The following is a 72,089-nucleotide window of genomic DNA, read 5'->3' as shown; positions in this document are numbered from 1 at the left end:
TTTCTACGTTACATTTGAGATCACACAACACCGATCCCGGGTGGGCTAGAACCACCAACCTATTGGTTAACAGCCGAACGCGCTAACCATTGCGCCAAGGAAGCCCAAAATTTAAATGCTCGTCAGGTATTGTGTAAAAACCTTGACTTTTTACGTCACATCTGAGACCTCACAACACCGCTCCCGGATGTGCTCGAACCACCAGCCTATTGGTTAACAGCCGAACGCGCTAACCATTGCGCCACGGAAGCCCAAAAGCTAAATGCCCGTCAGGTATTGTGCAAAAACCATGACTTTTTACGTCACATCTGAGACCTCACAACACCGCTCCCGGATGGGCTCGAGCCACCAACCTATTGGTTAACAGCCGAACGCGCTAACCATTGCGCCACGGAAGCCCAAAAGTTAAATGCTCGTCAGGTATTGTGTAAAAACCTTGACTTTTTACCTCTCCGAGTGACGTATGTCACGGAGAGGTTCTAATTTCGACGTGTGTGTGTGTCTGTGTGTGTGTGTGTCTGTTGTTACACCCACGTGACCGCGTTCGCAGTTTCCAAATCGGAGCAAACGTGTTCGCCATTTCCGAACTGCTTTCACAGTCACGGAAATGGCTCCTTTACTTGAGTTCTCACACCACCATCTTCTCGTCTTCGTCCATTCCACTTGGACACCAGTCTGTACATACTGGCTTCTAATCACCACCATCTTTTGGTCTTCGTCCATCCCACATGGACACCAGTCTGTACATACTGGCTTCTAGTCACCACCATCTTTTGGTCTTCGTCCATCCCACATGGACACCAGTCTGTACATACTGGCTTCTAATCACCACCATCTTCTGGTCTTCGTCCATCCCACATGGACACCAGTCTGTACATACTGGCTTCTAATCACCACCATCTTCTGGTCTTCGTCCATTCCACTTGGACACCAGTCTGTACACCTGGCTTCTACTCCATCGTCATCGTTGGGTTTAAGACATTCGCGGCGATCAGCTAGGGTTACGAGAAACGTCTAGCCTCCCTAGGGTGGGTTGTCCACCAAAGGTTTTCGCAATTGCGGTTGTTCTTGCTTTTAGCTGTAGTTCGACACCCTTATATACTACCTATTTGAGTAAGGTAATGCAACCGGCGTATGCTTCATTTCAAACGCCAATATTAGTCAAGTCTCTCAAGAATGTCTAATTGTTCTTTATCAACGCGATGTAACGCTCAATAAGGCGAACAACTAACGAAGAAAATATTTAATATTAATTATATTTATTTTAATATTTAAGATAATCTTGTTTCTCAACTCATAATTAAAACGGAAAGAGTTAAAAAGCAGTCTATGTTTTAGTCTGTGTATGTCCGTCCGTTAGTGCATCGCGTTAGCAGTTCGCTTTGTTTTGTGGAAAGAAATCCTACAAAACCTTAATATTTGGTTTTCTCATAATGTATAATTAATATATGGAAATATTTTTCGTAATTTCGATGCCTTTAGTGGTTTTGTAGCTATAAAGCTCTGTTTCATTTTGATATCCCAAGAACTTTTTTTAATATTATTATTTGAAATCGATGTTTATATATTACTTAAGCTATACTACATCTGTTTATAGCATAATCCTTTCTAAAGTGATTTCAAGAAGAACGCCACTATATTGGTCAAATGAACTTTCATCTGTCAATAGGCCTAGTGAACCATAAAGTAAACGCTAGGTTTTCGTTTCAGTAATGCAGAGACATTAACGGTTCAGAGTGAGCCGAAGTTAATTACACTTTTAAATAATCAGGCTAAGATTTTATAATCATGGTGGAAGTCTGGGCCGCGTTGAGCAGAGCTCAGCGCTGTTAGCAATGTCCTACAGAACGGGATTTTGGTTATGAATTTTGACGGCACGGTGCTAAGCGTTGAGCCAGCGCGGTCACCAAAGAAAATAGTCAGGTTTTTGGATAACGTGACGTAAAACGCGTAGTTCTCAGCTTGGCGAAAAAAACATGGAGGAATTAATACAAATAGCTCTTGCTGATTCTGATCATAGAGACTAGAAACCCCAAGGAGTGGCAGGAATGCCTCAACTTGTTGCCCTTTTTCATGGTACACGCAACGGGTACACGGCGACTTCCGCTAAGCAAAATTAAACGGGCCGGAAGCTCTCATGTACCAATTTATGAGCAACATATTATTTGCGCTTGTAGAGCGGGGGACCTGCCACTCCTTGGGGTTTCTAGTCTCTATGTTCTGATGGGACTATAGCTATTTATTTGACGTGAAACCAGTTGATCACGCGAGAATTTTAAGAGATATGTTAGTTTCTATGTTTAATTATAAAAGTTGTTCTTATCTATCTCCATAAATATGTTATCATACAATTTTTGTTAAGACTTTGTACCTTGCACGCTTTATTGCGCTAGCTTCATTTTTAAAACACCGATGACCGGAGAAAAGCTATGACGACAGATCTCACCGGTAAACGTTTTCCAAAATCCGCTGTCTTTTTGGTGAGCTCTGCTGAACGCAGCCCAGATCAGTGAAAGGTCTGATCGTAATCGGATTATAGCTTCATGTTATCATGATTTTAATGGTGCACGTTTACTTTCAGTGTGTGTAGCCACAAATTAGCTTTGGTGTTATGTAACTTTAATCGTCATGTTGACAAACTAAGAAAATTGTTGAGGTGAAAGGAGAGGATAGTGTTTACATGGCAACCCTGTTGTGAATATGGCTTTGAACATAGAGGGTATACAGTTGAGGAGTAGCAAATTGGGCCTTTACAAACACGTAAAGGTAATATCCCTCCAAAGTTTTATCTCTTCATTTCCCGTTTTTCCCCCATCGGATGATTTTAATGTGTACAAGTATATCCTTATTGGATGTAAAATGTCGTCTGATTTACAGTATATTTTCTATGCTTTGTATACTGCTTTAATATTTCATAAATTTTAACTTCAGTATTTGTTCATAAAAAAAAAAGAAACATTTCCATAACTGGGTAAATAAGTTTGTAGGTAGTCCTTCTCTTGACTCGGAGAGGTAATATTTTGGTTTTCCCAACTTGTTACGTCACATCTGAGACCTCACAACACCGCTCCCGGATGGGCTCGAACCACCAACCTATTGGTTAACAACTGATCGCGCTAACCATTGCGCCACGGAAGCCCAAAAGTTAAATGCTCGTCAGGTATTGTGTAAAAACCTTGACTTTTTACGTCACATCTGAGACCTCACAACACCGCTCCCGGATGGGGTCGAACCACCAACCTACTGGTTAACAGCCGAACGCGCTAACCATTGCGCCACGGAAGCCCAAAAATTAAATGGTCGTCATTTATTGTGCAAAAACTTTGGCTTTCTACGTTACATTTGAGATCCCACAACACCGCTCCCGGATGGGCTCGAACCACCAACCTATTGGTTAACAGCCGAACGCGCTAACCATTGCGCCACGGAAGCCCAAAAGTTAAATGCTCGTCAGGTATTGTGTAAAAACCTTGACTTTTTACGTCACATCTGAGACCTCACAACACCGCTCCCGGATGGGCTCGAACCACCAACCTATTGGTTAACAGCCGAACGCGCTAACCATTGCGCCACGGAAGCCCAAAAGTTAAATGCTCGTCAGGTATTGTGTAAAAACCTTGACTTTTTACGTCACATCTGAGACCTCACAACACCGCTCCCGGATGGGCTCGAACCACCAACCTATTGGTTAACAGCCGAACGCGCTAACCATTGCGCCACGGAAGCCCAAATGTTAAACGCTCGTCAGGTATTATGTAAAAACCTTGTTTTTTACGTCACATCTGAGACCTCACAACACCGCTCCCGGATGGGGTCGAACCACCACCCTATGGGTTAACAGCCGAACGCGCTAACCATTGCGCCACGGAAGCCCAAAAATTAAATGGTCGTCATTTATTGTGCAAAAACTTTGGCTTTCTACGTTACATTTCAGATCCCACAACACCGCTCCCGGGTGGGCTCGAACCACCAACCTTTTGGTTAACAGCCGAACGCGCTAACCATTGAGCCACGGAAGCTCAGAAATTAAATGGTTGTCAGGTATTGTGGAAAACCTTGACTTTTTACGTCACATCTGAGACCTCACAACACCGCTCCCGGATGAGCTCGAACCACCAACCTATTGGTTAACAGCCGAACGTGCTAACCATTGCGCCAAGGAAGCCCAAAAATTAAATGGTCGTCCGGTATTGTGGAAAAACATTGGCTTTCTAAGTTACATTTGAGATCACACAACACCGCTCCCGGGTGGGCTCGAACCACCAACCTATTGGTTAACAGCCGAACGCGCTAACCATTGCGCCAAGGAAGCCCAAAATTTAAATGCTCGTCAGGTATTGTGCAAAAACCTTGACTTTTTACGTCACATCTGAGACCTCACAACACCGCTCCCGGATGGGCTCGAACCACCAACCTATTGCTTAACAGCCGAACGCGCTAACCATTGCGCCACGGAAGCCCAAAACCTAAATGCTCGTCAGGTATTGTGCAAAAAACTTGACTTTTTACGTCACATCTGAGACCTCACAACACCGCTCCCGGATGGGGTCGAACCACCAACCTATTGGTTAACAGCCGAACGCGCTAACCATTGCGCCACGGAAGCCCAAAAGTTAAATACTCGTCAGGTATTGTGTAAAAACCTTGACTTCTTACGTCACATCTGAGACCTCACAACACCGCTCCCGGATGGGCTCGAACCACCAACCTATTGGTTAACAGCCGATCGCGCTAACCATTGCGCCACGGAAGCCCAAAAGTTAAATGCTCGTCAGGTATTGTGTAAAAACCTTGACTTTTTACGTCACATCTGAGACCTCACAACACCGCTCCCGGATGGGGTCGAACCACCAACCTACTGGTTAACAGCCGAACGCGCTAACCATTGCGCCACGGAAGCCCAAAAATTAAATGGTCGTCATTTATTGTGCAAAAACTTTGGCTTTCTACGTTACATTTGAGATCCCACAACACCGCTCCCGGATGGGCTTGAACCACCAACCTATTGGTTAACAGCCGAACGCGCTAACCATTGCGCCACGGAAGCCCAAAAGTTAAATGCTCGTCAGGTATTGTGTAAAAACCTTGACTTTTTACGTCACATCTGAGACCTCACAACACCGCTCCCGGATGGGCTCGAACCACCAACCTATTGGTTAACAGCCGAACGCGCTAACCATTGCGCCACGGAAGCCCAAAAGCTAAATGCTCGTCAGGTATTGTGCAAAAAACTTGACTTTTTACGTCACATCTGAGACCTCACAACACCGCTCCCGGATGGGCTCGAACCACCAACCTATTGGTTAACAGCCGAACGCGCTAACCATTGCGCCACGGAAGCCCAAAAGTTAAATGCTCGTCAGGTATTGTGTAAAAACCTTGACTTTTTACGTCACATCTGAGACCTCACAACACCGCTCCCGGATGGGCTCGAACCACCAACCTATTGGTTAACAGCCGAACGCGCTAACCATTGCGCCACGGAAGCCCAAATGTTAAACGCTCGTCAGGTATTATGTAAAAACCTTGTTTTTTACGTCACATCTGAGACATCACAACACCGCTCCCGGATGGGGTCGAACCACCACCCTATGGGTTAACAGCCGAACGCGCTAACCATTGCGCCAAGGAAGCCCAAAATTTAAATGCTCGTCAGGTATTGTGTAAAAACCTTGACTTTTTACGTCACATCTGAGACCTCACAACACCGCTCCCGGATGGGCTCGAACCACCAACCTATTGCTTAACAGCCGAACGCGCTAACCATTGCGCCACGGAAGCCCAAAACCTAAATGCTCGTCAGGTATTGTGCAAAAAACTTGACTTTTTACGTCACATCTGAGACCTCACAACACCGCTCCCGGATGGGCTCGAACCACCAACCTTTCGATTAACAGCTGAACGCGCTAACCATTGCGCCACGGAAGCCCAAAAGTTAAATACTCGTCAGGTATTGTGTAAAAACCTTGACTTCTTACGTCACATCTGAGACCTCACAACACCGCTCCCGGATGGGCTCGAACCACCAACGTATTGGTTAACAACTGATCGCGCTAACCATTGCGCCACGGAAGCCCAAAAGTTAAATGCTCGTCAGGTATTGTGTAAAAACCTTGACTTTTTACGTCACATCTGAGACCTCACAACACCGCTCCCGGATGGGGTCGAACCACCAACCTACTGGTTAACAGCCGAACGCGCTAACCATTGCGCCACGGAAGCCCAAAAATTAAATGGTCGTCATTTATTGTGCAAAAACTTTGGCTTTCTACGTTACATTTGAGATCCCACAACACCGCTCCCGGATGGGCTCGAACCACCAACCTATTGGTTAACAGCCGAAGGCGCTAACCATTGCGCCACGGAAGCCCAAAAGTTAAATACTCGTCAGGTATTGTGTAAAAACCTTGACTTCTTACGTCACATCTGAGACCTCACAACACCGCTCCCGGATGGGCTCGAACCACCAACCTATTGGTTAACAACTGATCGCGCTAACCATTGCGCCACGGAAGCCCAAAAGTTAAATGCTCGTCAGGTATTGTGTAAAAACCTTGACTTTTTACGTCACATCTGAGACCTCACAACACCGCTCCCGGATGGGGTCGAACCACCAACCTACTGGTTAACAGCCGAACGCGCTAACCATTGCGCCACGGAAGCCCAAAAATTAAATGGTCGTCATTTATTGTGCAAAAACTTTGGCTTTCTACGTTACATTTGAGATCCCACAACACCGCTCCCGGATGGGCTCGAACCACCAACCTATTGGTTAACAGCCGAACGCGCTAACCATTGCGCCACGGAAGCCCAAAAGTTAAATGCTCGTCAGGTATTGTGTAAAAACCTTGACTTTTTACGTCACATCTGAGACCTCACAACACCGCTCCCGGATGGGCTCGAACCACCAACCTATTGGTTAACAGCCGAACGCGCTAACCATTGCGCCACGGAAGCCCAAAAGTTAAATGCTCGTCAGGTATTGTGTAAAAACCTTGACTTTTTACGTCACATCTGAGACCTCACAACACCGCTCCCGGATGGGCTCGAACCACCAACCTATTGGTTAACAGCCGAACGCGCTAACCATTGCGCCACGGAAGCCCAAATGTTAAACGCTCGTCAGGTATTATGTAAAAACCTTGTTTTTTACGTCACATCTGAGACCTCACAACACCGCTCCCGGATGGGGTCGAACCACCACCCTATGGGTTAACAGCCGAACGCGCTAACCATTGCGCCACGGAAGCCCAAAAATTAAATGGTCGTCATTTATTGTGCAAAAACTTTGGCTTTCTACGTTACATTTCAGATCCCACAACACCACTCCCGGGTGGGCTCGAACCACCAACCTTTTGGTTAACAGCCGAACGCGCTAACCATTGAGCCACGGAAGCTCAGAAATTAAATGGTTGTCAGGTATTGTGGAAAACCTTGACTTTTTACGTCACATCTGAGACCTCACAACACCGCTCCCGGATGAGCTCGAACCACCAACCTATTGGTTAACAGCCGAACGTGCTAACCATTGCGCCACGGAAGCCCAAAAATTAAATGGTCGTCAGGTATTGTGGAAAAACATTGGCTTTCTAAGTTACATTTGAGATCACACAACACCGCTCCCGGGTGGGCTCGAACCACCAACCTATTGGTTAACAGCCGAACGCGCTAACCATTGCGCCAAGGAAGCCCAAAATTTAAATGCTCGTCAGGTATTGTGTAAAAACCTTGACTTTTTACGTCACATCTGAGACCTCACAACACCGCTCCCGGATGGGCTCGAACCACCAACCTATTGCTTAACAGCCGAACGCGCTAACCATTGCGCCACGGAAGCCCAAAACCTAAATGCTCGTCAGGTATTGTGCAAAAAACTTGACTTTTTACGTCACATCTGAGACCTCACAACACCGCTCCCGGATGGGGTCGAACCACCAACCTATTGGTTAACAGCCGAACGCGCTAACCATTGCGCCACGGAAGCCCAAAAGTTAAATACTCGTCAGGTATTGTGTAAAAACCTTGACTTCTTACGTCACATCTGAGACCTCACAACACCGCTCCCGGATGGGCTCGAACCACCAACCTATTGGTTAACAGCCGATCGCGCTAACCATTGCGCCACGGAAGCCCAAAAGTTAAATGCTCGTCAGGTATTGTGTAAAAACCTTGACTTTTTACGTCACATCTGAGACCTCACAACACCGCTCCCGGATGGGGTCGAACCACCAACCTACTGGTTAACAGCCGAACGCGCTAACCATTGCGCCACGGAAGCCCAAAAATTAAATGGTCGTCATTTATTGTGCAAAAACTTTGGCTTTCTACGTTACATTTGAGATCCCACAACACCGCTCCCGGATGGGCTCGAACCACCAACCTATTGGTTAACAGCCGAACGCGCTAACCATTGCGCCACGGAAGCCCAAAAGTTAAATGCTCGTCAGGTATTGTGTAAAAACCTTGACTTTTTACGTCACATCTGAGACCTCACAACACCGCTCCCGGATGGGCTCGAACCACCAACCTATTGGTTAACAGCCGAACGCGCTAACCATTGCGCCACGGAAGCCCAAAAGCTAAATGCTCGTCAGTTATTGTGCAAAAAACTTGACTTTTTACGTCACATCTGAGACCTCACAACACCGCTCCCGGATGGGCTCGAACCACCAACCTATTGGTTAACAGCCGAACGCGCTAACCATTGCGCCACGGAAGCCCAAAAGTTAAATGCTCGTCAGGTATTGTGTAAAAACCTTGACTTTTTACGTCACATCTGAGACCTCACAACACCGCTCCCGGATGTGCTCGAACCACCAACCTATTGGTTAACAGCCGAACGCGCTAACCATTGCGCCACGGAAGCCCAAATGTTAAACGCTCGTCAGGTATTATGTAAAAACCTTATTTTTTACGTCACATCTGAGACCTCACAACACCGCTCCCGGATGGGGTCGAACCACCACCCTATGGGTTAACAGCCGAACGCGCTCGAGGTACATTTTTATTTATTGTTCAATCGAGATGAAATCACTTTTAATGAGTGTTTTATAGGGAATTAAGCTGAATTCGGTCAAAAATTTCTCCTGAAAAAAAATTCATTCAAAAAAGTACCGAAAAAATCCCATGTTTTTCTTCTTCAAGATACAAAATCCGTGACAACGATTTCTTATTGAAAAATTTAATTTTAACAGTTTTTTGATTGAATATCGTTACATTTGCTTGAATTAAAGCAAAAAGTATAAAAATAATGCTTTCAGTGAACATGTTTGAAAATAGTGAAGAAATACTCAAAGTATGCTTCTTTGGCCGTGAAACGTCGATTTTGAAAATGTTATCAAAAATCGAGGTAAATTTTTAATTATTGTTCAATCGAGATGAAATCACTCTCAATGAGTGTTTTATAGGGAATTAAGCTGAATTCGGTCAAAAATTTCTCCAGGAAAATATTCATTCAAAAAAGTACCGAAAAAATCGCAGGTTTTTCTTCTTCAAGACACAAAATCCGTGAATACGATTTCTTATTGAAAATTGAATTTTAACAGTTTTTTGAATGAATATCGTTACATTGCTTGAATTAAAGCAAAAAGTATAAAAATAATGGTTTCAATGAATATATTTGAAAATAGTGATGAAATACTCAAAATGTTTTTCTTAGGCCGAGTTACGTCGATTTTGAAAATGTTATTAAAAATCGAGGTATATTTTTATTTATTGTTCAATCGAGATGAAATCACTTTTATTGAGTGTTTTATAGGGAATTAAGCTGAATTCGGTCAAAAATTTCTCCAGAAAAAAATGCATTCAAAAAAGTACCGAAAAAATCGCATGTTTTTTTTCTTCAAGATACAAAATCCGTGACAACGATTTCTTATTTAAAATTGAATTTTAACAGTTTGTTGAATGAATATCGTTACATTTGCTTGCATTAAAGCAAAAAGTATAAAAATAATGGTTTCAGTGGTTATTTTTGAAAATAGTGAAGAAATACTCAAAATGTTTTTCTTAGGCCGAGTTACGTCGATTTTGAAAATGTTATTAAAAATCGAGGTACATTTTTATTTATTGTTCAATCGAGATGAAATCACTTTCAATGAGTGTTTTATAGGGAATTAAGCTGAATTCGGTCAAAAATTTCTCCAGAAAAAAATGCATTCAAAAAAGTACCGAAAAAATCGCATGTTTTTCTTCTTCAAGATACAAAATCCGTGACAACGATTTCTTATTGAAAAATTGAATTTTAACAGTTTTTTGAATGAATATCGTTACATTTGCTTGAATTAAAGCAAAAAGTATAAAAATAATGGTTTCAGTGAATATATTTGTAAATAGTGAAGAAATACTCAAAATATGCTTCGTTGGCGGTGAAACGTCGATTTTTAAAATGTTATTAAAAATCGAGGTACATTTTTAATTATTTTTCAATCGAGATGAAATCACTTTTAATGAGTGTTTTATAGGGAATTAAGCTGAATTCGGTCAAACATTTCTCCAGAAAAAAATGCATTTAAAAGTGTACCGAAAAAATCGCATGTTTTTTTTCTTCAAGATACAAAATCCGTGACAACGATTTCTTATTTAAAATTGAATTTTAACAGTTTGTTGAATGAATATCGTTACATTTGCTTGAATTAACGCAAAAATTACAAAAATAATGGTTTCAGTGGTTATATTTGAAAACAGTGAACAAATACTCAAAATGTTTTTCTTAGGCCGAGTTACGTCGATTTTGAAAATGTTATTAAAAATCGAGGTACATTTTAATTTATTGTTCAATCGAGATGAAATCACTTTTATTGAGTGTTTTATAGGGAATTAAGCTGAATTCGGTCAAAAATTTCTCCAGAAAAAAATGCATTCAAAAGTGTACCGAAAAAATCGCATGTTTTTTTTCTTCAAGATACAAAATCCGTGACAACGATTTCTTATTTAAAATTGAATTTTAACAGTTTATTGAATGAATATCGTTACATTGCTTGAATTAAAGCAAAATGTATAAAAATAATGGTTTCAGTGAACATATTTGAAAATAGTGAAGAAATACTCAAAGTATGCTTCTTTGGCCGTGAAACGTCGATTTTGAAAATGTTATTAAAAATCGAGGTAAATTTTTAATTATTGTTCAATCAAGATGAAATCACTTTCAAAGAGTGTTTTATAGGGAATTAAGCTGAATTCGGTCAAACATTTCTCCAAAAAAAATGCATTCAAAAGTGTACCGAAAAAATCGCATGTTTTTTTCTTCAAGATACAATATCCGTGACAACGATTTCTTATTGAAAATTGAATTTTAACAGTTTTTTGAATGAATATCGTTGCATTGCTTGAATTAAACACAAAAAGTATAAAAATAATGGTTTCAGTGGTTATATTTGAAAATAGTGAAGAAATACTCAAAATATGCTTCTTTGGCCGTGAAACGTCGATTTTGAAAATGTTATTAAAAATCGAGGTACATTTTTATTTATGGTTCAATCGAGATGAAATCACTTTTAATGAGTGTTTTATAGGGAATTAAGCTGAATTCGGTCAAAAATTTCTCCTGAAAAAAATGCATTCAAAAAAGTACCGAAAAAATCGCATGTTTTTCTTCTTCAAGATACAAAATCCGTGACAACGATTTCTTATTGAAAAATTTAATTTTAACAGTTTTTTGATTGAATATCGTTACATTTGCTTGAATTAAAGCAAAAAGTATAAAAATAATGGTTTCAGTGAACATATTTGAAAATAGTGAAGAAATACTCAAAGTAAGCTTCTTTGGCCGTGAAACGTCGATTTTGAAAATGTTATTAAAAATCGAGTTAAATTTTTAATTATTGTTCAATCGAGATGAAATCACTTTCAATGAGTGTTTTATAGGGAATTAAGCTGAATTCGGTCAAAAATTTCTCCAGAAAAAAATGCATTCAAAAAAGTTCCGAAAAAATCGCATGTTTTTCTTCTTCAAGATACAAAATCCGTGACAACGATTTCTTATTGAAAAATTGAATTTTAACAGTTTTTTGAATGAATATCGTTACATTTGCTTGAATTATAGCAAAAAGTATAAAAATAATGGTTTCAGTGAATATATTTGTAAATAGTGAACAAATACTCAAAATGTTTTTCTTAGGCCGAGTTACGTCGATTTTGAAAATGAGCCCGGGAGGGCTCGAACCACCAACCTATTGGTTAACAGCCGAACGCGCTAACCATTGAGCCACGGAAGCCCAAAAATTAAATGTTCGTCAGGTATTGTGGAAAAACTCTGACATTTTACGTTACATCTGAGACGTCACAACACTTCTCCCGGATGGGCTCGAACCACCAACCTATTGGTTAACAGCCGAACGCGCTAACCATTGAGCCACGGAAGCTCAGAAAATAAATGGTTATCACGTATTATGGAAAAACTTTGGCTATTTACGTTACATTTGAGATCCCAAAACACCGCTCCCGGGTGGGCTCGAACCACCAACCTTTCGATTAACAGCTGGACGCGCTAATTATTGCGCCACGGAAGCCCAAAAATGAAATGTTCGTCAGGTATTGTAGAAAAACTCTGACATTTTACGTAACATCTGAGACGTCACAACACCGCTCCCGGATGGGCTCGAACCACCAACCTTTCGGTTAACAACCGAACGCGCTAATCATTGCGCCACGGAAGCCCAAAATTTAAATGGTCGTCAGGTGCTGTGGAAAAACTATGATATTTATGTTACATCTGAGACCTCACAACACCGCTCCCGGATGGGCTCGAACCACCAACCTATTGGTTAACAGCCGAACGCGCTAACAATTGAGCCACGGAAGCTCAGTAATTAAATGGATGTTTGGTATTGTGGAGAAACTCTGACTTTTCACGTTACATCTGAGACACCAAAAAACCCTCCCGGATGGGCTCGAACCACCAAACTTTCGGTTCGTCAGTTATTGTGGAAAACGTTTTACCTCAATACCTGACGACCATTTAATATTTGGGCTTCCGTTGCGCTATGGTTAGCGCGTTCGGCTGTTAACCGAAAGGTTGGTGGTTCGAGCCCACCCGGGAGCGATGTTGTGGGATCTCTAATGTAACGTAAAAACCCAAAGTTTTCCCACAATACTTGACGACCATTTCATTTTTGGGCGTCCGTGGCGCAATAATTAGCGCGTCCAGCTGTTAGTCGAAAGGTTGGTGGTTCGAGCCCACCCGGGAGCGGTGTTTTGGGATCTCAAATGTAACGTAAATAGCCAAACATTTTCCATAATACGTGATAACCATTTATTTTCTGAGTTTCGCGGCTCAATGGTTAGCGCGTTCGGCTGTTAACCAATAGGTTGGAGGTTCGAGCCCATCCGGGAGAAGTGTTGTGACGTCTCAGATGTAACGTAAAATGTCAGAGTTTTTCCACAATACCAGACGAACATTTAATTTCTGGGCTTCCGTGGCTCAATGGTTAGCGCGTTCGGCTGTTAATCGAAAGGTTGGTGGTTCGAGCCGATCCGGGAGCGGTGTTGTGAGGTCTCAGATGTAGCGTGAAAAGTCAAACTTTTTCCATAATACGTGATAACCATTTATTTTCTGAGCTTCCGTGGCTCAATTGTTAACGCGTTCGGCTGTTAACCAATAGGTTGGTGGTTCGAGCCCATCCGGGAGAAGTGTTGTGACGTCTCAGATGTAACGTAAAATGTCAGAGTTTTCCCACAATACCTGCCGAACATTTAATTTTTGGGCTTCCGTGGCTCAATGGTTAGAGCGTTCGGCTGTTAACCAATAGGTTGGTGGTTCGAGCCCTCCCGGGAGCGGTGTTGTGACGTCTCAGATGTAACGTAAAATGTCAGAGTTTTCCACAATACTTGACGAGCATTTAATTTTTGGGCTTCCGTGGCGCAATGGTTAGCGCGTTCAGCTGTTAATCGAAAGGTTGGTGGTTCGAGCCCATCCGGGAGCGGTGTTGAGAGGTCTCAGATGTGAAGTAAAAACTCAAAGTTTTACCTCAATACCTGACGAAAATTAAATTTTTGGGCTTCAGTGGCGCAATGGTCAGCGCGTTCAGCTGTTAACCGAAAAGTTGGTGGTTCGAGCCCACCCGGGAGCGGTGTTTTTGGATCTCAAATGTAACGTAAATAGCCAAAGTTTTTCCACAATACCTGACGACCATTTAATTTTTGGGCGTCCGTTGCGAATGGTTAGCGCGTTCGGCTGTTAACCGAAATTTTGGTGGTTCGAGCCCATCCGGGAGCGGTGTTGTGAGGTCTCAGATGTGAAGTAAAAAGTCAAAGTTTTACCTCAATACCTGACGAAAATTTAATTTTTGGGCTTCAGTGGCGCAATGGTTAGCGCGTTCGGCTGTTAACCAATAGGTTGGTGGTTCGAGCCCATCCGGGAGAAGTGTTGTGACGTCTCAGATGTAACGTAAAATGTCAGAGTTTTTCCACAATACCTGACGAACATTTAATTTTTGGGCTTCCGTGGCTCAATGGTTAGAGCGTTCGGCTGTTAGCCAATAGGTTGGTGGTTCGAGCCCATCCGGGAGAAGTGTTGTGACGTCTCAGATGTAACGTAAAATGTCAGAGTTTTTCCACAATACCTGACGAACATTTAATTTTTGGGCTTCCGTGGCTCAATGGTTAGCGCGTTCGGCTGTTAACCAATAGGTTGGTGGTTCGATCCCACCCGGGAGCGGTGTTGTGGGATCTCAAATGTAACGTAGAAAGCCAAAGTTTTTCCACAATACCTGACGACCATTTAGCTTTTGGGCTTCCGTGGCGCAATGGATAGCGCGTTCGGCTGCAAACCAATAGGTTGGTGGTTCGAGCCCACCCGGGAGCGGTGATGTGGGATTTCAAATGTAACGTAGAAAGCCAAAGTTTTTCCACAATACCTGACGACCATTTATTTTTCTGGCTTCCTTGGCGCAATGGTTAGCGCGTTCGGCTGTTAACCGAAAGGTTGGTGGTTCGAGCCCAACCGGGAGAGGTGTTGTAGGGTCTCAGATGTAACGTAATAAGTCATAACTTATCCACAATACCTGACAACCATTTAATTTCTGAGCTTCCATGGCTCAATGGTTAGCGCGTTCGGCTGTTAACCAATAGGTTGGTGGTTCGAGCCCATCCGGGAGCGGTGTTGTGAGGTCTCAGATGTAACGTAAAATGTCAGATTTTTTCCACAATACCTGACGAGCATTTAATTTTTGGGCTTCCGTGGCGCAATGGTTAGCGCGTTTAGCTGTTAACCAATAGGTTGGTGGTTCGATCCCACCCGGGAGCGGTGTTGTGGGATCTCAAATGTAACGTAGAAAGCCAAAGTTTTTCCACAATACCTGACGACCATTTAGCTTTTGGGCTTCCGTGGCGCAATGGATAGCGCGTTCGGCTGCAAACCAATAGGTTGGTGGTTCGAGCCCACCCGGGAGCGGTGATGTGGGATTTCAAATGTAACGTAGAAAGCCAAAGTTTTTCCACAATACCTGACGACCATTTATTTTTCTGGCTTCCTTGGCGCAATGGTTAGCGCGTTCGGCTGTTAACCGAAAGGTTGGTGGTTCGAGCCCAACCGGGAGAGGTGTTGTAGGGTCTCAGATGTAACGTAATAAGTCATAACTTATCCACAATACCTGACAATCATTTAATTTCTGAGCTTCCATGGCTCAATGGTTAGCGCGTTCGGCTGTTAACCAATAGGTTGGTGGTTCGAGCCCATCCGGGAGCGGTGTTGTGAGGTCTCAGATGTAACGTAAAATGTCAGATTTTTTCCACAATACCTGACGAACATTTAATTTTTGGGCTTCCGAGGCGCAATGATTAGCGCGTTCAGCTGTTAATCGAAAGGTTGAAGGTTCGAGCACACCCGGGAGAGGTGTTGTGGGGTCTCAGATGTAGCGTAAAAAGTCAAAACTTTTCCACAATACGTGACAACCATTTAATTTCTGAGCTTCCATGGCTCAATGGTTAGCGCGTTCGGCTGTTAACCAATAGGTTGGTGGTTCGAGCCCATCCGGGAGCGGTGTTGTGAGGTCTCAGATGTAACGTAAAATGTCAGATTTTTTCCACAATACCTGACGAACATTTAATTTTTGGGCTTCCGAGGCGCAATGATTAGCGCGTTCAGCTGTTAATCGAAAGGTTGAAGGTTCGAGCCCACCCGGGAGAGGTGTTGTGGGGTCTCAGATGTAGCGTCAAAAGTCAAAACTTTTCCACAATACGTGACAACCATTTAATTTCTGAGCTTCCGTGGCTCAATGGTTGGCGCGTTCGGCTGTTAACCAATAGGTTGGTGGTTCGAGCTCATCCGGGAGCGGTGTTGTGAGGTCTCAGATGTGACGTAAAAAGTCAAGGTTTTTCCACAATGCCTGACGAGCATTTAGCTTTTGGGCTTCCGTGGCGCAATGGTCAGCGCGTTCAGCTGTTAACCGAAAGGTTGGTGGTTCGAGCCCATCCGGGAGCGGTGTTGTGACGTCTCAGATGTAACGTAAAATGTCAGAGTTTTTCCACAATACCTGACGAACATTTAATTTTCGGGCTTCCGTGGCGCAATTATTAGCGCGTTCAACTGTTAATCGAAAGGCTGGTGGTTCGAGCCCACCCGGAAGAGGTGTTGTGGGGTCTCAGATGTAACGTAAAATGTCAGAGTTTGTCCACAATACCTGACGAACATTTAATTTTTGGGCTTCCGTGGCGCAATGATTAGCGCGAACAGCTGTTAATCGAAAGGTTGAAGGTTCGAGCCCACCCGGGAGAGGTGTTGTGGGGTCTCAGATGTAGCGTAAAAAGTCAAAACTTTTCCACAATACGTGACAACCATTTAATTTCTGAGCTTCCGTGGCTCAATGGTTAGCGCGTTCGGCTGTTAACCAATAGGTTGGTGGTTCGAGCCCATCCGGGAGCGGTGTTGTGAGGTCTCAGATGTGACGTAAAAAGTCAAGGTTTTTACACAATACCTGACGATCATTTAACTTTTGGGCTTCCGTGGCTCAATGGTTAGCGCGTTCGGCTGTTAACCAATAGGTTGGTGGTTCGAGCCCATCCGGGAGCGGTGTTGTGACGTCTCAGATGTAACGTAAAATGTCAGAGTTTTTCCACAATACCTGACGAACATTTAATTTTTGAGCTTCCGTGGCGCAATGATTAGCGCGTTCAGCAGTTAATCGAAAGGTTGAAGGTTCGAGCCCACCCGGGAGAGGTGTTGTGGGGTCTCAGATGTAGCGTAAAAAGTCAAAACTTTTCCACAATACGTGACAACCATTTAATTTCTGAGCTTCCGTGGCTCAATGGTTAGCGCGTTCGGCTGTTAACCAATAGGTTGGTGGTTCGAGCCCATCCGGGAGCGGTGATGTGACGTCTCAGATGTGACGTAAAAAGTCAAGGTTTTTTCCACAACACCTGACGACCATTTAATTTTTGGGCTTCCGTGGCGCAATGGTTAGCGCGTTAGCCTGTTAACCAATAGGTTGGTGGTTCGAGCCCATCCGGGAGCGGTGTTGTGAGGTCTCAGATGTAACGTAAAATTTCAGAGTTTTTCCACAATACCTGACGAACATTTAATTTTTGAGCTTCCGTGGCGCAATGATTAGCGCGTTCAGCAGTTAATCGAAAGGTTGAAGGTTCGAGCCCACCCGGGAGAGGTGTTGTGGGGTCTCAGATGTAGCGTAAAAAGTCAAAACTTTTCCACAATACGTGACAACCATTTAATTTCTGAGCTTCCGTGGCTCAATGGTTAGCGCGTTCGGCTGTTAACCAATAGGTTGGTGGTTCGAGCCCATCCGGGAGCGGTGTTGTGAGGTCTCAGATGTGACGTAAAAAGTCAAGGTTTTTACACAATACCTGACGAGCATTTAACTTTTGGGCTTCCGTGGCTCTATGGTTAGCGCGTTCGGCTGTTAACCAATAGGTTGGTGGTTCGAGCCCATCCGGGAGCGGTGTTGTGACGTCTCAGATGTGACGTAAAAAGTCAAGGTTTTTTCCAAAACACCTGACGACCATTTAATTTTTGGGCTTCCGTGGCGCAATGGTTAGCGCGTTCGGCTGTTAACCAATAGGTTGGTGGTTCGAGCCCAACCGGGAGAGGTGTTGTAGGGTCTCCGATGTAACGTAATAAGTCATTACTTATCCACAATACCTGACAACCATTTAATTTCTGAGCTTCCGTGGCTCAATGGTTAGCGCGTTCGGCTGTTAACCAATAGGTTGGTGGTTCGAGTCCATCCGGGAGCGGTGTTGTGAGGTCTCAGATGTAACGTAAAATGTCAGAGTTTTTCCACAATACCTGACGAACATTTAATTTTTGGGCTTGCGTGGCGCAATGATTAGCGCGTTCAGCTGTTAATCGAAAGGTTGAAGGTTCGAGCCCAATCGGGAGAGGTGTTTTGGGGTCTCAGATGTAGCGTAAAAAGTCAAAACTTTTCCACAATACGTGACAACCATTTAATTTCTGAGCTTCCGTGGCTCAATGGTTAGCGCGTTCGGCTGTTATTCAATAGGTTGGTGGCTCGAGCTCATCCGGGAGCGGTGTTGTGAGGTCTCAGATGTGACGTAAAAAGTCAAGGTTTTTCCACAATACCTGACGAACATTTAATTTTTGGGCTTCCTTGGCGCAATGGTTAGCGCGTTCGGCTGTTAACCGAAAGGTTGGTGGTTCGAGCCAAACCGGGAGAGGTGTTGTAGGGTCTCAGATGTAACGTAATAAGTCATTACTTATCCACAATACCTGACAACCATTTAATTTCTGAGCTTCCGTGGCTCAATGGTTAGCGCGTTCGGCTGTTAACCAATAGGTTGGTGGTTCGAGCCCATCCGGGAGCGGTGTTGTGACGTCTCAGATGTGACGTAAAAAGTCAAGGTTTTTACACAATACCTGACGAGCATTTAACTTTGGGCTTCCGTGGCTCAATGGTTAGCGCGTTCGGCTGTTAACCAATAGGTTGGTGGTTCGAGCCCATCCGGGAGCGGTGTTGTGAGGTCTCAGATGTAACGTAAAATGTCAGAATTTTTCCACAATACCTGACGAACATTTAATTTTTGAGCTTCCGTGGCGCAATGATTAGCGCGTTCAGCTGTTAATCGAAAGGTTGAAGGTTCGAGCCCACCCGGGAGAGGTGTTGTGGGGTCTCAGATGTAGCGTAAAAAGTCAAAACTTTTCCACAATACGTGACAACCATTTAATTTCTGAGCTTCCGTGGCTCAATGGTTAGCGCGTTCGGCTGTTAACCAATAGGTTGGTGGCTCGAGCTCATCCGGGAGCGGTGTTGTGAGGTCTCAGATGTGACGTAAAAAGTCAAGGTTTTTCCACAATACCTGACGAACATTTAATTTTTGGGCTTCCTTGGCGCAATGGTTAGCGCGTTCGGCTGTTAACCGAAAGGTTGGTGGTTCGAGCACAACCGGGAGAGGTGTTGTAGGGTCTCAGATGTAACGTAATAAGTCATAACTTATCCACAATACCTGACAACCATTTTGTTTCTGAGCTTTCGTGGCTCAATGGTTAGCGCGTTCGGCTGTTAACCAATAGGTTGGTGGTTCGAGCCCATCCGGGAGCGGTGTTGTGAAGTCTCAGTTGTAACGTAAAATGTCAGAGTTTTTCCACAACACCTGACGAACATTTAATTTTTGGGCTTCCGTGGCGCAATGATTAGCGCGTACAGCTGTTAATCGAAAGGTTGAAGGTTCGAGCCCACCCGGGAGAGGTGTTGTGGGGTCTCAGATGTAGCGTAAAAAGTCAAAACTTTTCCACAATACGTGACAACCATTTAATTTCTGAGCTTCCGTGGCTCAATGGTTAGCGCGTTCGGCTGTTAACCGAAAGGTTGGTGGTTCGAGCACAACCGGGAGAGGTGTTGTAGGGTCTCAGATGTAACGTAATAAGTCATAACTTATCCACAATACCTGACAACCATTTTGTTTCTGAGCTTTCGTGGCTCAATGGTTAGCGCGTTCGGCTGTTAACCAATAGGTTGGTGGTTCGAGCCCATCCGGGAGCGGTGTTGTGAGGTCTCAGATGTTACGTAAAATGTCAGAGTTTTTCCACAACACCTGACGAACATTTAATTTTTGGGCTTCCGTGGCGCAATGATTAGCGCGTACAGCTGTTAATCGAAAGGTTGAAGGTTCGAGCCCACCCGGGAGAGGTGTTGTGGGGTCTCAGATGTTGCGTAAAAAGTCAAAACTTTTCCACAATACGTGACAACCATTTAATTTCTGAGCTTCCGTGGCTCAATGGTTAGCGCGTTCGGCTGTTAACCGATAGGTTGGTGGTTCGAGCCCATCCGGGAGCGGTGTTGTGACGTCTCAGATGTGACGTAAAAAGTCAACGTATTTCCACAATACCTGAAGACCATTTAATTTTTGGGCTTCCGTGGCGCAATGATTAGCGCGTTGGGCTGTTAACCAATAGGTTGGTGGTTCGAGCCCATCCGGGAGCGGTGTTGTGAGGTCTCAGATGTAACGTAAAAAGTCAAGGTTTTTTCCACAACACCTGACGAACATTTAATTTTTGGGCTTCCGTGGCGCAATGATTAGCGCGTTCAGCTGTTAATCGAAAGGTTGCAGGTTCGAGCCCACCCGGGAGAGGTGTTGTGGGGTCTCAGATGTAGCGTAAAAAGTCAAAACTTTTCCACAATACGTGACAACCATTTAATTTCTGAGCTTCTGTGGCTCAATGGTTAGCGCGTTCGGCTGTTAACCAATAGGTTGGTGGTTCGAGCCCATCCGGGAGCGGTGTTGTGAGGTCTCAGATGTGACGTAAAAAGTCAAGGTTTTTCCACAATACCTGACGAACATTTAATTTTTGAGCTTCCGTGGCGCAATGATTAGCGCGTTCAGCTGTTAATCGAAAGGTTGAAGGTTCGAGCCCACCCGGGAGAGGTGTTGTGGGGTCTCAGATGTAGCGTAAAAAGTCAAAACTTTTCCACAATACGTGACAACCATTTAATTTCTGAGCTTCCGTGGCTCAATGGTTAGCGCGTTCGGCTGTTAACCAATAGGTTGGTGGCTCGAGCTCATCGGGGAGCGGTGTTGTGAGGTCTCAGATGTGACGTAAAAAGTCAAGGTTTTTCCACAATACCTGACGAACATTAAATTTTTGGGCTTCCTTGGCGCAATGGTTAGCGCGTTCGGCTGTTAACCGAAAGGTTGGTGGTTCGAGCACAACCGGGAGAGGTGTTGTAGGGTCTCAGATGTAACGTAATAAGTCATAACTTATCCACAATACGTGACAACCATTTAATTTCTGAGCTTCCGTGGCTCAATGGTTAGCGCGTTCGGCTGTTAACCGATAGGTTGGTGGTTCGAGCCCATCCGGGAGCGGTGTTGTGACGTCTCAGATGTGACGTAAAAAGTCAAGGTTTTTTCCACAACACCTGACGACCATTTAATTTTTGGGCTTCCGTGGCGCAATGGTTAGCGCTTTAGGCTGTTAACCAATAGGTTGGTGGTTCGAGCCCATCCGGGAGCGGTGTTGTGAGGTCTCAGATGTAACGTAAAATGTCAGAGTTTTTCCACAATACCTGACGAACATTTAATTTTTGAGCTTCCGTGGCGCAATGATTAGCGCGTTCAGCAGTTAATCGAAAGGTTGAAGGTTCGAGCCCACCCGGGAGAGGTGTTGTGGGGCCTCAGATGTAGCGTAAAAAGTCAAAACTTTTCCACAATACGTGACAACCATTTAATTTCTGAGCTTCCGTGGCTCAATGGTTAGCGCGTTCGGCTGTTAACCAATAGGTTGGTGGTTCGAGCCCATCCGGGAGCGGTGTTGTGACGTCTCAGATGTGACGTAAAAAGTCAAGGTTTTTTCCACAACACCTGACGACCATTTAATTTTTGGGCTTCCGTGGCGCAATGGTTAGCGCGTTAGGCTGTTAACCAATAGGTTGGTGGTTCGAGCCCATCCGGGAGCGGTGTTGTGGGGTCTCAGATGTAACGTAAAATGTCAGAGTTTTTCCACAATACCTGACGAACATTTAATTTTTGAGCTTCCGTGGCGCAATGATTAGCGCGTTCAGCAGTTAATCGAAAGGTTGAAGGTTCGAGCCCACCCGGGAGAGGTGTTGTGGGGTCTCAGATGTAGCGTAAAAAGTCAAAACTTTTCCACAATACGTGACAACCATTTAATTTCTGAGCTTCCGTGGCTCAATGGTTAGCGCGTTCGGCTGTTAACCAATAGGTTGGTGGTTCTAGCCCATCCGGGAGCGGTGTTGTGAGGTCTCAGATGTGAGGCAAAAAGTCAAGGTTTTTACACAATACCTGACGAGCATTTAACTTTTGGGCTTCCGTGGCTCTATGGTTAGCGCGTTCGGCTGTTAACCAATAGGTTGGTGGTTCGAGCCCATCCGGGAGCGGTGTTGTGACGTCTCAGATGTGACGTAAAAAGTCAAGGTTTTTTCCAAAACACCTGACGACCATTTAATTTTTGTGCTTCCGTGGCGCAATGGTTAGCGCGTTCGGCTGTTAACCAATAGGTTGGTGGTTCGAGCCCAACCGGGAGAGGTGTTGTAGGGTCTCAGATGTAACGTAATAAGTCATTACTTATCCACAATACCTGACAACCATTTAATTTCTGAGCTTCCGTGGCTCAATGGTTAGCGCGTTCGGCTGTTAACCAATAGGTTGGTGGTTCGAGTCCATCCGGGAGCGGTGTTGTGAGGTCTCAGATGTAACGTAAAATGTCAGAGTTTTTCCACAATACCTGACGAACATTTAATTTTTGGGTTTCCGTGGCGCAATGATTAGCGCGTTCAGCTGTTAATCGAAAGGTTGAAGGTTCGAGCCCAATCGGGAGAGGTGTTGTGGGGTCTCAGATGTAGCGTAAAATGTCAGAGTTTTTCCACAATACCTGACGAACATTTAATTTTTGAGCTTCCGTGGCGCAATGATTAGCGCGTTCAGCAGTTAATCGAAAGGTTGAAGGTTCGAGCCCACCCGGGAGAGGTGTTGTGGGGCCTCAGATGTAGCGTAAAAAGTCAAAACTTTTCCACAATACGTGACAACCATTTAATTTCTGAGCTTCCGTGGCTCAATGGTTAGCGCGTTCGGCTGTTAACCAATAGGTTGGTGGTTCGAGCCCATCCGGGAGCGGTGTTGTGACGTCTCAGATGTGACGTAAAAAGTCAAGGTTTTTTCCACAACACCTGACGACCATTTAATTTTTGGGCTTCCGTGGCGCAATGGTTAGCGCGTTAGGCTGTTAACCAATAGGTTGGTGGTTCGAGCCCATCCGGGAGCGGTGTTGTGGGGTCTCAGATGTAACGTAAAATGTCAGAGTTTTTTCACAATACCTGACGAACATTTAATTTTTGAGCTTCCGTGGCGCAATGATTAGCGCGTTCAGCAGTTAATCGAAAGGTTGAAGGTTCGAGCCCACCCGGGAGAGGTGTTGTGGGGTCTCAGATGTAGCGTAAAAAGTCAAAACTTTTCCACAATACGTGACAACCATTTAATTTCTGAGCTTCCGTGGCTCAATGGTTAGCGCGTTCGGCTGTTAACCAATAGGTTGGTGGTTCGAGCCCATCCGGGAGCGGTGTTGTGAGGTCTCAGATGTGACGTAAAAAGTCAAGGTTTTTACACAATACCTGACGAGCATTTAACTTTTGGGCTTCCGTGGCTCTATGGTTAGCGCGTTCGGCTGTTAACCAATAGGTTGGTGGTTCGAGCCCATCCGGGAGCGGTGTTGTGACGTCTCAGATGTGACGTAAAAAGTCAAGGTTTTTTCCAAAACACCTGACGACCATTTAATTTTTGGGCTTCCGTGGCGCAATGGTTAGCGCGTTCGGCTGTTAACCAATAGGTTGGTGGTTCGAGCCCAACCGGGAGAGGTGTTGTAGGGTCTCAGATGTAACGTAATAAGTCATTACTTATCCACAATACCTGACAACCATTTAATTTCTGAGCTTCCGTGGCTCAATGGTTAGCGCGTTCGGCTGTTAACCAATAGGTTGGTGGTTCGAGTCCATCCGGGAGCGGTGTTGTGAGGTCTCAGATGTAACGTAAAATGTCAGAGTTTTTCCACAATACCTGACGAACATTTAATTTTTGGGTTTCCGTGGCGCAATGATTAGCGCGTTCAGCTGTAAATCGAAAGGTTGAAGGTTCGAGCCCAATCGGGAGAGGTGTTGAGGGGTCTCAGATGTAGCGTAAAAAGTCAAAACTTTTCCACAATACGTGACAACCATTTAATTTCTGAGCTTCCGTGGCTCAATGGTTAGCGCGTTCGGCTGTTATTCAATAGGTTGTTGGCTCGAGCTCATCCGGGAGCGGTGTTGTGAGGTCTCAGATGTGACGTAAAAAGTCAAGGTTTTTCCACAATACCTGACGAACATTTAATTTTTGGGCTTCCTTGGCGCAATGGTTAGCGCGTTCGGCTGTTAACCGAAAGGTTGGTGGTTCGAGCCAAACCGGGAGAGATGTTGTAGGGTCTCAGATGTAACGTAATAAGTCATTTCTTATCCACAATACCTGACAACCATTGAATTTCTGAGCTTCCGTGGCTCAATGGTTAGCGCGTTCGGCTGTTAACCAATAGGTTGGTGGTTCGAGCCCATCCGGGAGCGGTGTTGTGACGTCTCAGATGTGACGTAAAAAGTCAAGGTTTTTTCCACAACACCTGACGACCATTTAATTTTTGGGCTTCCGTGGCGCAATGGTTAGCGCGTTCGGCTGTTAACCAATAGGTTGGTGGTTCGAGCCCAACCGGGAGCGGTGTTGTGAGGTCTCAGATGTAACGTAAAATGTCAGAGTTTTTCCACAATACCTGACGAACATTTAATTTTTGAGCTTCCGTGGCGCAATGATTAGCGCGTTCAGCTGTTAATCGAAAGGTTGAAGGTTCGAGCCCACCCGGGAGAGGTGTTGTGGGGTCTCAGATGTAGCGTAAAAAGTCAAAACTTTTCCACAATACGTGACAACCATTTAATTTCTGAGCTTCCGTGGCTCAATGGTTAGCGCGTTCGGCTGTTAACCAATAGGTTGGTGGCTCGAGCTCATCCGGGAGCGGTGTTGTGAGGTCTCAGATGTGACGTAAAAAGTCAAGGTTTTTCCACAAAACCTGACGAACATTTAGTTTTTGGGCTTCCTTGGCGCAATGGTTAGCGCGTTCGGCCGTTAACCGAAAGGTTGGTGGTTCGAGCACAACCGGGAGAGGTGTTGTAGGGTCTCAGATGTAGCGTAATAAGTCATAACTTATCCACAATACCTGACAACCATTTTGTTTCTGAGCTTTCGTGGCTCAATGGTTAGCGCGTTCGGCTGTTAACCAATAGGTTGATGGTTCGAGCCCATCCGGGAGCGGTGTTGTGAGGTCTCAGATGTAACGTAAAATGTCAGAGTTTTTCCACAACACCTGACGAACATTTAATTTTTGGGCTTCCGTGGCGCAATGATTAGCGCGTACAGCTGTTAATCGAAAGGTTGAAGGTTCGAGCCCACCCGGGAGAGGTGTTGTGGGGTCTCAGATGTAGCGTAAAAAGTCAAAACTTTTCCACATTACGTGACAACCATTTAAGTTCTGAGCTTCCGTGGCTCAATGGTTAGCGCGTTCGGCTGTTAACCGAAAGGTTGGTGGTTCGAGCACAACCGGGAGAGGTGTTGTAGGGTCTCAGATGTGACGTAAAAAGTCAAGGTTTTTTCCACAACACCTGACGACCATTTAATTTTTGGGCTTCCGTGGCGCAATGGTTAGCGCGTTCGGCTGTTAACCAATAGGTTGGTGGTTCGAGCCCAACCGGGAGCGGTGTTGTGAGGTCTCAGATGTAACGTAAAATGTCAGAGTTTTTCCACAACACCTGACGAACATTTAATTTTTGAGCTTCCGTGGCGCAATGATTAGCGCGTTCAGCTGTTAATCGAAAGGTTGAAGGTTCGAGCCCACCCGGGAGAGGTGTTGTGGGGTCTCAGATGTAGCGTAAAAAGTCAAAACTTTTCCACAATACGTGACAACCATTTAATTTCTGAGCTTCCGTGGCTCAATGGTTAGCGCGTTCGGCTGTTAACCGATAGGTTGGTGGCTCGAGCTCATCCGGGAGCGGTGTTGTGAGGTCTCAGATGTGACGTAAAAAGTCAAGGTTTTTCCACAAAACCTGACGAACATTTAGTTTTTGGGCTTCCTTGGCGCAATGGTTAGCGCGTTCGGCCGTTAACCGAAAGGTTGGTGGTTCGAGCACAACCGGGAGAGGTGTTGTAGGGTCTCAGATGTAGCGTAATAAGTCATAACTTATCCACAATACCTGACAACCATTTTGTTTCTGAGCTTTCGTGGCTCAATGGTTAGCGCGTTCGGCTGTTAACCAATAGGTTGGTGGTTCGAGCCCATCCGGGAGCGGTGTTGTGAGGTCTCAGATGTAACGTAAAATGTCAGAGTTTTTCCACAACACCTGACGAACATTTAATTTTTGGGCTTCCGTGGCGCAATGATTAGCGCGTACAGCTGTTAATCGAAAGGTTGAAGGTTCGAGCCCACCCGGGAGAGGTGTTGTGGGGTCTCAGATGTAGCGTAAAAAGTCAAAACTTTTCCACATTACGTGACAACCATTTAATTTCTGAGCTTCCGTGGCTCAATGGTTAGCGCGTTCGGCTGTTAACCGAAAGGTTGGTGGTTCGAGCACAACCGGGAGAGGTGTTGTAGGGTCTCAGTTGTAACGTAATAAGTCATAACTTATCCACAATACCTGACAACCATTTTGTTTCTGAGCTTTCGTGGCTCAATGGTTAGCGCGTTCGGCTGTTAACCAATAGGTTGGTGGTTCGAGCCCATCCGGGAGCGGTGTTGTGAGGTCTCAGATGTAACGTAAAATGTCAGAGTTTTTCCACAACACCTGACGAACATTTAATTTTTGGGCTTCCGTGGCGCAATGATTAGCGCGTACAGCTGTTAATCGAAAGGTTGAAGGTTCGAGCCCACCCGGGAGAGGTGTTGTGGGGTCTCAGATGTTGCGTAAAAAGTCAAAACTTTTCCACAATACGTGACAACCATTTAATTTCTGAGCTTCCGTGGCTCAATGGTTAGCGCGTTCGGCTGTTAACCGATAGGTTGGTGGTTCGAGCCCATCCGGGAGCGGTGTTGTGACGTCTCTGATGTGACGTAAAAAGTCAAGGTTTTTCCACAATACCTGAAGACCATTTAATTTTTGGGCTTCCGTGGCGCAATGGTTAGCGCGTTGGGCTGTTAACCAATAGGTTGGTGGTTCGAGCCCACCCGGGAGCGGTGTTGTGAAGTCTCAGATGTAACGTAGAAAGTCAAGGTTTTTTCCACAATACCTGACGACCATTTATTTTTTGGGCTTCCTTGGCGCAATGGTTAGCGCGTTCAGCTGTTAATCGAAAGGTTGCAGGTTCGAGCCCACCCGGGAGAGGTGTTGTGGGGTCTCAGATGTAGCGTAAAAAGTCAAAACTTTTCCACAATACGTGACAACCATTTAATTTCTGAGCTTCCGTGGCTCAATGGTTAGCGCGTTCGGCTGTTAACCAATAGGTTGATGGTTCGAGCCCATCCGGGAGCGGTGTTGTGAGGTCTCAGATGTGACGTAAAAAGTCAAGGTTTTTCCACAATACCTGACGAACATTTAATTTTTGAGCTTCCGTGGCGCAATGATTAGCGCGTACAGCTGTTAATCGAAAGGTTGAAGGTTCGAGCCCACCCGGGAGAGGTGTTGTGGGGTCTCAGATGTAGCGTAAAAAGTCAAAACGTTTCCACAATACGTGACAACCATTTAATTTCTGAGCTTCCGTGGCTCAATGGTTAGCGCGTTCGGCTGTTAACCAATAGGTTGGTGGCTTGAGCTCATCCGGGAGCGGTGTTGTGAGGTCTCAGATGTGACGTAAAAAGTCAAGGTTTTTCCACAATACCTGACGAACATTTAATTTTTGGGCTTCCTTGGCGCAATGGTTAGCGCGTTCGGCTGTTAACCGAAAGGTTGGTGGTTCGAGCACAACCGGGAGAGGTGTTGTAGGGTCTCAGATGTAACGTAATAAGTCATAACTTATCCACAATACCTGACAACCATTTTGGTTCTGAGCTTCCGTGGCTCAATGGTTAGCGCGTTCGGCTGTTAACCAATAGGTTGGTGGTTCGAGCCCATCCGGGAGCGGTGTTGTGAGGTCTCAGATGTAACGTAAAATGTCAGAGTTTTTCCACAACACCTGACGAACATTTAATTTTTGGGCTTCCGTGGCGCAATGATTAGCGCGTACAGCTGTTAATCGAAAGGTTGAAGGTTCGAGCCCACCCGGGAGAGGTGTTGTGGGGTCTCAGATGTTGCGTAAAAAGTCAAAACTTTTCCACAATACGTGACAACCATTTAATTTCTGAGCTTCCGTGGCTCAATGGTTAGCGCGTTCGGCTGTTAACCGATAGGTTGGTGGTTCGAGCCCATCCGGGAGCGGTGTTGTGACGTCTCAGATGTGACGTAAAAAGTCAAGGTTTTTCCACAATACCTGAAGACCCTTTAATTTTTGGGCTTCCGTGGCGCAATGGTTAGCGCGTTGGGCTGTTAACCAATAGGTTGGTGGTTCGAGCCCATCCGGGAGCGGTGTTGTGAGGTCTCAGATGTAACGTAAAAAGTCAAGGTTTTTTCCACAACACCTGACGAACATTTAATTTTTGGGCTTCCGTGGCGCAATGATTAGCGCGTTCAGCTGTTAATTGAAAGGTTGCAGGTTCGAGCCCACCCGGGAGAGGTGTTGTGGGGTCTCAGATGTAGCGTAAAAAGTCAAAACTTTTCCACAATACGTGACAACCATTTAATTTCTGAGCTTCCGTGGCTCAATGGTTAGCGCGTTCGGCTGTTAACCAATAGGTTGGTGGTTCGAGCCCATCCGGGAGCGGTGTTGTGAGGTCTCAGATGTGACGTAAAAACTCAAGGTTTTTACACAACACCTGACGAACATTTAATTTTTGGGCTTCCGTGGCGCAATGATTAGCGCGTTCAGCTGTTAACCAATAGGTTGGTGGTTCGAGCCCCTCCGGGAGCGGTGTTGTGAGGTCTCAGATGTGACGTAAAATTCAAGGTTTTTACACAATACCTGACGAGCATTTAACTTTTGGGCTTCCGTGGCGCAAAGGTTAGCGCGTTCGGCTGTTAACCAATAGGTTGGTGGTTCGAACCCATCCGGGAGCGGTGATGTGAGGTCTTAGATGTGACGTAAAAATTCAAGGTTTTTACACAATACCTGACGAGCATTTAAGTTTTGGGCTTCGGTGGCGCATTGGTTAGCGCGTTCAGCTGTTAACCAATAGGTTGGTGGTTCGAGCCCACCCGGAAGCGGTGTTGTGAGGTCTCAGATGTGACGTAAAAAGTCAAGGTTTTTACACAATACCTGACGAGCATTTAATTTTTGGGCTTCCGTGGCGCAATGGTTAGCGCGTTCAGCTGTTAATCGAAAGGTTGGTGGTTCGAGCCCAACCGAGAGAGGTGTTGTAGGGTCTCAGATGTAACGTAATAAGTCATAACTTATCCACAATACCTGACAACCATTTAATTTCTGAGCTTCCGTGGCTCAATGATTAGCGCGTTCGGCTGTTAACCAATAGGTTGGTGGTTCGAGCCCATCCGGGAGCGGTGTTGTGAGGTCTCAGATGTGACGTAAAAAGTCAAGGTTTTTACACAATACCTGACGAGCATTTAACTTTTGGGCTTCCGTGGCGCAATGGTTAGCGCGTTCGGCTGTTAATCGAAAGGTTGGTGGTTCGAGCCCAACCGGGAGAGGTGTTGTGGGGTCTCAGATGTAGCGTAAAAAGTCAAAACTTTTCCACAATACGTGACAACCATTTAATTTCTGAGCTTCCGTGGCTGAATGGTTAGCGCGTTCGGCTGTTAACCAATAGGTTGGTTGTTCGAGCCCATCCGGTAGCGGTGTTGTGAGGTCTCAGATGTGACGTAAAAAGTCAAGGTTTTTACACAATACCTGACGAGCATTTAATTTTTGGGCTTCCGTGGCGCAATGGTTAGCGCGTTTAGCTTTTAACCAATAGGGTGGTGGTTCGAGCCCACCCGGGAGCGGTGTTGTGGGATCTTAAATGTAACGTAGAAAGACAAAGTTTTTCCACAATACCTGACGACCATTTATTTTTTGGGCTTCCTTGGCGCAATGGTTAGCACGTTCGGCTGTTAACCGAAAGGTTGGTGGTTCGAGCCCAACCGGGAGAGGTGTTGTGGGGTCTCAGATGTAGCGTAAAAAGTCAAAACTTTTCCACAATACGTGACAACCATTTAATTTCTGAGCTTCCGTGGCTGAATGGTTAGCGCGTTCGGCTGTTAACCAATAGGTTGGTTGTTCGAGACCATCCGGTAGCGGTGTTGTGAGGTCTCAGATGTGACGTAAAAAGTCAAGGTTTTTACACAATACCTGACGAGCATTTAATTTTTGGGCTTCCGTGGCGCAATGGTTAGCGCGTTTAGCTTTTAACCAATAGGGTGGTGGTTCGAGCCCACCCGGGAGCGGTGTTGTGGGATCTTAAATGTAACGTAGAAAGACAAAGTTTTTCCACAATACCTGACGACCATTTATTTTTTGGGCTTCCTTGGCGCAATGGTTAGCACGTTCGGCTGTTAACCGAAAGGTTGGTGGTTCGAGCCCACCCGGGAGCGGTGTTGTGGGATCTCAAATGTAACGTAAAAAGTCAAAACTTTTCCACAATACGTGACAACCATTTAATTTCTGAGCTTCCGTGGCGCAATGATTAGCGCGTTCAGCTGTTAATCGAAAGGTTGCAGGTTCGAGCCCACCCGGGAGAGGTGTTGTGGGGTCTCAGATGTAGCGTAAAAAGTCAAAACTTTTCCACAATACGTGACAACCATTTAATTTCTGAGCTTCCGTGGCTCAATGGTTAGCGCGTTCGGCTGTTAACCAATAGGTTGGTGGTTCGAGCCCATCCGGGAGCGGTGTTGTGAGGTCTCAGATGTGACGTAAAAAGTCAAGGTTTTTACACAATACCTGACGAGCATTTAATTTTTGGGCTTCCGTGGCGCAATGGTTAGCGCGTTCAGATGTTAACCAATAGGTTGGTGGTTCGAGCCCACCCGGGAGGGGTGATGTGGAATCTCAAATGTAACGTAGAAAGCCAAAGTTTTTCCACAATACCTGACGACCATTTATTTTTTGGGCTTCCTTGGCGCAATGGTTAGCGCGTTCGGCTGTTAACCGAAAGGTTGGTGGTTCGAGCCCATCCGGGAGCGGTGTTGTGGGATCTCAAATGTAACGTAGAAAACCAAAGTTTTTCCACAATACCTGACGACCATTTAGTTTTTGGGCTTCCTTGGCGCAATGGTTAGCGCGTTTGGTTGTTAACCAATAGGTTGGTGGTTCGAGCCCAACCGGGAGAGGTGTTGTAGGGTCTCAGATGTAACGTAATAAGTCATAACTTATCCACAATACCTGACGACCATTTAATTTTTGGGCTTCCGTGGCGCAATGGTTAGCGCGTTCGGCTGTAAACCAATAGGTTGGTGGTTCGAGCCCATCCGGGAGCGGTGTTGTGACGTCTCAGATGTGACGTAAAAAGTCAAGGTTTTTTCTACAACACCTGACGACCATTTAATTTTTGGGCTTCCGTGGCGCAATGATTAGCGCGTTCGGCTGTTAACCAATAGGTTGGTGGTTCGAGCCCATCCGGGAGCGGTGTTGTGAGGTCTCAGATGTAACGTAAAATGTCAGAGTTTTTCCACAATACCTGACGAACATTTAATTTTTGGGCTTCCGTGGCGCAATGATTAGCGCGTTCAGCTGTTAATCGAAAGGTTGAAGGTTCGAGCCCACCCGGGAGAGGTGTTGTGGGGTCTCAGATGTAGCGTAAAAAGTCAAAACCTTTCCACAATACGTGACAACCATTTAATTTCTGAGCTTCCGTGGCTCAATGGCTAGCGCGTTCGGCTGTTAACCAATAGGTTGGTGGTTCGAGCCCATCCGGGAAAGGTGTTGTGAGGTCTCAGATGTGACGTAAAAAGTCAAGGTTTTTACACAATACCTGACGAGCATTTAACTTTTGGGCTTCCGTGGCTCAATGGTTAGCGCGTTCGGCTGTTAACCAATAGGTTGGTGGTTCGAGCCCATCCGGGAGCGGTGTTGTGACGTCTCAGATGTGACGTAAAAAGTCAAGGTTTTTTCCACAACACCTGACGACCATTTAGTTTTTGGGCTTCCGTGGCGCAATGGTTAGCGCGTTCGGCTGTTAACCAATAGGTTGGTGGTTCGAGCCCATCCGGGAGCGGTGTTGTGAGGTCTCAGATGTAACGTAAAATGTCAGAGTTTTTCCACAATACCTGACGAACATTTAATTTTTGAGCTTCCGTGGCGCAATGATTAGCGCGTTCAGCTGTTAATCGAAAGGTTGAAGGTTCGAGCCCACCCGGGAGAGGTGTTGTGGGGTCTCAGATGTAGCGTAAAAAGTCAAAACTTTTCCACAATACGTGACAACCATTTAATTTCTGAGCTTCCGTGGCTCAATGGTTAGCGCGTTCGGCTGTTAACCAATAGGTTGGTGGCTCGAGCTCATCCGGGAGCGGTGTTGTGAGGTCTCAGATGTGACGTAAAAAGTCAAGGTTTTTCCACAATACCTGACGAACATTTAATTTTTGGGCTTCCTTGGCGCAATGGTTAGCGCGTTGGGCTGTTAACCAATAGGTTGGTGGTTCGAGCCCATCCGGGAGCGGTGTTGTGAGGTCTCAGATGTAACGTAAAAAGTCAAGGTTTTTTCCACAACACCTGACGAACATTTAATTTTTGGGCTTCCGTGGCGCAATGATTAGCGCGTACAGCTGTTAATCGAAAGGTTGAAGGTTCGAGCCCACCCGGGAGAGGTGTTGTGGGGTCTCAGATGTAGCGTAATAAGTCAAAACTTTTCCACAATACGTGACAACCATTTAATTTCTGAGCTTCCGTGGCTCAATGGTTAGCGCGTTCGGCTGTTAACCAATAGGTTGGTGGTTCGAGCCCATCCGGGAGCGGTGTTGTGAGGTCTCAGATGTGACGTAAAAAGTCAAGATTTTTACACAATACCTGACGAGCATTTAATTTTTGGGCTTCCGTGGCGCAATGGTTAGCGCGTTCAGCTGTTAACCAATAGGTTGGTGGTTTGAGCCCACCCGGGAGCGGTGTTGTGGGATCTCAAATGTAACGTAGAAAACCAAAGTTTTTCCACAATACCTGACGACCATTTAGTTTTTGGGCTTCCGTGGCGCAATGGTTAGCGCGTTCGGTTGTTAACCAATAGGTTGGTGGTTCGAGCCCTCCCGGGAGGGGTGTTGTGGGATCTCAAATGTAACGTAGAAAGCCAAAGTTTTTCCACAATACCTGACGACCATTTATTTTTTGGGCTTCCTTGGCGCAATGGTTAGCGCGTTCGGCTGTTAACCGAAAGGTTGGTGGTTCTAGCCCAACCGGGAGAGGTGTTGTAGGGTCTCAGATGTTACGTAATAAGTCATAACTTATCCACAATACCTGACAACCATTTAATTTCTGAGCTTCCGTGGCTCAATGGTTAGCGCGTTCGGCTGTTAACCAATAGGTTGGTGGTTCGAGCCCATCCGGGAGCGGTGTTGTGAGGTCTCAGATGTGACGTAAAAGGTCAAGATTTTTACACAATACCTGACGAGCATTTAATTTTTGGGCTTCCGTGGCGCAATGGTTAGCGCGTTCAGCTGTTAACCAATAGGTTGGTGGTTTGAGCCCACCCGGGAGCGGTGTTGTGGGATCTCAAATGTAACGTAGAAAACCAAAGTTTTTCCACAATACCTGACGACCATTTAGTTTTTGGGCTTCCGTGGCGCAATGGTTAGCGCGTTCGGTTGTTAACCAATAGGTTGGTGGTTCGAGCCCTCCCGGGAGGGGTGATGTGGGATCTCAAATGTAACGTAGAAAGCCAAAGTTTTTCCACAATACCTGACGACCATTTATTTTTTGGGCTTCCTTGGCGCAATGGTTAGCGCGTTCGGCTGTTAACCGAAAGGTTGGTGGTTCTAGCCCAACCGGGAGAGGTGTTGTAGAGTCTCAGATGTTACGTAATAAGTCATAACTTATCCACAATACCTGACAACCATTTAATTTCTGAGCTTCCGTGGCTCAATGGTTAGCGCGTTCGGCTGTTAACCGATAGGTTGGTGGTTCGAGCCCATCCGGGAGCGATGTTGTGACGTCTCTGATGTGACGTAAAAAGTCAAGGTTTTTCCACAATACCTGAAGACCATTTAATTTTTGGGCTTCCGTGGCGCAATGGTTAGCGCGTTGGGCTGTTAACCAATAGGTTGGTGGTTCGAGCCCATCCGGGAGCGGTGTTGTGATGTCTCAGATGTAACGTAAAAAGTCAAAGTTTTTTCCACAACACCTGACGAACATTTAATTTTTGGGCTTCCGTGGCGCAATGATTAGCGCGTTCAGCTGTTAATCGAAAGGTTGAAGGTTCGAGCCCACCCGGGAGAGGTGTTGTGGGGTCTCAGATGTAGCGAAAAAAGTCAAAACTTTTCCACAATACGTGACAACCATTTAATTTCTGAGCTTCCGTGGCTCAATGGTTAGCGCGTTCGGCTGTTAACCAATAGGTTGGTGGTTCGAGCCCATCCGGGAGCGGTGTTGTGAGGTCTCAGATGTGACGTAAAAAGTCAAGATTTTTACACAATACCTGACGAGCATTTAATTTTTGGGCTTCCGTGGCGCAATGATTAGCGCGTTCAGCTGTTAATCGAAAGGTTGAAGGTTCGAGCCCACCCGGGAGAGGGGTTGTGGGGTCTCAGATGTAGCGTAAAAAGTCAAAACTTTTCCACAATACGTGACAACCATTTAATTTCTGAGCTTCCGTGGCTCAATGGTTAGCGCGTTCGGCTGTTAACCAATAGGTTGGTGGTTCGAGCCCATCCGGGAAAGGTGTTGTGAGGTCTTAGATGTGACGTAAAAAGTCAAGGTTTTTACACAATACCTGACGAGCATTTAACTTTTGGGCTTCCGTGGCTCAATGGTTAGCGCGTTCGGCTGTTAACCAATAGGTTGGTGGTTCGAGCCCATCCGGGAGCGGTGTTGTGACGTCTCAGATGTGACGTAAAAAGTCAAGGTTTTTTCCACAACACCTGACGACCATTTAATTTTTGGGCTTCCGTGGCGCAATGGTTAGCGCGTTCGGCTGTTAACCAATAGGTTGGTGGTTCGAGCCCCTCCGGGAGCGGTGTTGTGAGGTCTCAGATGTAACGTAAAATGTCAGAGTTTTTCCACAATACCTGACGAACATTTAATTTTTGAGCTTCCGTGGCGCAATGATTAGCGCGTTCAGCTGTTAATCGAAAGGTTGAAGGTTCGAGCCCACCCGGGAGAGGTGTTGTGGGGTCTCAGATGTAGCGTAAAAAGTCAAAACTTTTCCACAATACGTGACAACCATTTAATTTCTGAGCTTCCGTGGCTCAATGGTTAGCGCGTTCGGCTGTTAACCAATAGGTTGGTGGCTCGAGCTCATCCGGGAGCGGTGTTGTGAGGTCTCAGATGTGACGTAAAAAGTCAAGGTTTTTCCACAATACCTGACGAACATTTAATTTTTGGGCTTCCTTGGCGCAATGGTTAGCGCGTTCGGCTGTTAACCGAAAGGTTGGTGGTTCGAGCACAACCGGGAGAGGTGTTGTAGGGTCTCAGATGTAACGTTATAAGTCATAACTTATCCACAATACCTGACAACCATTTAATTTCTGAGCTTCCGTGGCTCAATGGTTAGCGCGTTCGGCTGTTCACCAATAGGTTGGTGGTTCGAGCCCATCCGGGAGCGGTGTTGTGAGGTCTCAGATGTGACGTAAAAGGTCAAGATTTTTACACAATACCTGACGAGCATTTAATTTTTGGGCTTCCGTGGCGCAATGGTTAGCGCGTTCAGCTGTTAACCAATAGGTTGGTGGTTTGAGCCCACCCGGGAGCGGTGTTGTGGGATCTCAAATGTAACGTAGAAAACCAAAGTTTTTCCACAATACCTGACGACCATTTAGTTTTTGGGCTTCCGTGGCGCAATGGTTAGCGCGTTCGGTTGTTAACCAATAGGTTGGTGGTTCGAGCCCTCCCGGGAGGGGTGATGTGGGATCTCAAATGTAACGTAGAAAGCCAAAGTTTTTCCACAATACCTGACGACCATTTATTTTTTGGGCTTCCTTGGCGCAATGGTTAGCGCGTTCGGCTGTTAACCGAAAGGTTGGTGGTTCTAGCCCAACCGGGAGAGGTGTTGTAGAGTCTCAGATGTTACGTAATAAGTCATAACTTATCCACAATACCTGACAACCATTTAATTTCTGAGCTTCCGTGGCTCAATGGTTAGCGCGTTCGGCTGTTAACCAATAGGTTGTTGGTTCGAGCCCATCCGGGAGCGGTGTTGTGAGGTCTCAGATGTAACGTAAAATGTCAGAGTTTTTCCACAACACCTGACGAACATTTAATTTTTGGGCTTCCGTGGCGCAATGATTAGCGCGTACAGCTGTTAATCGAAAGGTTGAAGGTTCGAGCCCACCCGGGAGAGGTGTTGAGGGGTCTCAGATGTTGCGTAAAAAGTCAAAACTTTTCCACAATACGTGACAACCATTTAATTTCTGAGCTTCCGTGGCTCAATGGTTAGCGCGTTCGGCTGTTAACCGATAGGTTGGTGGTTCGAGCCCATCCGGGAGCGATGTTGTGACGTCTCTGATGTGACGTAAAAAGTCAAGGTTTTTCCACAATACCTGAAGACCATTTAATTTTTGGGCTTCCGTGGCGCAATGGTTAGCGCGTTGGGCTGTTAACCAATAGGTTGGTGGTTCGAGCCCATCCGGGAGCGGTGTTGTGAGGTCTCAGATGTGACGTAAAAAGTCAAGATTTTTACACAATACCTGACGAGCATTTAATTTTTGGGCTTCCGTGGCGCAATGATTAGCGCGTTCAGCTGTTAATCGAAAGGTTGAAGGTTCGAGCCCACCCGGGAGAGGGGTTGTGGGGTCTCAGATGTAGCGTAAAAAGTCAAAACTTTTCCACAATACGTGACAACCATTTAATTTCTGAGCTTCCGTGGCTCAATGGTTAGCGCGTTCGGCTGTTAACCAATAGGTTGGTGGTTCGAGCCCATCCGGGAAAGGTGTTGTGAGGTCTTAGATGTGACGTAAAAAGTCAAGGTTTTTACACAATACCTGACGAGCATTTAACTTTTGGGCTTCCGTGGCTCAATGGTTAGCGCGTTCGGCTGTTAACCAATAGGTTGGTGGTTCGAGCCCATCCGGGAGCGGTGTTGTGACGTCTCAGATGTGACGTAAAAAGTCAAGGTTTTTTCCACAACACCTGACGACCATTTAATTTTTGGGCTTCCGTGGCGCAATGGTTAGCGCGTTCGGCTGTTAACCAATAGGTTGGTGGTTCGAGCCCCTCCGGGAGCGGTGTTGTGAGGTCTCAGATGTAACGTAAAATGTCAGAGTTTTTCCACAATACCTGACGAACATTTAATTTTTGAGCTTCCGTGGCGCAATGATTAGCGCGTTCAGCTGTTAATCGAAAGGTTGAAGGTTCGAGCCCACCCGGGAGAGGTGTTGTGGGGTCTCAGATGTAGCGTAAAAAGTCAAAACTTTTCCACAATACGTGACAACCATTTAATTTCTGAGCTTCCGTGGCTCAATGGTTAGCGCGTTCGGCTGTTAACCAATAGGTTGGTGGCTCGAGCTCATCCGGGAGCGGTGTTGTGAGGTCTCAGATGTGACGTAAAAAGTCAAGGTTTTTCCACAATACCTGACGAACATTTAATTTTTGGGCTTCCTTGGCGCAATGGTTAGCGCGTTCGGCTGTTAACCGAAAGGTTGGTGGTTCGAGCACAACCGGGAGAGGTGTTGTAGGGTCTCAGATGTAACGTTATAAGTCATAACTTATCCACAATACCTGACAACCATTTAATTTCTGAGCTTCCGTGGCTCAATGGTTAGCGCGTTCGGCTGTTCACCAATAGGTTGGTGGTTCGAGCCCATCCGGGAGCGGTGTTGTGAGGTCTCAGATGTAACGTAAAATGTCAGAGTTTTTCCACAACACCTGACGAACATTTAATTTTTGGGCTTCCGTGGCGCAATGATTAGCGCGTACAGCTGTTAATCGAAAGGTTGAAGGTTCGAGCCCACCCTGGAGAGGTGTTGAGGGGTCTCAGATGTTGCGTAAAAAGTCAAAACTTTTCCACAATACGTGACAACCATTTAATTTCTGAGCTTCCGTGGCTCAATGGTTAGCGCGTTCGGCTGTTAACCGATAGGTTGGTGGTTCGAGCCCATCCGGGAGCGATGTTGTGACGTCTCTGATGTGACGTAAAAAGTCAAGGTTTTTCCACAATACCTGAAGACCATTTAATTTTTGGGCTTCCGTGGCGCAATGGTTAGCGCGTTGGGCTGTTAACCAATAGGTTGGTGGTTCGAGCCCATCCGGGAGCGGTGTTGTGATGTCTCAGATGTAACGTAAAAAGTCAAAGTTTTTTCCACAACACCTGACGAACATTTAATTTTTGGGCTTCCGTGGCGCAATGATTAGCGCGTTCAGCTGTTAATCGAAAGGTTGAAGGTTCGAGCCCACCCGGGAGAGGTGTTGTGGGGTCTCAGATGTAGCGTAAAAAGTCAAAACTTTTCCACAATACGTGACAACCATTTAATTTCTGAGCTTCCGTGGCTCAATGGTTAGCGCGTTCGGCTGTTAACCAATAGGTTGGTGGTTCGAGCCCATCCGGGAGCGGTGTTGTGAGGTCTCAGATGTGACGTAAAAAGTCAAGATTTTTACACAATACCTGACGAGCATTTAATTTTTGGGCTTCCGTGGCGCAATGATTAGCGCGTTCAGCTGTTAATCGAAAGGTTGAAGGTTCGAGCCCACCCGGGAGAGGGGTTGTGGGGTCTCAGATGTAGCGTAAAAAGTCAAAACTTTTCCACAATACGTGACAACCATTTAATTTCTGAGCTTCCGTGGCTCAATGGTTAGCGCGTTCGGCTGTTAACCAATAGGTTGGTGGTTCGAGCCCATCCGGGAAAGGTGTTGTGAGGTCTTAGATGTGACGTAAAAAGTCAAGGTTTTTACACAATACCTGACGAGCATTTAACTTTTGGGCTTCCGTGGCTCAATGGTTAGCGCGTTCGGCTGTTAACCAATAGGTTGGTGGTTCGAGCCCATCCGGGAGCGGTGTTGTGACGTCTCAGATGTGACGTAAAAAGTCAAGGTTTTTTCCACAACACCTGACGACCATTTAATTTTTGGGCTTCCGTGGCGCAATGGTTAGCGCGTTCGGCTGTTAACCAATAGGTTGGTGGTTCGAGCCCCTCCGGGAGCGGTGTTGTGAGGTCTCAGATGTAACGTAAAATGTCAGAGTTTTTCCACAATACCTGACGAACATTTAATTTTTGAGCTTCCGTGGCGCAATGATTAGCGCGTTCAGCTGTTAATCGAAAGGTTGAAGGTTCGAGCCCACCCGGGAGAGGTGTTGTGGGGTCTCAGATGTAGCGTAAAAAGTCAAAACTTTTCCACAATACGTGACAACCATTTAATTTCTGAGCTTCCGTGGCTCAATGGTTAGCGCGTTCGGCTGTTAACCAATAGGTTGGTGGCTCGAGCTCATCCGGGAGCGGTGTTGTGAGGTCTCAGATGTGACGTAAAAAGTCAAGGTTTTTCCACAATACCTGACGAACATTTAATTTTTGGGCTTCCTTGGCGCAATGGTTAGCGCGTTCGGCTGTTAACCGAAAGGTTGGTGGTTCGAGCACAACCGGGAGAGGTGTTGTAGGGTCTCAGATGTAACGTTATAAGTCATAACTTATCCACAATACCTGACAACCATTTAATTTCTGAGCTTCCGTGGCTCAATGGTTAGCGCGTTCGGCGGTTCACCAATAGGTTGGTGGTTCGAGCCCATCCGGGAGCGGTGTTGTGAGGTCTCAGATGTAACGTAAAATGTCAGAGTTTTTCCACAACACCTGACGAACATTTAATTTTTGGGCTTCCGTGGCGCAATGATTAGCGCGTACAGCTGTTAATCGAAAGGTTGAAGGTTCGAGCCCACCCGGGAGAGGTGTTGAGGGGTCTCAGATGTTGCGTAAAAAGTCAAAACTTTTCCACAATACGTGACAACCATTTAATTTCTGAGCTTCCGTGGCTCAATGGTTAGCGCGTTCGGCTGTTAACCGATAGGTTGGTGGTTCGAGCCCATCCGGGAGCGATGTTGTGACGTCTCTGATGTGACGTAAAAAGTCAAGGTTTTTCCACAATACCTGAAGACCATTTAATTTTTGGGCTTCCGTGGCGCAATGGTTAGCGCGTTGGGCTGTTAACCAATAGGTTGGTGGTTCGAGCCCATCCGGGAGCGGTGTTGTGATGTCTCAGATGTAACGTAAAAAGTCAAAGTTTTTTCCACAACACCTGACGAACATTTAATTTTTGGGCTTCCGTGGCGCAATGATTAGCGCGTTCAGCTGTTAATCGAAAGGTTGAAGGTTCGAGCCCACCCGGGAGAGGTGTTGTGGGGTCTCAGATGTAGCGTAAAAAGTCAAAACTTTTCCACAATACGTGACAACCATTTAATTTCTGAGCTTCCGTGGCTCAATGGTTAGCGCGTTCGGCTGTTAACCAATAGGTTGGTGGTTCGAGCCCATCCGGGAGCGGTGTTGTGAGGTCTCAGATGTGACGTAAAAAGTCAAGATTTTTACACAATACCTGACGAGCATTTAATTTTTGGGCTTCCGTGGCGCAATGATTAGCGCGTTCAGCTGTTAATCGAAAGGTTGATGGTTCGAGCCCACCCGGGAGAGGGGTTGTGGGGTCTCAGATGTAGCGTAAAAAGTCAAAACTTTTCCACAATACGTGACAACCATTTAATTTCTGAGCTTCCGTGGCTCAATGGTTAGCGCGTTCGGCTGTTAACCAATAGGTTGGTGGTTCGAGCCCATCCGGGAAAGGTGTTGTGAGGTCTTAGATGTGACGTAAAAAGTCAAGGTTTTTACACAATACCTGACGAGCATTTAACTTTTGGGCTTCCGTGGCTCAATGGTTAGCGCGTTCGGCTGTTAACCAATAGGTTGGTGGTTCGAGCCCATCCGGGAGCGGTGTTGTGACGTCTCAGATGTGACGTAAAAAGTCAAGGTTTTTTCCACAACACCTGACGACCATTTAATTTTTGGGCTTCCGTGGCGCAATGGTTAGCGCGTTCGGCTGTTAACCAATAGGTTGGTGGTTCGAGCCCCTCCGGGAGCGGTGTTGTGAGGTCTCAGATGTAACGTAAAATGTCAGAGTTTTTCCACAATACCTGACGAACATTTAATTTTTGAGCTTCCGTGGCGCAATGATTAGCGCGTTCAGCTGTTAATCGAAAGGTTGAAGGTTCGAGCCCACCCGGGAGAGGTGTTGTGGGGTCTCAGATGTAGCGTAAAAAGTCAAAACTTTTCCACAATACGTGACAACCATTTAATTTCTGAGCTTCCGTGGCTCAATGGTTAGCGCGTTCGGCTGTTAACCAATAGGTTGGTGGCTCGAGCTCATCCGGGAGCGGTGTTGTGAGGTCTCAGATGTGACGTAAAAAGTCAAGGTTTTTCCACAATACCTGACGAACATTTAATTTTTGGGCTTCCTTGGCGCAATGGTTAGCGCGTTCGGCTGTTAACCGAAAGGTTGGTGGTTCGAGCACAACCGGGAGAGGTGTTGTAGGGTCTCAGATGTAACGTTATAAGTCATAACTTATCCACAATACCTGACAACCATTTAATTTCTGAGCTTCCGTGGCTCAATGGTTAGCGCGTTCGGCTGTTCACCAATAGGTTGGTGGTTCGAGCCCATCCGGGAGCGGTGTTGTGAGGTCTCAGATGTAACGTAAAATGTCAGAGTTTTTCCACAACACCTGACGAACATTTAATTTTTGGGCTTCCGTGGCGCAATGATTAGCGCGTACAGCTGTTAATCGAAAGGTTGAAGGTTCGAGCCCACCCGGGAGAGGTGTTGTGGGGTCTCAGATGTTGCGTAAAAAGTCAAAACTTTTCCACAATACGTGACAACCATTTAATTTCTGAGCTTCCGTGGCTCAATGGTTAGCGCGTTCGGCTGTTAACCGATAGGTTGGTGGTTCGAGCCCATCCGGGAGCGGTGTTGTGACGTCTCAGATGTGACGTAAAAAGTCAAGGTTTTTCCACAATACCTGAAGACCATTTAATTTTTGGGCTTCCGTGGCGCAATGGTTAGCGCGTTGGGCTGTTAACCAATAGGTTGGTGGTTCGAGCCCATCCGGGAGCGGTGTTGTGAGGTCTCAGATGTAACGTAAAAAGTCAAAGATTTTTACACAATACCTGACGAGCATTTAATTTTTGGGCTTCCGTGGCGCAATGATTAGCGCGTTCAGCTGTTAATCGAAAGGTTGAAGGTTCGAGCCCACCCGGGAGAGGTGTTGTGGGGTCTCAGATGTAGCGTAAAAAGTCAAAACTTTTCCACAATACGTGACAACCATTTAATTTCTGAGCTTCCGTGGCTCAATGGTTAGCGCGTTCGGCTGTTAACCAATAGGTTGGTGGCTCGAGCTCATCCGGGAGCGGTGTTGTGAGGTCTCAGATGTGACGTAAAAAGTCAAGGTTTTTCCACAATACCTGACGAACATTTAATTTTTGGGCTTCCTTGGCGCAATGGTTAGCGCGTTCGGCTGTTAACCGAAAGGTTGGTGGTTCGAGCACAACCGGGAGAGGTGTTGTAGGGTCTCAGATGTAACGTTATAAGTCATAACTTATCCACAATACCTGACAACCATTTAATTTCTGAGCTTCCGTGGCTCAATGGTTAGCGCGTTCGGCTGTTCACCAATAGGTTGGTGGTTCGAGCCCATCCGGGAGCGGTGTTGTGAGGTCTCAGATGTAACGTAAAATGTCAGAGTTTTTCCACAACACCTGACGAACATTTAATTTTTGGGCTTCCGTGGCGCAATGATTAGCGCGTACAGCTGTTAATCGAAAGGTTGAAGGTTCGAGCCCACCCGGGAGAGGTGTTGTGGGGTCTCAGATGTTGCGTAAAAAGTCAAAACTTTTCCACAATACGTGACAACCATTTAATTTCTGAGCTTCCGTGGCTCAATGGTTAGCGCGTTCGGCTGTTAACCGATAGGTTGGTGGTTCGAGCCCATCCGGGAGCGGTGTTGTGACGTCTCAGATGTGACGTAAAAAGTCAAGGTTTTTCCACAATACCTGAAGACCATTTAATTTTTGGGCTTCCGTGGCGCAATGGTTAGCGCGTTGGGCTGTTAACCAATAGGTTGGTGGTTCGAGCCCATCCGGGAGCGGTGTTGTGAGGTCTCAGATGTAACGTAAAAAGTCAAAGATTTTTACACAATACCTGACGAGCATTTAACTTTTGGGCTTCCGTGGCTCAATGGTTAGCGCGTTCGGCTGTTAACCAATAGGTTGGTGGTTCGAGCCCATCCGGGAGCGGTGTTGTGACGTCTCAGATGTGACGTAAAAAGTCAAGGTTTTTTCCACAACACCTGACGACCATTTAATTTTTGGGCTTCCGTGGCGCAATGGTTAGCGCGTTCGGCTGTTAACCAATAGGTTGGTGGTTCGAGCCCCTCCGGGAGCGGTGTTGTGAGGTCTCAGATGTAACGTAAAATGTCAGAGTTTTTCCACAATACCTGACGAACATTTAATTTTTGAGCTTCCGTGGCGCAATGATTAGCGCGTTCAGCTGTTAATCGAAAGGTTGAAGGTTCGAGCCCACCCGGGAGAGGTGTTGTGGGGTCTCAGATGTAGCGTAAAAAGTCAAAACTTTTCCACAATACGTGACAACCATTTAATTTCTGAGCTTCCGTGGCTCAATGGTTAGCGCGTTCGGCTGTTAACCAATAGGTTGGTGGCTCGAGCTCATCCGGGAGCGGTGTTGTGAGGTCTCAGATGTGACGTAAAAAGTCAAGGTTTTTCCACAATACCTGACGAACATTTAATTTTTGGGCTTCCTTGGCGCAATGGTTAGCGCGTTCGGCTGTTAACCGAAAGGTTGGTGGTTCGAGCACAACCGGGAGAGGTGTTGTAGGGTCTCAGATGTAACGTAATAAGTCATAACTTATCCACAATACCTGACAACCATTTAATTTCTGAGCTTCCGTGGCTCAATGGTTAGCGCGTTCGGCTGTTCACCAATAGGTTGGTGGTTCGAGCCCATCCGGGAGCGGTGTTGTGAGGTCTCAGATGTAACGTAAAATGTCAGAGTTTTTCCACAACACCTGACGAACATTTAATTTTTGGGCTTCCGTGGCGCAATGATTAGCGCGTACAGCTTTTAATCGAAAGGTTGAAGGTTCGAGCCCACCCGGGAGAGGTGTTGTGGGGTCTCAGATGTTGCGTAAAAAGTCAAAACTTTTCCACAATACGTGACAACCATTTAATTTCTGAGCTTCCGTGGCTCAATGGTTAGCGCGTTCGGCTGTTAACCGATAGGTTGGTGGTTCGAGCCCATCCGGGAGCGGTGTTGTGACGTCTCAGATGTGACGTAAAAAGTCAAGGTTTTTCCACAATACCTGAAGACCATTTAATTTTTGGGCTTCCGTGGCGCAATGGTTAGCGCGTTGGGCTGTTAACCAATAGGTTGGTGGTTCGAGCCCATCCGGGAGCGGTGTTGTGAGGTCTCAGATGTAACGTAAAAAGTCAAAGTTTTTTCCACAACACCTGACGAACATTTAATTTTTGGGCTTCCGTGGCGCAATGATTAGCGCGTTCAGCTGTTAATCGAAAGGTTAAAGTTCGAGCCCACCCGGGAGAGGTGTTGTGGGGTCTCAGATGTAGCGTAAAAAGTCAAAACTTTTCCACAATACGTGACAACCATTTAATTTCTGAGCTTCCGTGGCTCAATGGTTAGCGCGTTCGGCTGTTAACCAATAGGTTGGTGGTTCGAGCCCATCCGGGAGCGGTGTTGTGAGGTCTCAGATGTAACGTAAAATGTCAGAGTTTTTCCACAATACGTGACAACCATTTAATTTCTGAGCTTCCGTGGCTCAATGGTTAGCGCGTTCGGCTGTTAACCGATAGGTTGGTGGTTCGAGCCCATCCGGGAGCGGTGTTGTGACGTCTCAGATGTGACGTAAAAAGTCAAGGTTTTTCCACAATACCTGAAGACCATTTAATTTTTGGGCTTCCGTGGCGCAATGGTTAGCGCGTTGGGCTGTTAACCAATAGGTTGGTGGTTCGAGCCCATCCGGGAGCGGTGTTGTGAGGTCTCAGATGTAACGTAAAATGTCAGAGTTTTTCCACAACACCTGACGAACATTTAATTTTTGGGCTTCCGTGGCGCAATGATTAGCGCGTTCAGCTGTTAATCGAAAGGTTAAAGTTCGAGCCCACCCGGGAGAGGTGTTGTGGGGTCTCAGATGTTGCGTAAAAAGTCAAAACTTTTCCACAATACGTGACAACCATTTAATTTCTGAGCTTCCGTGGCGCAATGGTTAGCGCGTTCAGCTGTTAACCAATAGGTTGGTGGTTTGAGCCCACCCGGGAGCGGTGTTGTGGGATCTCAAATGTAACGTAGAAAACCAAAGTTTTTCCACAATACCTGACGACCATTTAGTTTTTGGGCTTCCGTGGCGCAATGGTTAGCGCGTTCGGTTGTTAACCAATAGGTTGGTGGTTCGAGCCCTCCCGGGAGGGGTGATGTGGGATCTCAAATGTAACGTAGAAAGCCAAAGTTTTTCCACAATACCTGACGACCATTTATTTTTTGGGCTTCCTTGGCGCAATGGTTAGCGCGTTCGGCTGTTAACCGAAAGGTTGGTGGTTCGAGCCCAACCGGGAGAGGTGTTGTAGGGTCTCAGATGTTACGTAATAAGTCATAACTTATCCACAATACCTGACAACCATTTAATTTCTGAGCTTCCGTGGCTCAATGGTTAGCGCGTTCGGCTGTTAACCAATAGGTTGGTGGTTCGAGCCCATCCGGGAGCGGTGTTGTGCGGTCTCAGATGTAACGTTAAATGTCAGAGTTTTTCCACAACACCTGAGGAACATTTAATTTTTGGGCTTCCGTGGCGCAATGATTAGCGCGTACAGCTGTTAATCGAAAGGTTGAAGGTTCGAGCCCACCCGGGAGAGGTGTTGTGGGGTCTCAGATGTTGCGTAAAAAGTCAAAACTTTTCCACAATACGTGACAACCATTTAATTTCTGAGCTTCCGTGGCTCAATGGTTAGCGCGTTCGGCTGTTAACCGATAGGTTGGTGGTTCGAGCCCATCCGGGAGCGGTGTTGTGACGTCTCAGATGTGACGTAAAAAGTCAAGGTTTTTTCCACAACACCTGACGACCATTTAATTTTTGGGCTTCCGTGGCGCAATGGTTAGCGCGTTCGGCTGTTAACCAATAGGTTGGTGGTTCGAGCCCCTCCGGGAGCGGTGTTGTGAGGTCTCAGATGTAACGTAAAATGTCAGAGTTTTTCCACAATACCTGACGAACATTTAATTTTTGAGCTTCCGTGGCGCAATGATTAGCGCGTTCAGCTGTTAATCGAAAGGTTGAAGGTTCGAGCCCACCCGGGAGAGGTGTTGTGGGGTCTCAGATGTAGCGTAAAAAGTCAAAACTTTTCCACAATACCTGACGAACATTTAATTTTTGGGCTTCCTTGGCGCAATGGTTAGCGCGTTCGGCTGTTAACCGAAAGGTTGGTGGTTCGAGCACAACCGGGATAGGTGTTGTAGGGTCTCAGATGTAACGTAATAAGTCATAACTTATCCACAATACCTGACAACCATTTAATTTCTGAGCTTCCGTGGCTCAATGGTTAGCGCGTTCGGCTGTTCACCAATAGGTTGGTGGTTCGAGCCCATCCGGGAGCGGTGTTGTGAGGTCTCAGATGTAACGTAAAATGTCAGAGTTTTTCCACAACACCTGACGAACATTTAATTTTTGGGCTTCCGTGGCGTAATGATTAGCGCGTACAGCTGTTAATCGAAAGGTTGAAGGTTCGAGCCCACCCGGGAGAGGTGTTGTGGGGTCTCAGATGTTGCGTAAAAAGTCAAAACTTTTCCACAATACGTGACAACCATTTAATTTCTGAGCTTCCGTGGCTCAATGGTTAGCGCGTTCGGCTGTTAACCGATAGGTTGGTGGTTCGAGCCCATCCGGGAGCGGTGTTGTGACGTCTCAGATGTGACGTAAAAAGTCAAGGTTTTTCCACAATACCTGAAGACCATTTAATTTTTGGGCTTCCGTGGCGCAATGGTTAGCGCGTTGGGCTGTTAACCAATAGGTTGGTGGTTCGAGCCCATCCGGGAGCGGTGTTGTGAGGTCTCAGATGTAACGTAAAAAGTCAAAGATTTTTACACAATACCTGACGAGCATTTAATTTTTGGGCTTCCGTGGCGCAATGATTAGCGCGTTCAGCTGTTAATCGAAAGGTTGAAGGTTCGAGCCCACCCGGGAGAGGTGTTGTGGGGTCTCAGATGTAGCGTAAAAAGTCAAAACTTTTCCACAATACGTGACAACCATTTAATTTCTGAGCTTCCGTGGCTCAATGGTTAGCGCGTTCGGCTGTTAACCAATAGGTTGGTGGTTCGAGCCCATCCGGGAAAGGTGTTGTGAGGTCTCAGATGTGACGTAAAAAGTCAAGGTTTTTTCCACAACACCTGACGACCATTTAATTTTTGGGCTTCCGTGGCGCAATGGTTAGCGCGTTCGGCTGTTAACCAATAGGTTGGTGGTTCGAGCCCATCCGGGAGCGGTGTTGTGACGTCTCAGATGTGACGTAAAAAGTCAAGGTTTTTTCCACAACACCTGACGACCATTTAATTTTTGGGCTTCCGTGGCGCAATGGTTAGCGCGTTCGGCTGTTAACCAATAGGTTGGTGGTTCGAGCCCCTCCGGGAGCGGTGTTGTGAGGTCTCAGATGTAACGTAAAATGTCAGAGTTTTTCCACAATACCTGACGAACATTTAATTTTTGAGCTTCCGTGGCGCAATGATTAGCGCGTTCAGCTGTTAATCGAAAGGTTGAAGGTTCGAGCCCACCCGGGAGAGGTGTTGTGGGGTCTCAGATGTAGCGTAAAAAGTCAAAACTTTTCCACAATACGTGACAACCATTTAATTTCTGAGCTTCCGTGGCTCAATGGTTAGCGCGTTCGGCTGTTAACCAATAGGTTGGTGGCTCGAGCTCATCCGGGAGCGGTGTTGTGAGGTCTCAGATGTGACGTAAAAAGTCAAGGTTTTTCCACAATACCTGACGAACATTTAATTTTTGGGCTTCCTTGGCGCAATGGTTAGCGCGTTCGGCTGTTAACCGAAAGGTTGGTGGTTCGAGCACAACCGGGAGAGGTGTTGTAGGGTCTCAGATGTAACGTAATAAGTCATAACTTATCCACAATACCTGACAACCATTTAATTTCTGAGCTTCCGTAGCTCAATGGTTAGCGCGTTCGGCTGTTCACCAATAGGTTGGTGGTTCGAGCCCATCCGGGAGCGGTGTTGTGAGGTCTCAGATGTAACGTAAAATGTCAGAGTTTTTCCACAACACCTGACGAACATTTAATTTTTGGGCTTCCGTGGCGCAATGATTAGCGCGTACAGCTTTTAATCGAAAGGTTGAAGGTTCGAGCCCACCCGGGAGAGGTGTTGTGGGGTCTCAGATGTTGCGTAAAAAGTCAAAACTTTTCCACAATACGTGACAACCATTTAATTTCTGAGCTTCCGTGGCTCAATGGTTAGCGCGTTCGGCTGTTAACCGATAGGTTGGTGGTTCGAGCCCATCCGGGAGCGGTGTTGTGACGTCTCAGATGTGACGTAAAAAGTCAAGGTTTTTCCACAATACCTGAAGACCATTTAATTTTTGGGCTTCCGTGGCGCAATGGTTAGCGCGTTGGGCTGTTAACCAATAGGTTGGTGGTTCGAGCCCATCCGGGAGCGGTGTTGGGAGGTCTCAGATGTAACGTAAAAAGTCAAAGTTTTTTCCACAACACCTGACGAACATTTAATTTTTGGGCTTCCGTGGCGCAATGATTAGCGCGTTCAGCTGTTAATCGAAAGGTTAAAGTTCGAGCCCACCCGGGAGAGGTGTTGTGGGGTCTCAGATGTAGCGTAAAAAGTCAAAACTTTTCCACAATACGTGACAACCATTTAATTTCTGAGCTTCCGTGGCTCAATGGTTAGCGCGTTCGGCTGTTAATCAATAGGTTGGTGGTTCGAGCCCATCCGGGAGCGGTGTTGTGAGGTCTCAGATGTAACGTAAAATGTCAGAGTTTTTCCACAATACGTGACAACCATTTAATTTCTGAGCTTCCGTGGCTCAATGGTTAGCGCGTTCGGCTGTTAACCGATAGGTTGGTGGTTCGAGCCCATCCGGGAGCGGTGTTGTGACGTCTCAGATGTGACGTAAAAAGTCAAGGTTTTTCCACAATACCTGAAGACCATTTAATTTTTGGGCTTCCGTGGCGCAATGGTTAGCGCGTTGGGCTGTTAACCAATAGGTTGGTGGTTCGAGCCCATCCGGGAGCGGTGTTGTGAGGTCTCAGATGTAACGTAAAAAGTCAAAGTTTTTTCCACAACACCTGACGAACATTTTATTTTTGGGCTTCCGTGGCGCAATGATTAGCGCGTTCAGCTGTTAATCGAAAGGTTGAAGGTTCGAGCCCACCCAGGAGAGGTGTTGTGGGGTCTCAGATGTAGCGAAAAAAGTCAAAACTTTTCCACAATACGTGACAACCATTTAATTTCTGAGCTTCCGTGGCTCAATGGTTAGCGCGTTCGGCTGTTAACCAATAGGTTGGTGGTTCGAGCCCATCCGGGAGCGGTGTTGTGAGGTCTCAGATGTGACGTAAAAAGTCAAGATTTTTACACGATACCTGACGAGCATTTAATTTTTGGGCTTCCGTGGCGCAATGGTTAGCGCGTTCAGCTGTTAACCAATAGGTTGGTGGTTTGAGCCCACCCGGGAGCGGTGTTGTGGGATCTCAAATGTAACGTAGAAAACCAAAGTTTTTCCACAATACCTGACGACCATTTAGTTTTTGGGCTTCCGTGGCGCAATGGTTAGCGCGTTCGGTTGTTAACCAATAGGTTGGTGGTTCGAGCCCACCCGGGAAGGGTGATGTGGGATCTCAAATGTAACGTAGAAAGCCAATGTTTTTCCACAATACCTGACGACCATTTAGTTTTTGGGCTTCCGTGGCGCAATGGATAGCGCGTTCGGATGTAAACCAATAAGTTGGTGGTTCGAGCACACCCGGGAGCGGTGATGTGAGGTCTCAGATGTAACGTAAAATATCAGATTTTTTCCACAATACCTGACGAACATTTAATTTTTGGGCTTCCGAGGCGCAATGATTAGCGCGTTCAGCTGTTAATCGAAAGGTTGAAGGTTCGAGCCCACCCGGGAGAGGTGTTGTGGGGTCTCAGATGTAGCGTAAAAAGTCAAAACTTTTCCACAATACGTGACAACCATTTAATTTCTGAGCTTCCGTGGCTCAATGGTTAGCGCGTTCGGCTGTTAACCAATAGGTTGGTGGTTCGAGCCCATCCGGGAGCGGTGTTGTGAGGTCTCAGATGTGACGTAAAAAGTCAAGGTTTTTACACAATACCTGACGAGCATTTAATTTTTGGGCTTCCGTGGCGCAATGGTTAGCGCGTTTAGCTGTTAACCAATAGGTTGGTGGTTCGATCCCACCCGGGAGCGGTGTTGTGGGATCTCAAATGTAACGTAGAAAGCCAAAGTTTTTCCACAATACCTGACGACCATTTAGCTTTAGGGCTTCCGTGGCGCAATGGATAGCGCGTTCGGCTGTAAACCAATAGGTTGGTGGTTCGAGCCCACCCGGGAGCGGTGATGTGGGATTTCAAATGTAACGTAGAAAGCCAAAGTTTTTCCACAATACCTGACGACCATTTATTTTTCTGGCTTCCTTGGCGCAATGGTTAGCGCGTTCGGCTGTTAACCGAAAGGTTGGTGGTTCGAGCCCAACCGGGAGAGGTGTTGTAGGGTCTCAGATGTAACGTAATAAGTCATAACTTATCCACAATACCTGACAACCATTTAATTTCTGAGCTTCCATGGCTCAATGGTTAGCGCGTTCGGCTGTTAACCAATAGGTTGGTGGTTCGAGCCCATCCGGGAGCGGTGTTGTGAGGTCTCAGATGTAACGTAAAATGTCAGAGTTTTTTCAAAACACCTGACGAACATTTAATTTTTGGGCTTCCGTGGCGCAATGATTAGCGCGTACAGCTGTTAATCGAAAGGTTGAAGGTTCGAGCCCACCCGGGAGAGGTGTTGTGGGGTCTCAGATGTTGCGTAAAAAGTCAAAACTTTTCCACAATACGTGACAACCATTTAATTTCTGAGCTTCCGTGGCTCAATGGTTAGCGCGTTCGGCTGTTAACCGATAGGTTGGTGGTTCGAGCCCATCCGGGAGCGGTGTTGTGACGTCTCAGATGTGACGTAAAAAGTCAAGGTTTTTCCACAATACCTGAAGACCATTTAATTTTTGGGCTTCCGTGGCGCAATGGTTAGCGCGTTGGGCTGTTAACCAATAGGTTGGTGGTTCGAGCCCACCCGGGCGCGGTGTTGTGGGATCTCAAACGTAACGTAGAAAGCCAAAGTTTTTTCACAACACCTGACGAACATTTAATTTTTGGGCTTCCGTGGCGCAATGATTAGCGCGTTCAGCTGTTAATCGAAAGGTTGCAGGTTCGAGCCCAACAAGGAGAGGTGTTGTGGGGTCTCAGATGTAGCGAAAAAAGTCAAAACTTTTCCACAATACGTGACAACCATTTAATTTCTGAGCTTCCGTGGCTCAATGGTTAGCGCGTTCGGCTGTTAACCAATAGGTTGGTGGTTCGAGCCCATCCGGGAGCGGTGTTGTGAGGTCTCAGATGTGACGTAAAAAGTCAAGGTTTTTACACAATACCTGACGAGCATTTAATTTTTGGGCTTCCGTGGCGCAATGGTTAGCGCGTTCAGCTGTTAACCAATAGGTTGGTGGTTTGAGCCCACCCGGGAGCGGTGTTGTGGGATCTCAAATGTAACGTAGAAAACCAAAGTTTTTCCACATACCTGACGACCATTTAGTTTTTGGGCTTCCGTGGCGCAATGGTTAGCGCGTTCGGTTGTTAACCAATAGGTTGGTGGTTCGAGCCCACCCGGGAGGGTGATGTGGAATCTCAAATGTAACGTAGAAAGCCAAAGTTTTTCCACAATACCTGACGACCATTTATTTTTTGGGCTTCCTTGGCGCAATGGTTAGCGCGTTCGGCTGTTAACCGAAAGGTTGGTGGTTCGAGCCCAACCGGGAGAGGTGTTGTAGGGTCTCAGATGTTACGTAATAAGTCATAACTTATCCACAATACCTGACAACCATTTAATTTCTGAGCTTCCGTGGGTCAATGGTTAGCGCGTTCGGCTGTTAACCAATAGGTTAGTGGTTCGAGCCCATCCGGGAGCGGTGTTGTGAGGTCTCAGATGTAACGTAAAATGTCAGAGTTTTTCCACAACACCTGACGAACATTTAATTTTTGGGCTTCCGTGGCGCAATGATTAGCGCGTACAGCTGTTAATCGAAAGGTTGAAGGTTCGAGCCCACCCGGGAGAGGTGTTGTGGGGTCTCAGATGTTGCGTAAAAAGTCAAAACTTTTCCACAATACGTGACAACCGTTTAATTTCTGAGCTTCCGTGGCTCAATGGTTAGCGCGTTCGGCTGTTAACCGATAGGTTGGTGGTTCGAGCCCATCCGGGAGCGGTGTTGTGACGTCTCAGATGTGACGTAAAAAGTCAAGGTTTTTCCACAATACCTGAAGACCATTTAATTTTTGGGCTTCCGTGGCGCGATGGTTAGCGCGTTGGGCTGTTAACCAATAGGTTGGTGGTTCGAGCCCATCCGGGAGCGGTGTTGTGAGGTCTCAGATGTAACGTAAAAAGTCAAGGTTTTTTCCACAACACCTGACGAACATTTAATTTTTGGGCTTCCGTGGCGCAATGATTAGCGCGTTCAGCTGTTAATCGAAAGGCTGAAGGTTCGAGCCCACCCGGGAGAGGTGTTGTGGGGTCTCAGATGTAGCGTAAAAAGTCAAAACTTTTCCACAATACGTGACAACCATTTAATTTCTGAGCTTGCGTGGCTCAATGGTTAGCGCGTTCGGCTGTTAACCAATAGGTTGGTGGTTCGAGCCCATCCGGGAGCGGTGTTGTGGGATCTCAAATGTAACGTAGAAAACCAAAGTTTTTCCACAATACCTGACGACCATTTAGTTTTTGGGCTTCCGTGGCGCAATGGTTAGCGCGTTCGGTTGTTAACCAATAGGTTGGTGGTTCGAGCCCACCCGGGAGGGGTGATGTGGGATCTAAAATGTAACGTAGAAAGCCAATGTTTTTCCACAATACCTGACGACCATTTATTTTTTGGGCTTCCTTGGCGCAATGGTTAGCGCGTTCGGCTGTTAACCGAAAGGTTGGTGGTTCGCGCCCAACCGGGAGAGGTGTTGTAGGGTCTCAGATGTAACGTAATAAGTCAGAACTTATCCACAATACCTGACGACCATTTAATTTTTGGGCTTCCGTGGCGCAATGGTTAGCGCGTTCGGCTGTAAACCAATAGGTTGGTGGTTCGAGCCCATCCGGGAGCGGTGTTGTGAGGTCTCAGATGTGACGTAAAAAGTCAAGGTTTTTCCACAATACCTGACGAACATTTAATTTTTGGGCTTCCTTGGCGCAATGGTTAGCGCGTTCGACTGTTAACCGAAAGGTTGGTGGTTCGAGCCCAACCGGGAGAGGTGTTGTAAGGTCTCAGATGTAACGTAATAAGTCATAACTCAGTGCCGTCTTATCCATTGGGCCCGTTGGGCACTGGCCCAGGGGCCCCTTAAGAACAGGGGCCCCATAATTGTCAAATAATACTCATTTTACATTTCTTGTCAGAAGAAAACCACTAGAAAATATAAACTATTTTCCATCGGTCATTCAGTCTTTTCAATGAAAAATTTGGCCTTCGAACTTGAAAAATGTAAAACTAAAAATCTGAGACCTATAAGATAGTCACCCATTGCCTAGGCTTTTATGTTATCCCTCCTCCCCATGGCCTCACTTCACAACCGCACATCGGCTTATTTATTTAGTTTGAAACCTTCACTTTAAATCAGACTCAGTCTAAACTGTCACTTTGCCCATGCGCAGAGAGAAAACCTGGAATTTTCTCGCTCATTCTCGCTGTTAGGTGGCATGTGGATGTGGGGTACAAGTGTATTTCTTTCCCTGCTGAAAGTAGACAACTCTGTTTAAAATATAATGCCTATTATGAATAAAATTATGGCTGAGATGTTAGACAAACTATAAATAGAGATTATTAGTGATCAAATCAAAAATGAAACATAATACTTTGAGCGGTGCCCAGAAGATAAAACGAGCTGCGCAGGAGAAAGAGAAAGCTGACAAACTTCGCAAGGTAACATCATGAGAAGTGCTGAGCCTGGTAAAATTACTCTTTCAACAATATCACCGAAGCCCTCAACGACTACCACAGTTCCAACCGACATTGCAGTGGAGTCATCACTTGTTCCTACAACTGATCCAGATGAGGATATTCCACCAGTGGAAGTGCCTAAATGTGAAACGAAAACATCTTCCTTCCAGGAAACAGATGTAGGCTATGGGTAATCGGCAATCCTAACACAGTTGAATGCTGGATTTGAAATGGGCCGACATCTTGTCAGAACCATGAAAAGACCTTTCCAAAATACGCCGAGTGTATAAAGAGGATTCCAAGACAAGATATTTGCCAAAAAATGTGTTCAAACGTGAATTACGTAATGGCGATCCAAAAAATGATCGACTTCGATCCAATTCTAAAGGAATTTTCAAGGAAGAAAGTGCACAAATGTTTCTAGCTTTGCGTTCACTATTAAATTTGTAGATTTTCGTTTGAAGGAAATAATAAATATTTTTATTTCTCGATTAATTTGATTTGTATAGGGGATTAGGGGGCCCAATATACTGCACTGCCCAAGGGCCCATATAGCACCAAAGACGGCCCTGTCATAACTTATCCACAATACCTGACAACCATTTAATTTCTGAGCTTCCGTGGCTCAATGGTTAGCGCGTTCGGCTGTTAACCAATAGGTTGGTGGTTCGAGCCCATCCGGAAGCGGTGTTGTGAGGTCTCAGATGTGACGTAAAAAGTCAAGGTTTTTACACAATACCTGACGAGCATTTAATTTTTGGGCTTCCGTGGCGCAACCACCAACCTATTGGTTAACAGCCGAACGCGCTAACCATTGAGCCACGGAAGCCCAAAAATTAAGTGTTCGTCAGGTATTGTGGAAAAACTCTGACATTTTACGTTACATCTGAGACCTCACAACACCGCTCCCGGATGGGCTCAAACCACCAACCTATTGGTTAACAGCCGAACGCGCTAACCTTTGAGCCACGGAAGCTCAGAAATTAAATGGTTGTCAGGTATTGTGGATAAGTTATGACTTTTTACGTTACATCTGAGACCCTACAACACCTCTTCCGGTTGGGCTCGAACCACCAACCTTTCGCTTAACAGCCGAACGCGCTAACCATTGCGCCAAGGAAGCCCAAAAATTTTAAGGGTCGTCAGGTATTGTGGCAAAACTTTGGCTTTCTACGTTACATTTGAGATCCCACACCACCGCTCCCGGGTGGGCTCGAACCACCAACCTATTGGTTAACAGCCGAACGCGCTAACCATTGAGCCACGGAAGCTCAGAAATTAAATGGTTGTCACGTATTGTGGATAAGTTTTGACTTTTTACGTTACATCTGAGACCTCACAACACCGCTCCCGGATGGGCTCGAACCACCAACCTATTGGTTAACAGCCGAACGCGCTAACCATTGCGCCACGGAAGCCCAAAAATTAAATGGTCGTCAGGTGTTGTGGAAAAAACCTTGACTCTTTACGTCACATCTGAGACGTCACAACACCGCTCCCGGATGGCCTCGAACCACACACCTGTTGGTTAACAACCGAACGCGCTAACCTTTGAGCCACGGAAGCTCAGAAATTAAATGGTTGTCAGGTATTGTGGATAAGTTTGACTTTTTACGTTACATCTGAGACCCTACAACACCTCTTCCGGTTGGGCTCGAACCACCAACCTTTCGGTTAACAGCCGAACGCGCTAACCATTGCGCCAAGGAAGCCCAAAAATTTAATGGTCGTCAGGTATTGTGGCAAAACTTTGGCTTTCTACGTTACATTTGAGATCCCACACCACCGCTCCCGGGTGGGCTCGAACCACCAACCTATTGGTTAACAGCCGAACGCGCTAACCATTGCGCCACGGAAGTCCAAAAATTAAATGGTCGTCAGGTATTGTGGAAAAACTTTGGCTTTCTACGTTACGTTTGAGATCCCACAACGCCGCTCCCGGGTGGGCTCGAACCACTAACCTATTGGTTAACAGCTGAACGCGCTAACCATTGCGCCACGGAAGCCCAAAAATTAAATGCTCGTCAGGTATTGTGTAAAAACCTTGACTTTTTACGTCACATCTGAGACCTCACAACACCGCTCCCGGATGGGCTCGAACCACCAACCTATTGGTTAACAGCCGAACGCGCTAACCATTGCGCCACGGAAGCCCAAAAATTAAATGGTCGTCAGGTGTTGTGGAAAAAACCTTGACTCTTTACGTCACATCTGAGACGTCACAACACCGCTCCCGGATGGCCTCGAACCACACACCTGTTGGTTAACAACCGAACGCGCTAACCTTTGAGCCACGGAAGCTCAGAAATTAAATGGTTGTCAGGTATTGTGGATAAGTTTGACTTTTTACGTTACATCTGAGACCCTACAACACCTCTTCCGGTTGGGCTCGAACCACCAACCTTTCGGTTAACAGCCGAACGCGCTAACCATTGCGCCAAGGAAGCCCAAAAATTTAATGGTCGTCAGGTATTGTGGCAAAACTTTGGCTTTCTACGTTACATTTGAGATCCCACACCACCGCTCCCGGGTGGGCTCGAACCACCAACCTATTGGTTAACAGCCGAACGCGCTAACCATTGCGCCACGGAAGTCCAAAAATTAAATGGTCGTCAGGTATTGTGGAAAAACTTTGGCTTTCTACGTTACGTTTGAGATCCCACAACGCCGCTCCCGGGTGGGCTCGAACCACTAACCTATTGGTTAACAGCTGAACGCGCTAACCATTGCGCCACGGAAGCCCAAAAATTAAATGCTCGTCAGGTATTGTGTAAAAACCTTGACTTTTTACGTCACATCTGAGACCTCACAACACCGCTCCCGGATGGGCTCGAACCACCAACCTATTGGTTAACAGCTGAACGCGCTAACCATTGCGCCATGGAAGCCCAAAAATTAAATGCTCGTCAGGTATTGTGTAAAAACCTTCACTTTTTACGTCACATCTGAGACCTCACAACACCGCTCCCGGATGGGCTCGAACCACCAATCTATTGGTTAACAGCCGAACGCGCTAACCATTGAGCCACGGAAGCTCAGATATTAAATGGTTGTCAGGTATTGTGGATAAGTTATGACTAATTAAAGCAAAAAGTATAAAAATAATGGTTTCAGTGAACATTATATAAAAAAGGACTTGGTTTGCCCAAGCCTGAAAAACAAAACGATAAGAGTTTTTTCCAGTTGACTGAAGCGCGGATATTTTATTTTTCTATATAATTTTAAAGACAATCCGTATTTTACTACTCTTTAGAATTTAATTCAATCTCCTGATTTTACTGGTAATGGATTTATTTCCTATAAATTAATTGAAATAAAAAATTACTTACCTCAGATTTTTCAGGATAAAATTTTACGAAAATGGAATTGTTGAAAAATCTGAGATAAGTAATTTTTTTTTTCAATTAATTTATAGGAAATAAATCCATTACCAGTAAAATCAGGAGATTGAATTAAATTCTAAAGAGTAGTAAAATACGGATTGTCTTTAAAATTATATAGAAAAATAAAATATCCGCGCTTCAGTCAACTGGAAAAAACTCTTATCGTTTTGTTTTTCAGGCTTGGGCAAACCAAGTCCTTTTTTATATAATATCTGTTCCTTCAGTCTGCATTTGTATTAATCTATTATAAAACAATTTTTTGCCTGAAATGCGAAATTTTTCACTTCTAGGACGAGGTTAAAAATGGTTCTACACTTCTACATATTCTTATAAGATACGGCTCACAATTCGTTTTAGAACCCGAGCTTAATAGTCAACTTCAAAACCAACATCCTGCCACGATTTTTAAACTATCAAATCCGTATCTTTTACAGTCCACTCTACGATTACAATTATCCATGACATTGCGTTCATTGCCCTTGTACGTTTACAGTGAGTGGCACCGTGGCCAGTTATTTTAATTAAAATACCTAGGCCACAGGTCCAGTTTTAAAAAAATCCTTATTTCCAACACTGATCCATCTATCCTTATGCCTTACTGAAGGCTACAGTGAAATATCCATGAAGCGTAAGCTTCTATTATAAATCCATGGCCTAAGTAAGGCAACTTAAGCCTTGGTCGAAACTAACATCTAAAATATAAATTAAAAAGGTATCTTAAGTATAGAATTTCAACCGAGACACATAATTAAACGAAAAATAGACCCGCCAGAGAAATTTTTAATAAATATAGTGTTATATTTATTGAAATATATCAAGTTAAAGTTTCAAGGCGGTGAAATGGCAAATTAGCGTCGTCTACTGTAGAGTATTGAACAACTAGCGTCGTCTGCTGTAGAATAATCTTTTGAGGTACTTACATTTTTAATTAAATTAACATACTTAGACTTAATTAATTTTGATGAAACTTGAAAAAGGCACACCTTGAATAGTTACTTGTTAATTTGAAAGTATTCCGAAACGTAACTTCGCTTTAGTTTTTAAATGATTCGATGTACAGGAGCACCAAAAACCCCATGTTATTCCTATGGGAAAATCAGCGAAAATCTGTGAATTTTCATTTAACATTACGGGAGGGTGTGGGATCTTATCTAGAAGGGCCTACCGGCCCTCTACAATATGTTATTAAAAATCGAGGTGCATTTTTATTTATTGTTCAATCGAGATGAAATCACTTTTAATGAGTGTTTTATAGGGAATTAAGCTGAATTTGGTCAAAAATTTGTCCAGAAAAAAATGCATTCAAAAGTGTACCGAAAAAATCGCATGTTTTTCTTCTTCAAGATACAAAATCCGTGAGTACGATTTCTTATTGAAAATTGAATTTTAACAGTTTTTTGAATGAATATCGTTACATTGCTTGAATTAAAGCAAAAAGTATAAAAATAATGGTTTCAGTGAATATATTTGAAAATAGTGAAGAAATACTCAAAATATGCTTCTTTGGCCGTGAAACGTCGATTTTGAAAATGTTATTAAAAATCGAGGTACATTTTTAATTATTGTTCAATCGAGATGAAATCACTTTTAATGAGTGTTTTATAGGGAATTAAGCTGAATTCGGTCAAACATTTCTCCAGAAAAAAATGCATTTAAAAATGTACCGAAAAAATCGCATGTTTTTTTTCTTCAAGATACAAAATCCGTGACATCGATTTCTTATTTAAAATTGAATTTTAACAGTTTATTGAATGAATATCGTTACATTTGCTTGAATTAACGCAAAAATTACAAAAATAATGGTTTCAGTGGTTATATTTGAAAATAGAGAACAAATACTCAAAATGTTTTTCTCAGGCCGAGTTACGTCGATTTTGAGAATGTTATTAAAAATCGAGGTACATTTTTATTTATTGTTCAATCGAGATGAAATCACTTTTAATGAGTGTTTTATAGGAAATTAAGCTGAATTCGGTCAAAAATTTCTCCAGAAAAAAATGCATTCAAAAAATTACCGAAAAAATCGCAGGTTTTTCTTCTTCAAGACACAAAATCCGTGAATACGATTTCTTATTGAAAATTGAATTTTAACAGTTTTTTGAATGAATATCGTTACATTGCTTGAATTAAAGCAAAAAGTATAAAAATAATGGTTTCAATGAATATATTTGAAAATAGTGAAGAAATACTCAAAGTATGCTTCTCTGGCCGTGAAACGTCGATTTTGAAAATGTTGTTAAAAATCGAGGTAAATTTTTAATTATTGTTCAATCGAGATGAAATCACTTTCAATGAGTGTTTTATAGGGAATTAAGCTGAATTCGGTCAAACATTTCTCCAAAAAAAATAAATTCAAAAGTGTACCGAAAAAATCGCATGTTTTTCTTCTTCAAGATACAAAATCCGTGACAACGATTTCTTATTGAAAAATTGAATTTTAACAGTTTTTTGATTGAATATCGTTACATTTGCTTGAATTAAAGCAAAAAGTATAAAAATAATGGTTTCAGTGAACATATTTGAAAATAGTGAAGAAATACTCAAAGTATGCTTCTTTGGCCGTGAAACATCGATTTTGAAATTGTTTGAGATCCCACATCACCGCTCCCGGGTGGGCTCAAACCACCAACCTTATGGTTAACAGCCGAACGCGCTAACCATTGAGCCACGGAAGCTCAGAAATTAAATGGTTGTCAGGTATTGTGGATAAGTTATGACTTATTACGTTACATCTGAGACATTACAACACCTCTCCCGGTTGGGCGCGAACCACCAACCTTTCGGTTAACAGCCGAACGCGCTAACCATTGCGCCAAGGAAGCCCAAAAAATAAATGGTCGTCAGGTATTGTGGAAAAACATTGGCTTTCTACGTTACATTTGAGATCCCACATCACCCCTCCCGGGTGGGCTCGAACCACCAACCTATTGGTTAACAACCGAACGCGCTAACCATTGCGCCACGGAAGCCCAAAAACTAAATGGTCGTCAGGTATTGTGGAAAAATTTTGGTTTTCTACGTTACATGTGAGATCCCACAACACCGCTCCCGGGTGGGCTCAAACCACCAACCTATTGGTTAACAGCTGAACGCGCTAACCATTGCGCCACGGAAGCCCAAAAATTAAATGCTCGTCAGGTATTGTGTAAAAACCTTGAATTTTTACGTCACATCTGAGACCTCACAACACCGCTCCCGGATGGGCTCGAACCACCAACCTATTGGTTAACAGCCGAACGCGCTAACCATTGAGCCACGCAAGCTCCCAGCCGAACGCGCTAATCATTGCGCCACGGAAGCACAAAAGTTAAATGCTCGTCAGGTATTGTGTAAAAACCTTGACTTTTTACGTCACATCTGAGACCTCACAACACCGCTCCTGGATGGGCTCGAACCACCAACCTATTGGTTAACAGCCGAACGCGCTAACCATTGCGCCACGGAAGCCCAAAAGTTAAATGCTCGTTAGGTATTGTGTAAAAACCTTGACTTTTTACGTCACATCTGAGACCTCACAACACCGCTCCCGGATGGGCTCGAACCACCAACCTATTGGTTAACAGCCGAACGCGCTAACCATTGCGCCACGGAAGCCCAAAAGTTAAATGCTCGTCAGGTATTATGTAAAAACCTTGACTTTTTACGTCACATCTGAGACCTCACAACACCGCTCCCGGATGGGGTCGAACCACCAACCTATTGATTAACAGCCGAACGCGCTAACTATTGCGCCACGGAAGCCCAAAAATTAAATGGTCGTCAGGTATTGTGGAAAAACTTTGGCTTTCTACGTTACATTTGAGATCACACAACACCGCTCCCGGATGGGCTCGAACCACCAACCTATTGGTTAACAGCCGAACGCGGTAACCATTGATCCACGGAAGCTCAGAAATTAAATGGTTGTCAGGTATTGTGGAAAAACTTTGGCTTTCTACGTTACATTTGAGACCCCACAACACCTTTCCCGGGTGGTCTCGAACCACCAACCTTTCGATTAACAGCTGAACGCGCTAACCATTGCGCCACGGAAGCCCAAAAATTAAATGCTCGTCAGGTATTGTGTAAAAACCTTGACTTTTTACGTCACATCTGAGACCTCACAACACCGCTCCCGGATGGGCTCGAACCACCAACCTATTGGTTAACAGCCGAACGCGCTAACCATTGCGCCACGGAAGCCCAAAAGTTAAATGGTCGTCATTATTTGTGCAAAAACTTTGGCTTTCTACGTTACATTTGAGATCCCACAACACCGCTCCCGGATGGGCTCGAACCACCAACCTATTGGTTAACAGCCGAACGTGCTAACCATTGCGCCACGGAAGCCCAAAAATTAAATGGTCGTCAGGTATTGTGGAAAAACTTTGGCTTTCTACGTTACATTTGAGATCACACAACACCGCTCCCGGGTGGGCTCGAACCACCAACCTATTGGTTAACAGCCGAACGCGCTAACCATTGCGCCACGGAAGCCAAGAAATTAAAAGGTTGTCAGGTATTGTGGAAAAGTTTTGACTTTTCACGCTACGTCTGAGACCCCACAACACCTCTCTCGGGTGGGCTCGAACCACCAACCTTTTGAATAACAGCTGAGCGCGCTAACCATTGCGCCACGGAAGCCCAAAAATTAAATGTTCGTCAGGTATTGTGGAAAAACTCTGACATTTTACGTTACATCTGAGACGTCACAACACCGCTCCAGGGAGGGCTCAAACAACCAGTCTTCTGAATTGCAGCTGAACGCGCTAACCATTGCGCCACGGAAGCCCATAAATTAAATGGTCGTCAGGTATTGTGGAAAAACCTTGACTTTTTACGTTACATCTGAGACCTCACAACACCGCTCCCAGATGGGCTCGAACCACCAACCTTTCAGTCGGTTAACAGCCGAAAACGCTAACCATTGCGCCACGGAAGCCCAAATATTAAATGGTCGTCAGGTATTGTGGAAAAACCTTGACTTCTTACGTCACATCTGAGACCTCACAACACCGCTCCCGGGTGGGCTCGAACCTTCAACCTTTTGTCAGGTACGCCACAAGAAATAATGAAGAGATTCCCTGATGTTTTTGACACGGTAGGAAAACTCCCGGGACAACATCACATGAAACTTCGCCCGGATGCGATCCCAACAAGAACACCAGCCCGCAAAATCCCGATCCAACTGATTCCACGGGTTGAAGCCGAAATACAACGCATGGTCGCTGCTCAGGTCATAGTTCCTGTCACCGAACACACAGAATGGCTTCATCCAATGGTAGTGGTTCCCAAACCAGGCAATGACATCCGCATTTGTTTGGATCCGCGCAATTTGAACAAGGCACTATTAAGAGAACACTATCCCATGCCAACATCCCAACAAATCTTCTCTGAGTTATCTGACGCCCAAGTTTTCACCGCATTGGATGCCAAATCGGCCTTTTGGCAAATCGAACTTACACCAGAGAGCTCTCGAATGTGCACCTTTGCAACGCCATTTGGAAATTTCCGATTCACGCGTCTACCCTACGGGATATCCACTGCTTCTGAATACTGCCAAAGGATAATGAATTCTATATTTGGCGATATACCTCGAACACGAATTGCCACAGACGACTTCCTTATACACGGTTCAAACGAAGCAGAACACAACAAAATCCTATATACAGTATTGGAACGGGCGCAAAGAAAAGGACTGATGTTTAATTCCAAAAAGATCCAACTAGCCGTTACCCGCATCAAATATCTCGGTCATATCATATCTCCCAAGGGCGTCGAAACTGATCCGGAGAAGGTTGGAGCGATCAGAGAACTACCACCACCAGCGGACAAACCGGCACTACTAAGATTTCTGGGCATGGTTAACTTCATGGCAAATTATATTTCTGGATATTCCGAACGAACTGCTCCCCTACGGCCTCTTCTCAAGCAAGACACAGTATTTCGATGGGACGAAACCCACCAAGACGCTTATGACGACTTGAAACAAGCCATCACTTAAGCGCCAGTGTTAACATTTTACAATCCCAAACTACATAACACTGTATCCGTCGACGCTAGTCAACATGGAATTGGTGCCGTACTTCTGCAGCAAGGCAAACCTATTGAATACGCGTCGATGACCTTTACATCCGCACAAACGCGCTACGCTCAAATTGAAAAGGAGCTGCTCGCCATATTATATGCATGCGAACACTTTCATTATTATGTGGCAGCCGCCCCACTAACAGTGCAGACAGACCACAAGCCGCTGCTTGCCATTATCCGGAAGCCGTTCCATCTTCTCTCTCCAAGGCTCCAGCGCCTAACATTGCGGTTGGCGCGGTATGACCCGACATTAATTTATGTTCCTGGTACCAAGCTTTTCATCGCTGACGCCCTCTCGAGAGTACCACAACCCAACTGCACAATGACAACGGACTTTTTGGAAGGTCCCGCTGCAACAATATATACTCTGACCACTCTTTCCGATGACCGACTCCGCAAGTTCCAACACGCAACAAATCAAGATCCTGACCTGCAACAGATTCAAAGCTACGTGGAAAATGGCTGGCCCTTGCATCACAAGTCAATCCGTCTTCCTGGCGTAAGGGCATTCTGGGCACTACAGGAGGAAATACACTCACAGAACGGACTCCTATACAGAGGCGATCGTCTGTTGGTTCCGGCAATATTACAAGGAGACACTATGAAGCAGATACACGCCATACATCAAGGTGTTACAGCTTGTCTCGCAAAAGCCAAAATGAATGTATACTGGCCGACAATGACTGCCGACATTACCAGATTTATAGCAAATTGCCCCGTTTGCAAGGAAAGAGAACGCGCAAACACTGCGATGCCTTTACATCCCTTGACAATTCCACCACATCCATGGCACACGGTCTCGTCTGATCTGTTCAAATTCCGCTCTAAAAACTATATTCTTCTGATTGACCACTTTTCGAAATATGTAGAAGCCCAAGAATTGACAACTACGAATGCTGAAGCTGTCATCAAGTTCCTAACACCAAATTTTGCCCGCCATGGCATTCCAAGACGTTTTCAGTCGGACAATGGACCACCCTACTCCTCATACATGTTTACGAAATTTCTCGAAAAATGGGGCGTGGAACAAATCACATCGAGTCCTTATCACCCGCAAAGTAATGGATTAGCAGAGCGCATGGTCCAAACGCTAAAGAGCTACCTAGCTAAATCGCAACCTGAAGGCAAAGACCTCAATCAAATCTTGCTAGAATACCGGACGACTCCATTGGAAAATCTTCTCACACCTGCAGAAATGCTAATGGGGAGAAAACTTCGTAGTCCCATCACAATGAATGACGCATCACTCAGACCGAATTTTCCGACACAAGAAATCATATCTGGACTACAACACAGAAGGTTCACCATGCAAAGACATGCTGACACAAAACCGCATAGAAATCTACGTCCACTCGAGATAGGGGAGAAAGTCTGGTACTTCGTGGGAACACGTTCTTAGAAACCAGCAATAATACTCCAAAAAGCTACCTCCCCAGATTCCTACATCATAGAAACGGAACAAAATCAAATTTTCCGGCGATCAAGAATTCACCTTCGCCCTCAAATTCAACGAAAACCCGACAATCAAAATAAGCCAGAAATTCCGAGAAGGATTAACGCACAAAGATTTCAAAACAACTCATGTGCTAACCTCCTTGAAGAAGCTTTCAACAAAACCCCTAAAGTGGCTCATTATGCGTACAAACCTGTCGCTGTGACAAAGACGACGTCTCCGAGATCTTCCAGTGCATTGACAGATCACTCCCAGCGATCATCTATCCTACCTAATCTTCCTGATATCCATGAATTAGATGCTAACCACCCTTTAGAATCACACATCGTGAACCCATCAAGACAATCCCTGCAAGAGACGTCAACACGTGATGAAACCGGGCCAAGGATGATCCCACAACAAACTGCTCTAATAAAATCTCGACCACCAACCGTACCACCTTTCCCACAAACAATTGTCAAGACACCCACTTCATCGTATGGACGACCATTGAAAACCCCGGCGTGGTTCTCACCTGCATAGACCGTATAAAAAAAAAAAAAAAAGCTTGTTGTATAATGTAAAAAACTATGTTAGTTAAAAAAATATTTTATCTATTGGCATAAGATAAAACAAGAGTGAAACCGAGTCTTCCTTATCGGTAGATATATTTCAAGGAAGCACTTCTCTTAAGATCAGCTACCATGTAACAACGAGTACTTTTTATCGTGACAAATAAATCTTTTATTATGCACAAACGTTTATTAAGATAATCAAATAGAAAACTACAACAATTATAAAAAAAACTTCGCGGTTTCGAACCTGTGGCCTTCCGGGAGTGAGGCGGATGCGATAACCGCAACACTAAAGATATGTTATTATTTTTAATCGAAAGAACAGGGTCAAGTAATTAAGCAATACGTGAACAAACAGACCCCTCCATAGAAAATGCATTAGACTATACTTTGCAGGCTCGTACCTCTGTTTCTACTGTAGATACGGGGATGTCCTTTGAGTATGTTTTAGTCCAATTTTTCCCCCATCTAACCATACTAAAAACATTGAGCTACGACAAACAGGGGCCGAGTAATTAAGCTAAACGAAAACAAACAACCCGTCCATAGGAATGCATTAGACTATACTTTGCAGGCCCATAACTCTGTGTCTACTAGAGATACGGGGATGTCCTTAGGATATGTTATAGTCCAAATTGTCCCCCATCTAACCATACTAAAAACATTGAGCTACGACAAACAGGGGCCGAGATATTAAGCAAAATGTTCGTCAACTTTGGTATCGTCTCACTTATTTTTATTATGTTACTTATGATTTTTGCACTAAACTTTGGAGGCTCATAACTCTTGTTCTACAAGAGATACTGGGATCTCGTTTGGATATGTTATAGTACTCTTTGCTCCCCATACAAGGATACTTTAAACTTGAGGCTACCGCAATATCGTCGTCAACTTACTTTTTGTCTCACTTATTGTTAGAAGGTTACTTTTGATTTTTGAAAATAAACTTTGCAGGCTCGTAACTCTGTTTCTACTGGAGATACGGGGATGTCCTTTGAGTATGTTATAGACCAATTTGTCCCCCATCTAGCCATACTAAGAATTAGGGCTACGACAAACAGTAGTCGAGTAATTAAGCCAATCGTAAACAAACAAACCCCTCCATAGGAAATATATTAGACTAAATTCTGGAGGCTCGTAACTCTGGTTCTACCAGAGATACGGGGATGTAAATAATGTGACCTTGACACAAATGTTCGGATAATTATAAAGGTCTTTGCATGTTCCAAGCAAAAAAACAAAACTTCGCGGTTTCGAACATGTGGCCTTCCGGGAGTGAGGCGGATGCGATAACCGCTACACTAAAGATATGTTATTATTTTTAATCGAAAGAACAGGGTCAAGTAATTAAGCAATACGTTAACAAACAAACCCCTCCATAGAAAATGCATTAGACTATATTTTGCAGGCCCATAACTCTGTGTCTACTAGAGATATCGGGATGTCCTTAGGATATGTTATAGTCCAATTTGTCCCCCATCTAAACATCCTAAAAACATTGAGCTACGACAAACAGGGGCCGAGTAATTAAGCTAAACGTAAACAAACAACCTCTCCATAGGAAATGCATTAGACTATACTTTGCAGGCCCATTACTCTGTGTCTACTAGAGATACGGGGATGTCCTTAGGATATGTTATAGTCCAATTTGTCCCCCATCTAACCATACTAAAAACTTTGGGCTACGACAAACAGGGGCCGAGTAATTAAGCTAAACGTAAACAAACAACCCCTCCATAGGAAATGCATTAGACTATACTTTGCAGGCTCGTAACTCTGTTTCTACTGGAGATACGGGGATGTCCTTTGAGAATGTTTTAGTCCAATTTGTCCCCCATCTAACTATTCTAAAAACATTGAGCTACGACAAACAGGGGCCGAGATATTAAGCAAAATGTTCGTCAACTTTGGTATCGTCTCACTTATTTTTATTATGTTACTTATGATTTTTGCACTAAATTTTAGAAGCTCATAACTCTTGTTCTCCTAGAGATACTGGGATCTCCTTTGGATATGTTATAGTACTCTTTGCTCCCCATACAACGATACTTTAAACTTGAGGCTACCTGAATATCGTCGTCAACTTATTTTTTGTCTCACTTATTGTTAGAATGTTACTTTTGATTTTTGAAAATAAACTTTGCAGGCTCGTAACTCTGTTTCTACTGGAGATACGGGGATGTCCTTTGAGTATGTTATAGACCAATTTGTCCCCCATCTAGCCATACTAAGAATTAGGGCTACGACAAACAGTAATCGAGTAATTAAGCCAATCGTAAACAAACAAACCCCTCCATAGGAAATATATTAGACTAAATTCTGGAGGCTTGTAACTCTGGTTCTACCAGAGATACGGGGATGTAAATAATGTGACCTTGACACAAATGTTCGGATAATTATAAAGGTCTTTGCATGTTCCAAGCAAAAAAACAAAACTTCGCGGTTTCGAACATGTGGCCTTCCGGGAGTGAGGCGGATGCGATAACCGCTACACTAAAGATATGTTATTATTTTTAATCGAAAGAACAGGGTCAAGTAATTAAGCAATACGTTAACAAACAAACCCCTCCATAGAAAATGCATTAGACTATATTTTGCAGGCCCATAACTCTGTGTCTACTAGAGATATCGGGATGTCCTTAGGATATGTTATAGTCCAATTTGTCCCCCATCTAAACATCCTAAAAACATTGAGCTACTACAAACAGGGGCCGAGTAATTAAGCTAAACGTAAACAAACAACCTCTCCATAGGAAATGCATTAGACTATACTTTGCAGGCCCATTACTCTGTGTCTACTAGAGATACGGGGATGTCCTTAGGATATGTTATAGTCCAATTTGTCCCCCATCTAACCATACTAAAAACTTTGGGCTACGACAAACAGGGGCCGAGTAATTAAGCTAAACGTAAACAAACAACCCCTCCATAGGAAATGCATTAGACTATACTTTGCAGGCTCGTAACTCTGTTTCTACTGGAGATACGGGGATGTCCTTTGAGAATGTTTTAGTCCAATTTGTCCCCCATCTAACTATACTAAAAACATTGAGCTACGACAAACAGGGGCCGAGATATTAAGCAAAATGTTCGTCAACTTTGGTATCGTCTCACTTATTTTTATTATGTTACTTATGATTTTTGCACTAAATTTTAGAAGCTCATAACTCTTGTTCTACAAGAGATACTGGGATCTCCTTTGGATATGTTATAGTACTCTTTGCTCCCCATACAACGATACTTTAAACTTGAGGCTACCTGAATATCGTCGTCAACTTATTTTTTGTCTCACTTATTGTTAGAATGTTACTTTTGATTTTTGAAAATAAACTTTGCAGGCTCGTAACTCTGTTTCTACTGGAGATACGGGGATGTCCTTTGAGTATGTTATAGACCAATTTGTCCCCCATCTAGCCATACTAAGAATTAGGGCTACGACAAACAGTAGTCGAGTAATTAAGCTAATCGTAAACAAACAAACCCCTCCATAGGAAATACATTAGACTTAATTCTGGAGGCTCGTAACTCTGGTTCTACCAGAGATACGGGGATGTAAATAATGTGACCTTGACACAAATGTTCGGATAATTATAAAGGTCTTTGCATGTTCCAAGCAAAAAAAAAAAACTTCGCGGTTTCGAACCTGTGGCCTTCCGGGAGTGAGGCGGATGCGATAACCGCTACACTAAAGATATGTTATTATTTTTAATCGAAGGAACAGGGTCAAGTAATTAAGCAATACGTGAACAAACAAACCCCTCCATAGAAAATGCATTAGACTATACTTTGCAGGCTCGTAACTCTGTTTCCACTGGAGATACGGGGATGTCCTTTGAGTATGTTATAGTCCAATTTGTCCCCCATCTAACCATACTAAAAACATTGAGCTACGACAAACAGGGGCCGAGTAATTAAGCTAAACGTAAACAAACAACCCCTCCATAGGAAATGCATTAGACTATACTTTGCAGGCCCATAACTCTGTGTCTACTAGAGACACGGGGATGTCCTTAGGATATGATATAGTCCATTTTGTCCCTCATCTAACCATACTAAAAACTTTGGGCTACGAGAAACAGGGGCCGAGATATTAAGCAAAATGTTCGTCAACTTTGGTATCGTCTCACTTATTTTTATTATGTTACTTATGATTTTTGCACTAAACTTTGGAGGCTCATAACTCTTGTTCTACAAGAGATACTGGGATCTCGTTTGGATATGTTATAGTACTCTTTGCTCCCCATACAAGGATACTTTAAACTTGAGGCTACCGCAATATCGTCGTCAACTTACTTTTTGTCTCACTTATTGTTAGAAGGTTACTTTTGATTTTTGAAAATAAACTTTGCAGGCTCGTAACTCTGTTTCTACTGGAGATACGGGGATGTCCTTTGAGTATGTTATAGACCAATTTGTCCCCCATCTAGCCATACTAAGAATTAGGGCTACGACAAACAGTAGTCGAGTAATTAAGCCAATCGTAAACAAACAAACCCCTCCATAGGAAATATATTAGACTAAATTCTGGAGGCTCGTAACTCTGGTTCTACCAGAGATACGGGGATGTAAATAATGTGACCTTGACACAAATGTTCGGATAATTATAAAGGTCTTTGCATGTTCCAAGCAAAAAAACAAAACTTCGCGGTTTCGAACATGTGGCCTTCCGGGAGTGAGGCGGATGCGATAACCGCTACACTAAAGATATGTTATTATTTTTAATCGAAAGAACAGGGTCAAGTAATTAAGCAATACGTTAACAAACAAACCCCTCCATAGAAAATGCATTAGACTATATTTTGCAGGCCCATAACTCTGTGTCTACTAGAGATATCGGGATGTCCTTAGGATATGTTATAGTCCAATTTGTCCCCCATCTAAACATCCTAAAAACATTGAGCTACGACAAACAGGGGCCGAGTAATTAAGCTAAACGTAAACAAACAACCTCTCCATAGGAAATGCATTAGACTATACTTTGCAGGCCCATTACTCTGTGTCTACTAGAGATACGGGGATGTCCTTAGGATATGTTATAGTCCAATTTGTCCCCCATCTAACCATACTAAAAACTTTGGGCTACGACAAACAGGGGCCGAGTAATTAAGCTAAACGTAAACAAACAACCCCTCCATAGGAAATGCATTAGACTATACTTTGCAGGCTCGTAACTCTGTTTCTACTGGAGATACGGGGATGTCCTTTGAGAATGTTTTAGTCCAATTTGTCCCCCATCTAACTATTCTAAAAACATTGAGCTACGACAAACAGGGGCCGAGATATTAAGCAAAATGTTCGTCAACTTTGGTATCGTCTCACTTATTTTTATTATGTTACTTATGATTTTTGCACTAAATTTTAGAAGCTCATAACTCTTGTTCTCCTAGAGATACTGGGATCTCCTTTGGATATGTTATAGTACTCTTTGCTCCCCATACAACGATACTTTAAACTTGAGGCTACCTGAATATCGTCGTCAACTTATTTTTTGTCTCACTTATTGTTAGAATGTTACTTTTGATTTTTGAAAATAAACTTTGCAGGCTCGTAACTCTGTTTCTACTGGAGATACGGGGATGTCCTTTGAGTATGTTATAGACCAATTTGTCCCCCATCTAGCCATACTAAGAATTAGGGCTACGACAAACAGTAATCGAGTAATTAAGCCAATCGTAAACAAACAAACCCCTCCATAGGAAATATATTAGACTAAATTCTGGAGGCTTGTAACTCTGGTTCTACCAGAGATACGGGGATGTAAATAATGTGACCTTGACACAAATGTTCGGATAATTATAAAGGTCTTTGCATGTTCCAAGCAAAAAAACAAAACTTCGCGGTTTCGAACATGTGGCCTTCCGGGAGTGAGGCGGATGCGATAACCGCTACACTAAAGATATGTTATTATTTTTAATCGAAAGAACAGGGTCAAGTAATTAAGCAATACGTTAACAAACAAACCCCTCCATAGAAAATGCATTAGACTATATTTTGCAGGCCCATAACTCTGTGTCTACTAGAGATATCGGGATGTCCTTAGGATATGTTATAGTCCAATTTGTCCCCCATCTAAACATCCTAAAAACATTGAGCTACGACAAACAGGGGCCGAGTAATTAAGCTAAACGTAAACAAACAACCTCTCCATAGGAAATGCATTAGACTATACTTTGCAGGCCCATTACTCTGTGTCTACTAGAGATACGGGGATGTCCTTAGGATATGTTATAGTCCAATTTGTCCCCCATCTAACCATACTAAAAACTTTGGGCTACGACAAACAGGGGCCGAGTAATTAAGCTAAACGTAA

The 72,089-nt window shown here is 44.9% G+C and overlaps 3 non-coding genes across 3 annotated transcripts; all 3 read left to right on the top strand.

Annotated features, from left to right (window-relative positions):
* The first annotated feature begins 31,348 nt into the window (after positions 1-31,348).
* Positions 31,349-31,421, top strand: TRNAY-GUA (transfer RNA tyrosine (anticodon GUA)). The gene has a single exon. It is a non-coding gene; the product is annotated as a tRNA-Tyr (tRNA).
* A 19,201-nt stretch (positions 31,422-50,622) lies between these two features.
* On the top strand, positions 50,623-50,695 carry TRNAY-GUA (transfer RNA tyrosine (anticodon GUA)). The gene has a single exon. It is a non-coding gene; the product is annotated as a tRNA-Tyr (tRNA).
* A 2,719-nt stretch (positions 50,696-53,414) lies between these two features.
* On the top strand, positions 53,415-53,487 carry TRNAY-GUA (transfer RNA tyrosine (anticodon GUA)). The gene has a single exon. It is a non-coding gene; the product is annotated as a tRNA-Tyr (tRNA).
* The last annotated feature ends 18,602 nt before the right edge of the window (positions 53,488-72,089 follow it).

The sequence above is a fragment of the Phalangium opilio genome, unplaced genomic scaffold (genome assembly GCF_054372755.1).
Source record: "Phalangium opilio isolate 3A_F unplaced genomic scaffold, DU_Popi_V2 ptg000101l_1, whole genome shotgun sequence".
Taxonomy (NCBI): Eukaryota; Metazoa; Arthropoda; class Arachnida; order Opiliones; family Phalangiidae; genus Phalangium; species Phalangium opilio.
This window is presented reverse-complemented; position numbering and strand designations above follow the sequence as displayed.